The sequence below is a fragment of the Phocoena phocoena genome, chromosome 12 (genome assembly GCF_963924675.1).
Source record: "Phocoena phocoena chromosome 12, mPhoPho1.1, whole genome shotgun sequence".
Taxonomy (NCBI): domain Eukaryota; kingdom Metazoa; phylum Chordata; class Mammalia; order Artiodactyla; family Phocoenidae; genus Phocoena; species Phocoena phocoena.
In genome coordinates, this window is record NC_089230.1 from 69,197,600 (window position 1) to 69,269,688 (window position 72,089).

The 72,089-nt window shown below is 41.1% G+C and overlaps 1 protein-coding gene across 1 annotated transcript; it reads right to left on the bottom strand.

Annotated features, from left to right (window-relative positions):
* Positions 1 to 25,651: 25,651 nt before the first annotated feature.
* Positions 25,652 to 58,707, bottom strand: LOC136131896 (acidic proline-rich protein PRP25-like). The gene is made up of 2 exons (XM_065888652.1): positions 58,440 to 58,707; positions 25,652 to 25,899 (listed from the first exon to the last, which is right to left on the bottom strand). The coding sequence occupies exons 1-2, from the start codon at positions 58,705 to 58,707 to the stop codon at positions 25,652 to 25,654; spliced, it is 516 nt and encodes a 171-aa protein (XP_065744724.1).
* Between the last annotated feature and the right edge of the window lie 13,382 nt (positions 58,708 to 72,089).

Consider the following 72,089-nt stretch of genomic DNA (forward strand, 5'->3'; position numbering starts at 1 on the left):
TAAAGAGGAGCGAGGTGGGGTGGCGGTGGTAGTGGTGGCAGTGAATGGCTGTTCCTTATTGTAAAGATAAACTATATTCTTAGGTCATGGTAGAGAGTAAACTCAATGAAGTTATGAATACAGAGGCTGAAAGGGAATAAGAAAATAACGCTTTTGCTTAGAATACTTTGTAGGACAAATAATACTTTGTTTAGAGTTTAAAGTTTAAAGAAGGAACTAGAGTAGTTTAAAACATATTTTTTTAATCATTTAAAAAACTGAAGTATAGTTGATTTACAATGGTGTGTTAGTTTCAGGTGTACAGCAAAGCAATTCAGTTATATATACATACATATATGTATATATATATTCTTTTTCAGAATCTTTTTCTTTATATGTTATTACAAGATATTGAATATAGTTCCCTGTGCTACACAGTAGGTCCTTATTGTTTACCTGTGTTATATATAGTAGTATGTATCTGTTACTCCCAAACTCCTAATTTATCCCTCCTCTCCCTTTCCCCTTTGGTAACCATAAGTTTGTTAAAACATATTTTAGACTTAATATTATTAAAGGAACAGAATGAGAATGAGAACATACATCACCCTGTAGTTCTGTTCCTCACACCTCTCTCCCCAAATACCCTTGGGTGATGCTGAATCAGGGCTGTCCAGTGACATAGCAAGTAACAATCCACATGAACAAGTACAAAGGTCAATATGACTACACCAATTATTAACCCAGACTGAATCTCCAATCTAACCATTTATTTCCAAATGGACTTGTAGATGTTATTACATGGTTTTATAGCTCATTCAATATTGAGACGTCTACTTCTGTTTGGAATTTATCTGTTAGATTTAGATAGCACGTGTGTTGGAAGTATTAATAAATGTGACTCAATCTTAACTAAAAAATAGTCTACAGTGATTCTACTTCTAGTATCTTTCAGTTCTTGATTAGCAAGGCAAAAGCTTAGGGGTATGATTCAGTGATACAGAAGACAAACAGAGTATATTTCATACTATGCAAAAAAACCCAACAAACCAAACAAACCCTAGTATCCTGGGTATAGGTACAGGAATAATTTCCACAATAGAAAAAGACACAGTATCTTTAGGTAAAGTAATACTGGTAGTGTAGGCTTCTCCTACACAGTAGGGTATGATAACTGTCCAGATATCTTTGGCAAAAAGACACCATCGCATGCCATTCAGCCAATAGCTAAAAGCAAAAGATCCAAAAACAATAATCTTATTGGTACTAGTAGACCATCTGTGACTGTTTCTGCTTGATACAATGAGGGGTGATAATTCAAACAAAAGGGATATAAGTGAATTTGCATGGTGTATACTAGCAATAACAGTAATTTAAATTACCTTCATTTATGGATACATTGATTGTTAAGATGCGAAGATTTCAAAGCACACGTCAAAGATTCCTTCATTGACATATGCAAAATGTTGTACATAAAAATTCCTTCCACTTAATAAGCCATATTACAAGATTAATTTGGAACCCGCTTGCTGTGCTAAAAATATACGATAAAAACACAGTTCCAGGGCTTCCCTGGTGGCGCAGTGGTTGAGAGTCCGCCTGCCGATGCTGGGGACACGGGTTCGTGCCCCGGTCCGGGAAGATCACACATGCCGCGGAGCGGCTGGGCCCGTGAGCCATGGCTGCTGAGCCTGCGCGTCCGGAGCCTGTGTTCCGCAACGGGAGAGGCCACAACAGTGAGAGGCCCACGTATTGAAAAACAAAACAAAAACAAACAAACAAAAAAAACACAGTTCCAAAGATCTCAGCAGAATGTAGATTTTTTGACAGAAAAGGTACGATAACGTTGAGGCATGTCTCGGGGTTCTCATGAGGTCTGTTTCACACTTCCAAACAGAAGCTTCCTGTCCTAAACAGGTGATTGCCTGAAAACACTTTAAGAAGGTCCCTTCCGGGTTATATTAGCATCAGACTATGTGCACTAACTCCTATGAAGTTACGTTTACATAATCATGTATAAGGCAGTGATTCAGCTCTGAGCAAGCACTCTGGATCTTTGTTATATAGCATTTTTAATACAAGGCAGCCATACACCTGTGCCATAGCCTTGCCTCATCTCTGGATGACAGTCTGAACCAAGTATCTCCTCTCATTAAACCTCTCTACTCCAACCACTTCATTGTCTCTTCAAGCAATGCCTGTGTAACTGATGTACTGAATGAGCTGGGAGCAGGAAACTGAGGCGCTAAAGCAATTTTTTATCTTTGTTTTCAGCCCCTTTAAACTTGGTCTCTGACTTTGTTCTTCCACACTCCTGGAGAAAAAATTCTAGGCAAGTCCTAGATTTTTTTGAGACTCTGAAATAAAGAACAGTATCATTTTGGTGATTAAAATGTCCAGTTGAGTGTAATAGACAAAACTCCAATCCTCACTTGATCGATATGTCCTCTTCTCCCCTAGCCTGGGCCTGATTCACTCTGGGAGCCTGTAAGGGGGTGGGTGGGTGGGGATGTGATTGGCTTCTTTCTCCTCACCGCCACTTCCTTTCTTCAGTTGTTAGATAAGGTTTCTAACCTGTGTCAGCCTGCACCAAGGGGGAGAGGAAATTAACAAAAGGCATGGTTTAGACATTTTAGGTAAGGTTGTAAGGCTCTAATGTTGCCCTGGTTTCTTCTGGGTGTGATGGAGGCACTTTGGCTAACTCTTTCCCCAGTTGGGGGTGTGTTTTTGTGTGTGATCTACTTTCTAGGGACCTCTGATTATAGTGACATTGTTGTAGTCAATGCCTACTTATATCTATCTATCTATCTATATATATATATCTCCCTAGCTTAACCACGTGATTTTTTGGACTACCCCAAACAAATGATCTCTGTTGGATCCCTTCATTTTTTCAGGCAGAGGGAGATACCTTTTAAAATAAATAAAGGTACCTGACTTCTCCCCCATAGGTCCCTTTGGCCCTGAGACATCTCAGGCATCCTTTCCCCATCATCAGAGGAAGTAAACCTCACTCCCATATACGTTCTCTTGTTCCTTAGTGCCAGATGGGTGGTTCCAGATACAGCCTTGCTCTTAATTTCCTACTGGTAAGAGTCATTCTTCATCCCCCTCAAGTGCCAGGGAACGCGAAATGAGTTCTCTCAGTGGTTCTTCCAAAGTCTCTCTCACCTGGCCTAAAATAACGAGGAAAGGTCTCTCTTGCATGCTCTGTGGATGTATGAGATTCTGCGTGGTCCACTGACAGCTCCCCAGAGCACTCTCCCTCCCTGGCATCTCTGACATCATCGCCATTAAGCTGGAGGTGGGTAAGCATTAGTGCCGGTGGAGCTAGGTTCCTACTCTCTTAACTTGCCCTCCTCTTACTGAGTCCGTGACAGACATTGTTTTTACAGACATTTGGAGTGTCTGCCAAAATTCCTCAAAACCAGGAAAAACCAAATTTAACATCTTGTTACATTTGCATTTAATCTTGTTATATGGCTTATTAAGTGGAAGAAATTTTTATGGACATTTTGTACATGTCAATGAAGGAATCTTTGAGGGATGCCCAAATCCCAATGTCTTTATTTCTCCCAGTATGAGCAGAAGTGAGGGCAGGGGGACTAACAGAAAGAACCTCAGTAAGTGTGTGACACAAATAAATGTTGAGTTCCCCAAACAGAGGGAAAATAAAAGATAAGAAGATGCTGAATCCCAGAAATTAATGTCAGACTTACATGCACAAATGGAAAGGGACCAATATAAGAAGCAGGTTAGTATGTTAAAAATCAGCTGAGTCTACCTCAAACGAATAGGGGCACATCAGAGGAAAACAGCACTAGAAATATTTCCTATTGCTACCAAGAAAGATGTGATGGAATTGATGTCCTAGAATCATGGTAAATTCAAGAGCTGAGGATTTCAAAATGTTTGAGAAATGCATGTCAGAAAACCTATTGGTTCCCATTGACCCCTTGAAAGCAATGTCTCTAAAAGCATCAGCAGGAGCTTCAGCTCAGGACACTGGCAATTGTCAGACAGGTGTGGGGATGAGGGAGCAACCTACCCTAAGAGGCAGGTTTCATGGGCCTAAGACATCCAAGAGCTAGAGGCACTGGCAACAGCCACTGGGGCTTAGGGAACGCATGTCTTGAGACAGGAGCAGGAGACAGGACTGTGGAGAAGACAAGGCTGCAACAATGCGGGCTGCTCTGACTTTGAAGTGAGGGAAGCAGTGTCTCTAGTGCCAGCTTCCTAGACAGCGCCCATGCTTAGCACAGCATGACAGGAAGACAGGGCTTCAAAGGGAAATGGAAGTTAAGAGTTTTTAAACATATGAGATGGGGAAGAAGACAGCTTGAAGTAAGACTTTATGGCTGGGGGTGTCACCACAAGGTCATTTTCTAAATTTTGCAAGAAGACCAGAATGTCTTAAATGCCACTTTATAAAGGAGAAGGTGCTGGTGGGATTCCTGTACCCCTCCTCCTTACCATAGGCCATGCCCGCAGGGGTCATCACCAACCTCTTGAGGTGATATTTCTCCTGACCCAGTTTGGGTCACGGGTTCTGGACTTTGGATGCCTGGCAGAGATGCATCATATTCCCTGAGCCTGGAAAGCCTCTTCTAGTGTTTCCTCTGATGACCCTCCTTCCTCCAGATAGCATACAGTCTCTGCTTGATGGTAACCACCTCCAATGCTGCTGCAGGAATGCATGCTTTCCAGGAGAAAGTCCAAGTTCTACTGTTGAATGTACTCCACTTCTACCAAGGCAGTATTACCAAGGGAGACTCTTGGCTGAAAGTGAGCTGAATGAGACATTTTGGTGGGAATTTGGGACTTCTATTTCTTTGGTCTTTAACTCACAAGGGTCTGTAATTTTGGACTTTAATTTTCATCTAGAAATTTACTCATGGAAAGGGTTGTAGTGTTCCAATGTGAGGCATATTTTATACTGTTGATTTTTCTTGTTATTTATTTAGGTTTATTAAAACCTCCGTTGTGCTATTTGGGCAGCATGGCAGGGTATAATTTACAATGAGAAATAGAATGGGGGGTAATTTTTTAGCTTCAGGTAAAAACATGGTCATGGAGTTAACTTAAAAGTTCCAACCCATTTTAGAGCTCTCTGGGGACAGAAATTGGAAGTGTCATCATCATTCCAAGAAGAATAAACAAAAGAGCGATAGTCGCGGGAAGCAGCCACATGGAGGTGGAGGCAGGGCTGCCCTGATAACCTGCTCTTCACCTGCTAGGGGTTCGCCTCACCCCTGGCCACCACAGCTGAGCTGGTGAGTCAGATTGCTTGAGAGCAAATGGTTAGAAAGTGTAAGGGAGGGACCAGTTTCTCCCTTTGCCCATGCTCCTCTTGACCCATAAATCAGGGAATACTGGGGGAGTAGCTTCTGTCCCCCATTATGTCCCCTTCAGCCACACCTTTCTGAGGAAGAGACTCGATCCTGTTACTGAACCAAACTTGGGTCTGCTTGCCCGATGCACAGCAAAGCCAATCCACTGACACCAAGCTGTGATGAAGGAAAGTATAGCATTTATGAAGAGGCACCCAAAGTGGGGCTAAGCAAGGAGAATGGGCAGCTCATCCACAAAAGACCAAACTCCCTGGTGGCTTTTGGGGAATGGTTTTATAGGCAAGGTGAGGGAGTTTGGGGTCGGTAGAGGCAAATTATTACATTTAGAATGGATAAACAACAAGGTCCTACTGTAGAGCACAGGGAACTATATTCAATATCCTGTGATAAACCGTAATTGAAAAGAATATAAAAAAAGAATGTCTATATGTGTATAACTGAGTCACTTTCCCATATAGCAGAGATTGCCACAACATTGTAAATCAACTACACTTTAATAAAAAATATTAAAAGTTTTAAAGAAAGGCAAGGTGAGGGAGAGAGTTGTGGGGTGTCTGATCAGCTTGTGGAAATTCTTCTGATTGGTTGGTGGGAGGGTAACCTGGGGTACTTCAGGAGTCAACATCATCAACCTTCTGGTTCCAGCCGGTCTGAGGTTTACCTGCTGGTGGCCAGATGTGAACTTCTTCCACCTGGTGGGGGTTTTATTATCTGCCAAACAACTCAAGGATATGGCTCAAGATATTATCTGTATATAAATAGATAATATCTATGTATTACTGAGGAGGTACTAAAGGTCCTTGACTTTGTTTTATGGCTAAACTATTACAGTATTATTTTGGCTAAAGCTTTTCTTCAAGCAAGAGTTGGGGAACACAGTAGGGGCAGTGTTTCTGTTCCGGAAAGGTCCCACAGGGTCCTGTTTGGTTTCACTCCCTGCTCTTCGAGGGGAACCAGACCCAGGCTCTGCCCCCATGCAGGGAGGGCTGCCCCTTCTCGGGGGTCAGCCTTAGAGTGATGAGATTCATTGTGAGGGTAAACAGGGAAGTCTGATTCAGGCTGCAAGTCAAAGCCATGCTCTTCAATATAATATTACCAACAAAATATGACATTTTGATGCCCGTTTGACCCTCTGTTTATTTCTCATTTTGTCCAGAACCTGTAGGGGTGGGATTATCACTCTCAGAAACCCCAATTCTATTACTAAGCCATTAAAAAGAATGAAATAATGCCAGGTGCAGCAACATGGGTGGACCTAGAGATTGTCATACTGAGTGAAGTAAGTCAGACAGAGAAAGATGGATATTATATGATATTACTCATATGTGGACTCTAAAAGGAAATGATGCAAATGAACTTATGTACAAAACAGAAACAGACCCAGACTTAGAGAACGAATTTAGGGTTACGGGGGGGGGGGAGGGATAGTTAGGGAGTTTGGGATTGATATGTACACACTGCTGTATTTAAAATGGTTAACCAGGGACTTCCCTGGTGGTCCAGTGATTAAGATTCCGTGCTCCCAATGCAGGGGGCCCGGGTTTGATCCCTGGTGAGGGAACTAGATCCCGCATGCCGCAACTAAGACCCGGTGCAGCCAAAGAAAGAAAGAAAGAAAGAATTTCAAATAAATAAATAAAATGGATAACCAACAAGGACCTGCTGTATAGCACAGGGAACTCTGCTCAATATTATGTAACAATCTAAATGGGAAAAGAATTTGAAAAAGAATGGATATATGTACATGTATAACTGAATCACTTTGCTCTATACCTGAAACTATCACAACGTTGTTAATGAATTATACTCCAATATAAAATAAAAAAGTGAAAAAAAAGAAAAAAAAAGAAACATCAATTCTCCTGACTCTCATCAAAGGATGGAATTTTAAATACAGCTTCCAGGTTGCAGGTGCAGACCTCTGCCCACCTCTTGGTCAGTTGGTCACTCCCAACTCTCAGCCCCTGGTGCTTCTTGGGGGTAGGATGACATGGAACAGATGGGATGATCTGCAGGAAGAATGTCAAAACAGCACTTGGCAATTATGACTTTTTAGTATTTCTCCAGGTAAGAAGAGGCTCTGACTCTACGTAACCAGTTACGTTTATTGACACAAAAATACAAGGGAAAACGTATGAGGAAATATAAGAATTTGGTATAAATATCCTCTGAAAGCAAAAACCTCCAGTTGCTTTAAATGTGTGCTTGTTAAAGCATCTTGCTTTTATTCTTCTTGGTGGTCTAGTCACAGGATTTTATTGCTATCTTTCTTTCCAGCCTTTTGCCTTTATTCTATTTAGGGAATTACTCTTACCTCCACCTTTGGGGACTGATTTTTGCTATTAATATAAACCATGAACCGTTGACTGGGGAAAATCCTAGACTCACTGCTTGATTCTCACACAGATGCCTAGCATTCTTGTCAAAATTTTCTCTTTTGCCTGAGCTATAAATCCCTTTGTCTGACTAGCTGCCCTGAGTCCTTGGTCTGTTGAGTGCTCTGATCTTCAAATACTGCTCTGTCCCTTGGCTTAGTCTGATAACCTACGTTCATGACATAATGTCTGTCTTGAATTTTGTGCTGGAGCATATATGTGTGCCTTTGCCTGGGAACTAAGTTAATAAGATTGGGTGGGTCAGTGGTCCACCTTTCTGTCCTCACAATAAGGATGGTTTTTGTGTGTGTTTATAGGCATGTGGATTTCTCATGGACAAGCTCTCTGAGTACTCTGAAGCCTTGGGTGTTAGCACTTTTGCACTTTTTATTCTAAAGGGTTAAGCAACAATTTACAAATATGGAAAAAAGAAACAAAAGACAAAAAGAGAAGAAAAAATTTGACTAAGAAAAAAAAAGGAATAGGATTGGAAAAATAAGATGAAACCAGGGATGAGGTTAGCACACAAAATGCATGCTGAGGCCTGCCACACTGACTACACTTGGGCCACAGATTTGCCTTTGAGTTTTCTAGCAGCCAGTACAGACAGAGAAACATAAAAATACATATTTTTTTGTGCATGTAGTAAAAACTTGTTCAAAAGATGGATGACTATTCTTTTTTATAATTTATTTTAAAAATTTTTTAAAATTATTATTTTTTAAAATAAATTTATTTTTTAAACTTATTTTTGGCTTTGTTGGGTCTTCGTTACTGTGCACGGGCTTTCTCTAGTTGCAGTGAGTAGGGGTTACTCTTCGTTTCAGCGCGCGGGCTTCTCATTGCAGTGGCTTCTCGTTGCAGAGCACTGGCTCTAGGCATGCAGGCTTCAGTAGTTGTGGCTTGTGGGCCCAGTAGTTGTGGCTCACGGGCTCTAGAGCGCAAGCTCAGTAGTTGTGGTGCATGGGCTTAGCTGCTCCACGGCATGTGGGATCTTCCTGGACCAGGGCTCGAACCCATGTCCCCTGCACTGGCAGGAGGATCCTTTTTTTTTTTTTTTTTTTTTTTGCAGTACGCGGGCCTCTCACTGTTGTGGCCTCTCCCGTTGCAGAGCACAGGCTCCAGACGCATAGGTTCAGCGGCCATGGCTCACGGGCCCAGCCGCTCCGCGGCATGTGGGATCTTCCCGGACCGGGGCATGAACCCATGTCCCCTGCATCGGCAGGCGGACTCTCAACCACTGCGCCACCAGGGAAGCCCTGGCAGGAGGATTCTTAACCACTGTGCCACCAGGGAAGCCGTGGATGACTATTCTTGATGTTTATTCCTGTGTGGATGCTTTCTGTGTTTTTGTAAAGATCATTCTGTGAAATTTAATGAACCACATCATCAGTCATGTCCTCTTGGTAAGACAACAGCAAATATTCTGGGATTTTTTCCTCTTGGCATCATCCCACAATGGACACAGCTGACATGGTTATGAAGCACAGTCCGTTCAGTCAGAGCAGTTCTACAGGGACCAGACAATGTGGTCAATTGTCTGAACCCCTCAGAGTTTCAACTTGATTCAGGACAAATTGAAGTTTACAGTTTATATGCTGCTTATGCAGAGTTTAGGGAATTCTTAAAGAGTGCTTCTCTCAATGGATGCTCACTGGGAGGCAGTGGGCATGATTTATGGTTACTTTATAAGTTCCTGGAGTGCAGACAGTTCATATTCAGAATCTTATTCCTTAGATTCTTGGAAACATAAAAATTTTCAGGTGAGCTGGAAAGTAGGACTGACATTCTCTTTTCAGATTTAGAGATCCTAATGAGGATCCCATTTCCTAATAGAAGAGGTAATTCACATGCACGGGATAGTAGTTTTGCTTCTCTGAAACACAGTGAAAAATTGTTGATACAAGCAAAATAGTTCTATTCCTTGGAGCCTGACTACAATAATTTTAGCTTTGACATTTTTTGAAGTTGGTGTTGGAAGAGAGTCAACTCAACCATAAAAAATAATTCAGGGCTTCCCTGGTGGCGCAGTGGTTGAGAGTCCGCCTGCCGATGCAGGGGACACGGGTTCGTGCCGCGGTCCGGGAAGATCCCACATGCCGCGGAGCGGCTGGGCCCGTGAGCCATGGCCACTGAGCCTGCGCGTCCGGAGCCTGTGCTCCGCAACGGGAGAGGCCATAACAGTGAGAGGCCCGCGTACTGCAAAAAAAAAAAAAAGCATATTGGGAAAGAAAAAGAATTGTTACATTTTTACTATTTGAAACACAGCTGTTTTTATTTTAGAAAGGCATCAAGTAGAATGTTTTCAGCAGCAAACAACGAACGCCTTATTGCTAAAGACTTAAAAATAAGGAGATTTATTTAACTCCCATAATAAGTGCCTGGGTAGGGCAGACTGCACGGGTCGCTTCAGGTTACCTGTGCCCTCCTCTGAGAAGCCCTTTGCTCCACCCTCTTCTGTGTATTGGTGCCATCTGCAGGCTGGTAGCAGAATTACAAAACAAGTTTCCACAATGCTGAGTTCTCAAAGTGAGGTTCCAGACTGGCTTCATGAGAATCATCTGGGAACTCATTAGGAATGAAGTTCTCAGGCTTCCTAAATCAAAAATTGGGGAGTGGGGCCCCGCACCCTATGGTTTACAAAACACTCCTGGTGATTCTTGGCTCACTCAACTTTGAGAAACAATGGCTCAGACCAGAAATTCTAAATCCTAGCTGTGCACTGGAATCACCTATGGAACTTTAAAGACACCAGATGCCAGAGCTCTACCCCAAAACTGTTGGAATTGGAGGGAGGGGGTATCAAAAGGGGAGGAAGGAAGTGAGGGACCTAGGCATTGGTACTTCACAAGGTTCCCTGGGCTGAGAAACTCTGGCTTCACCTAACTGTGACCCATCCCCTGGGCTGGGAATAGCCTGGACCCAGACTTCCCTGAACACATGGTGTTGTGGGGAAGGTAGACGTCTGCACAGCATCATGGTCTTGTTGGGAAAATGATGGCTGGTGGGAAGGCTACCAAGTGCACCTTCTCACATGGTCCGTAGTTATAATCTCAGCACAAATCCAGATTTGCTCTCCTTCCGTCTCTTAATGTTGTAAAGTATTTTCATATTGTTATATAGTTTTATTTCATTATTATTGCCTTAATGTCTACACAATGAATTGAATCATTTTGAAGCTGAAGTGTATGTAATTTTCACAAACTTAAGCAATGTTCATGAAGACGATGAGGAGCTGGTGTTGTATAAGCTTAAAATTACCATAGAAACAGACTCTGCAAAGCTATGCTATCAGAGGCATAGTCGATGTGTGTGTGATGATGTGTCAAACACGAGGGAAACACAGCTTTGGGGAGCTGTGCTGAGTGTTTTTCTACCTTCCCTGATGACAGGACCTGTATGAAAATAATTCCAAGCAAAAAAATGTGCAAAAGGTTTTCTCAGCTGTACTCTGTAATTAGAATACTCGGTCTTTTAGGTATGAGATAGAAATACCATGATTCATGTTGGATAGTTAAATATTCGGGAAGTCACTGCCAGATATTTCCTGATTCTCTCTTGACAAAGATCACATGAAATGGGAAGAAGACCAGTTGACAAATCAAACGATATCTTGTAGGTGTGTCAGTTAGACACCTATAAGACTTACCTACAAGATAGTGTGCTAAGGGATATGCAAGAGGAGGAGGGAGATCCCTGCTCTTGAGGTGCTTCTATTATTGCTGAAAAATGAATCTCTGCATATGAAATGGTAGCTAATTCAAGGAACCAGCCAAATAACTAGTAAGAGACTGTGCATTTATGAAATAGCTACTAACAATGAGATTAATAGGTGTTTAGTGGAAGGCTTTGGATGAGGGTGATGTGGGACACGCTTACAGAGGTTTGATTGCAGCAGGATTCCAAAGGATGGACAGCATTTAGATTGACACAGGGAGGATCGTGGGGCAACATAGTAAGGCAGGGGAAAGGCACAAGCAGGTGTAGCGGCTTTTGAAGGTGAAGGAGAGGTGTGTGACTGGTAGGGGGAGAAGGGAAGGATTTGAAAAGTAAGATAAAGTCCATTCCTACCTATTGTGCTTCTGCTGAAAGCATCTGGATTTTTTGCATGCCAAATATGAGTTGGAGACGTGTAGAGAATGAGGTGGGAGATATAGGTGTGGGCTAGATCACGGAGGTGTTTGTGAGCCATGTTATGGTCTTAAGCTTTCATTTATAAAGTGGAACTAATATCTCAAAAGATTTTCATTAGGGTTAAATGAATTAGTACAAGTTCATGGCACATAGTAATGGGTTTGGTAAATGTTTTCTATTATGAGTACTATTAGTATTATTGTCTTATTAGCAAATGGGAGACCCTTAAAGAATATTAAACAGAAGGCACAAATTATCCAATTTGCATTTTAAAAATTTCCCTGGCTGTAGTGTGGAGAATGGACTGATGGCAGAGGAAAGGATAGATGGAATAGGGAAATTAGGAGGAAATTACAATAATCTGGTTGAGAGGTAGGGACCTGGATTAGCCAGTGGAAATGTGTTGGATTGGTATCTGTAGTACTTAACTGGATATTTCTTGCAACTATCAAGCTAAAAATTATTGAGTTCTTAGACCATGTGCCAGACACTGTCTTAGTGAAAGAGTATAATGGTAAATAAGCAAGAGAGGCAAGATTCTTTTCCATTTAGAGCTTAGATTGCAGTAGGGAGGGTAGATAAAACACATGCAAACTAATAGGTAAAAGACCTACCAATTGGGATAAGATTTATAATGGGAACAAACAAACAAGGGACTAAGAAAATAACAAGTCAGTGGTAGAGGTGAGGCTAGATTTCGATGCTTCTTTTAGGAGAGGCTACTCCAAGGTGACTTTGAAGCTGGGCACTAAATAATGAGAAGAAGTTGTCCAGCGAAGAGGGGTCCAGACATTGGCAATGGCACCCACAGGATGGAGCCAGCATGGGAACAAGAAGAGAAGCCGTGTGAGTGGCAGTGAGGGAGGTGTGGGAATGGTGGGGGGAGAGGTGTGTGACTGGTGGGGGGAGAGGTATTCAGGAGCCAAGTTATGCAGAGTCTCCCAAGTCTTGAAAAAGAGTTGACTTGAACTACAATGTTTGAGGTATAAATATGAGACAGACTTAGAGCTTCCGGTGATATTGTGGTGACGTTGGAGAAGAGACTGAGAAGTTTGTGAAATGAAATAATAAACAAATGAGGACACGCTGTGAAAAAGGTATAAACAAAATGTTCCGTTCCTCAAAGGAAGGCGTTGCAGTAAATGTGTCCATTTTAGATGGATAATAAGCCTGGGCATATAGAATTATACTCGCTAATGTAGTCAGACCACTACTGAAGAGATCTCTCTTCTATTTGACTAACACTGTAAAGGGCCTTGAATGTTAAAAGCAGTAGTTTAATACCATTTTTTAAACCCATAATCATAGGTTTTTCTGTTCTTTTTGTATAGGTGAAAATGGTAGATATATCTGTACTAATTTTTAAAATGCCTTTCTGAAATTTCAGCTAATTTTAAGTTGTCTTTTTCTCTTAAAATATCTTTTTTTTAGTATCATACATTTGAAAAACCATTCTTAACAGGCAAGTTCAGTAAAGTTAACAGATAAATGAATCTTAAAACCCTAGAGTCCTAGAAGCCTAAGGGCAGCTATGTCTCATCTTGTCCAAATTTCTACCTCAGGTCAGGATTCTTTCCTACAAAGCCCCCTATTCTGCAAAGAACAGCTCATCTCTGAGCTGGTTCACCACTTACACACCCAGACCGACCTACAGGCAGGCAATACTAATTCCTCTACTTACATGGAAACTTACATTGATGTGATACCCGCTTTCTTTGAATTTCACACACTGGCTCTACTTTTACCTTCTGAATTAACAGAGAAGACATCAACATCCTCTTGCTTTAAAATATTTCGTAATGATGGATTGAGTTCCTGTGTATCTTCACAAGTATTTTCCTATTTGAAGTCAAAATATCTTCTATTTCTTCAAACATTTTTAGAATAAAAAATATCTGTGTCAGATTACCTCATCAATCTGGCCAGCCTCTTCGATCTCACATTTAATGGTCTTCTGATGTTAAAACTTAACAAAGTTGTTAAGAGTAACTAGTCTTGCACTGTGGTGCATGAGTAGCTAAAACCCCTAATTTTCATTTGAATTAAGGAAATTTTCTTCTAGCCTGGACTTGTGTCTTAATATTTTTCTGAACAAAAGTTTAGGATTTTGCCATTCTCTTTATTTAAATTTTTTCTTTTGCTTCTAGGTATCATTTAAGTATTTTGAAAAAACTTTGAATATTTATTCAGCCAGCCATTGAATTAAGTACATTCTAAATTGTGTTCAAAAGATATTAAGCAACCATTATCATGCCATCTTTATTCATTCACTGGAAAAATGATAGAAAGTCATAGAAAAGAACATAGTTCTGGGACAACACTCTTGTGTCCTTTTAGCAGTTTGACGTTAATCCATTAATTTACACTAATGATTAATTGCTTATCAAGTGCAGGTACTTCAATAATTGCATTGCGTACATTATTTAATGTAATACAGCAACGCTGTAAAGATTGTATGACAATATTATTTCATTCTTATCATTGGAAAAAACCCCAAAGCTTAGAAACAAAGTAACTTCTCAGGGTCACCTGAGCTATGGAGCTAAGATTATAACCCAGACAGTCGGAGACTGAGTTCATGCTTTTAATCACTAAATAGTCTTCTATTTGAGCCAGCTAATTATATTATCATCCAGTATTTCTCATCTTGATCTCAAGAAGGCAACTGAGTATTTTGTCCAACAACGGCCTAAAATTCATTTTCAAAATATTTAACTTATTTCTCTCATTTACTAGTATTTTACCTCAATTTAAAAAAAAAAGAAAAAAAAATTACTCTATGTGGAAACATTACAATTTCTTTATTTTAAGGATTTTTCCTTTAATAAGGTGTAAATACATACAGAGTCCATTTGAGTCATTTATTCCTCAATATGAATGAGGCTGGCTTTGATTGAAAGAAGAAGATAAAGCATCATCGTTCTTTACCTACGTTCCAATCAGAAACGATGTTGGGACACAAAGTAAACTCAAATCAAGATAGTCAGTATAAATAGAAGTTATTTGGAGGATTCATTAAAGACAAAACCTCACAATATTTGAGAAGCAAACAAAAATAGCACATAAAAGATAAACTTAAATTTGGGGGAATACTGTCAAATAAAAAGAGGAAAGAAATTAAGGCATTCATAATTCCACCATTTAGAGATAATCCCTTTTAGTAGAAACATGTAAATTCTAGACCTTTTTCCATATTTCTCTTTTTCTTTTCTAAATTTGTAAACTTTACTTTTTAGTGAAGTTTTAGGTTCACAGCAAAATGGAGTGGAAAGTACAAAGAGTTCTATACACCCTGCCCCCTCCCATGCACAACTTGCCCCGCTATTGATATCTCTCACCAGAGTGGTACATTTTTTATAATCGATAAACCTACATCGACTCATCATAATCACCCAAGGTCCATAGTTTACATTAGGTTCACTCTCGGTGTTGTACATTCTGTGAGGTTGGACAAATATATAGTCACCTGAGTTCACCATTATAGCATCATACAGAATAGTTTCACTGCCCTGAAAATCCCCTGTGCTCTGCGTATTCATCCTTTCCTTCTCCTAACACTGGCAAACACTGATTCTTTTACTGTGTCCATAATTTTGCCTTTTCCAGAAGGTCATACGGTTGGAATCATATAGTATGTAGCCTTTTCAGATTGGCTTCTTTCACCCAGTAATATGCATTTGTTTCCTCTATGTCTTTTCATGGCTTGATAGCTCATTTCTTTTTAACCCCATAATATTCCATTGTCTGGATGAACCACAGTTTATTTATCCATTCACCTACTGAAGGACACCTTGGTTTCTTCCGTTTTGGCAGCTATGAATAAAAATGCTATAAACATCGTGTGTAGGTTACTGTGTGGAAAAGTTCTCAGTTCATTTGGAAAAATACCAAGGCACAATTTCTGGATCATATGGTAAGAATATATTTAGTTTTGTAATTGAATGCATTTTAAGTTCAACTGAGCCATATCGAGGTTTGAATTGCAAAGTTAGGTTTCTTGAGCGCTTGTGATGCCTCATCTCTCTTTCTCTTTTATTTTTGATTTTCCTCTCCAGCCTGACTTCTTCCTGTTCTGTTGCTCTGTCGTAAGTTCGGCTGGTATGTGGTGCAGATCCAGCATGAATCAACACATAACTTTCCTATTCAGTGTACATCGTTCTCTGGTGGTCTCTATTCAAATTTAGGAAGGGGGCAGTCTGATTGGCTCAATCTAGGCTGTTTGATTGGATTGATTGGTTTCATCCAGCGTGAGTGTTCAGCCAGCTGGGGCCAAAGGGCAAGGCCAAAGCTTTTAGACCTGCTCTTCAGGAGAGGCGTAGAACATAGTGAGGGTGGAGCAACTTTCAAATCAAGGAGTTTCAGCTGGGAGGTTGTGTTAGATCTATGCCATTAGATACTGCTGATCTTAGTTACCTGTTTCTCTGATCTAGTTATTAACAATAGTACTCCCTTGTAATTTCAAAACTATGCTCATTTGAATGGCAAATTATATGTGGACCCTAAGTACAGCCTACTTAGAAGTTTTGACTGGGATTATATGGTTATCAGGTACATGGTAGGGAGGTATTCTAAAAATCTCCTCTCCTGGAGACTTCTCTGTGTGTTTCGTGGAAAGTAAACTGCATGGTATAAGTAAAACAAGAAAAAGAAAAACAAACTAGGCCCCAAGTTATAGTCTGCAGGAGTTGCATTACATTTGTTTCAGACGAAGTAAATATTAGCTCTTAAAAAAAAGAAAACACGAAACATTTCGGAAATTTTCTGAAGTTGACCATCTTCTATGATTAACCTACTTTAGTTAAATGCAAATGAACGTAGATGTCTTGCTGGTCCAATTTACCCGTCAATTAAAGAGCTCTTATTTTTTTGCATCCCTCCAATATTTGAGCAAACCAGACATTTAATGGCAATACTTCTGTCACACAAATTCAATAGTTTTTCCTGAAAGGTAATTAACATGTAAATAGTTGGCTTTTGTACTCATTTAACCAGAGAGTGGTTTTTTTTTCTTTTTTTAAAATTTTCTTCTGTAGCATGCTTTTCTTTTAACATCATTTAATGAATCTTAAGCAGTTCTAGCATTAAAATATATTTTTAGCTTTTTAGGACTACTTTAAATTTACTTTCGCTTTAGTTTTGTAATGCTAAGTAAAGAGAGAAAAAAAAAGGAGTGGCTTCTATAAACTATATTGGTCCTTGTCACAGGCAACAAACATTTGTCAAGATACGATTTTATACCCAAGATGATGATAATCTGCTGTTTTCAAGGATTAATATTCTAATGGTAAATATGAATCCTTTCACAATATTCCCTTATGTTTCTTTTATCACATTCTTTAAATAAGTCATAGAGGATTGTATGTAGGGAATGAAATGAAGATCAAATTAGAACTTGATTATCAGAAGTTTGGGAGATGGTTGTTCAAGTTTAACTCTCTGCACTGGTATTATTTCAAAATCCTCTTAGGAAAAAATGCTGCTCTGAGGATATGAGTATTGTAAACAATAATTTTGACAATCTGCTTGACATCAGCCAAGTGATGAAAGGGATGAAAATGTTCTGAAGTGGAAGGATAAAAAAAGTTATGAAAAAGTGCTAGTTTCCAAGTGTGATGAGCCCCACAGTTAGAATCACCAACTTATCAAATACCATTATAATATCCAATTCAGCATAATGGGGCTTTTCCCGTAGTCTGGTCTACAGTCCACGCAAGCAAGCATTGCTTTTCTTATGTCAATACAAAGGAATTTATTACACTAAAAGCTTATATAATAGAAATGAACGTTGACTGCAAATCTCTGCTGCCCAGTCAGCAGACTACTATTAAATGGAGACATTGTCCTGAAAAGGAGTTGGGTACAGTAACTCCTGGAATACAATGGGTGATATTTTTAATGCATTTGGACATGCTTGATAGATTCCCCACCCCCTTCTTCTTCCAGGGCTGCAGATGCTGGTATCTAAGAGCTCTGTCCTCAGACCCAGCCCCGCTGTGGTTGATGGCATTTATGTTTTAGGATAGGCTCAAATTGTATCTCCTGACCAATACCATCATCTTATGGTTACCAGCTAACTTTAGGACACCCAACCCTTTTATCACTACTAGGTCTCAATATGACCAGTAAGCAGTCATTCATCAGGAATTACTCTCTAGCTGCTTCACGTGTGTATATGTATTGACCACCTTGTCAAGGACCATGTGTTCTAGTAATATGTATTCTTTAAATGTCAGGTACTACAGTGAACAAATGAAATCACTCTTTGATTGTTGAATAAAGAAAGCTAGAGGCCACACAACTTTTAAAATTGTTTCCCCATTTTACTACTTAAATGCAGATACTCAGAGATGGATTTAATATAAAACTAACTAGGCTTAAGCTTTAGGGCCCCTTCCTTGCAGGGCCCCATTTAAGGCACAGAAGTGGTTTTAGTATGTGTTCACATGGTCACATGATTTTGTAAAATTTGCAATAGTTGTCATTTTAACCTTAATTAGTTAACACTGTTACCTCCTTCCACATATACTTACCCCTGTCACACTTCCTCTCATAGTGAGTGGTATTAGAGTGGCTGTAGGCATTTTGGGATCTAGCTAAGGGGAATTTGATTTACTTTGGTGTTAGTGGGATGTTTTTACATGGCTTGCAGTCATGTCTGACCCTAGGTTAGTTATTGTCTTGGGGTAGAAACAGCTTCCAGGAATAAGCCCCCTGCTCTTTGTAGTGAATTACAAAGGGGCAGCAGGGCTAGAGGTTGTATCATGATGTCCTGTAGTGCCCAGCTCTGGATGTATGTTGAGAGTAGAAGAGAAATAAGGTTCAAAATACATAGAATCAAAAGCAAGTATATGAGAGAATCTTCCAAGTATTAGAACTTAATTTTTTTTAATCCCTCACCTATTTCTTCCCTTCCCCCACTCCTTTTCCTCAGGCACCCACCTGTTCTCTACATCTGTAACTGTTTCTGTTTTGTTATGTCTTTTGCTTTGTTTTTTAGATTCTTCCATATATGAGTGAAAATCATATCGTATTTTTCTCTTGTCTGACTTATTTCACTTAGGGATATACTTTCTATATCCATCCATGTCATTCCAAATGGCAAGATTTCATTCTTTTTTATGGTTGAGTAATAATATATTCCATTTTGTGTATGTGTATATCATATCTTCTTTATTTTTTCCATTCATCTATTGATGGGCACTTGGGTTGCTTCTGTATCTTTGCTATTGTGAATAAAGTTGCTATGAACATAGGAGGGCATATACTTTTCTAGTTAATGTTTTCATTTTCTTTGGATAAATAGCCAGAAATGGAATTGCTGGATCATATAGTGGTCTATTTTTAATTTGGGGGAAATCTCCATACTGTCGTCAATAGTGGATGCACCAATTTACATTCCCACCAACAGGGCACAAGAGTTCCCTTTTCTCCACATCTTCGACAACACTTATTTGTTGTCTTTTTGAGAATAGCCATTCTGACAGGTGTGAGATGATAGTTCATTGTGATTTTGATTTACATTTCCCTAATGCTTAGTGATGTCGAACATCGTTTCCTGTGCCTGTTGGCTATTTGTATGTCTTCTTTGGAAAAATGTCTGTTTAGATCCTCTGCCAATTTTTAATAAGGTTTTTTGGTTTTTTGACGTTGAGTTGTGTGAGTTCTTTGTGTATTTTGGATATTAGTCCCTTATCATACATATTGTTTGCAAATATCTTCTTCCATTCACTGGGTGCCCTTTCCATTTTGTTGGTAGTTTTCTTTCCTGTCAAAGTTTTTTAGTTTGATATTGTCCCATTTGCTTACTTTTGCTTTCCTTTCTCTTATCTGAGGCGATAGAGCAAAAAATATATTACTAAGCCTGATGTCAAAGACCTTACTGCTTACATTTTCTTTGAGAAGTTTTATGGTTCCAGGTATTACAGTTAAATCTTTAATCCATTTTGAGTTTCTTTTTTTTCAAGGTGTGAGAGAGTAGTCCAGTTTGATTCTTTTGCATGTAGCTGTCCAGCTTTCCCAACACCATATATGAAGAGACTGTCTTTTTCCCATTGTATATTCTTGCCCTCTTTGTTGTAGATTAACTGCCTATATAAGTGTGGCTTCATTTCTGGGCTCTCTCTTCTGTTCCATTGATCTATGTGTCTGTTGTGTGCCAGTACCATACTGTTTTGATTATTGTAGCTTTGTAGTATAGTCTGAAGTCAGGGAGTATGATTTCTCCAGCTCTGTTCTTCTTTCTCAAGACTCTTTTAGCCATTCAGAGTCTTTTGTATTTCCATACAAATTTTAGAGTTATTTGTTCTAGTTCTGTGAAAAATGCCATTGGTATTTTAATAGGGATTACATTTACTCTGTGTATTGCCTTGGGTGGTATGGTCATCTTAACAATATTAATTCTTGGAATCCATGAACATGCTATATCTTTCCATCTGTTTGTGTTATATATGAAGAACACATGCACATACACACACAGAACACTAACACCACTACTGCCAACAATAAAAATGTTAACGGAAGTTTGACAGCATTCTCAGTAAGTTTGTGTTACTTTACTGATAGTGAGGTATGAAACAGATGAAATATTTTTCAAACTTAATAATCAAAAAATATGAAGCCACAAACTGTAGGAGCCATCTCAAGTAAGGGGAAACTGAAGCTTAGGCAGTCAGACAACTTCCTAAGAAAACAAAAATAAACTATTTAGTGATGCACCCTTCAAATGTATTAAATGTGCGGGAGTTGTGTAAAATTTAAACACTCAGAACAAGTAAAAATCTTTTCTACCTTGTTGGCTTATTTTTCATTCCCCAACATGGTGTACATCTATCTCCTTATAATGTGCTAGTTCTAGTTAGTTTCTTTACCCAATATGCTGTCTTTAAATTGTTTCCACTTGGTCAAATTCTACCCTCCCTCAATATGCAGATCAAATCCCACTGCCACCTCTAAGAAGGCTTTTCTGACTTTCTGGCAAACAGAGCGATCCCCCTCCAAATGCTTTTGCACCAGTTTCTCAAAACCATCTTGTGACATCCCTTGTATTCTTGTCTCTATTAGCATTTAATTTTTCGTGTCTCAGTTTTATTCCCCTTATTAAATTCAGATTTTGTTAGGGGCTCTTATTAGTCCTATATAATTATTTGAGGACCTAGAAGTGTAGGAATTAATGCTATTTTTGAATTAGTGCCTCATGAATGACTAGTTTTAAATCTGAGAATAAGATTTTAAGTGAGGGAGATCAGTTTGTCAGTGTAAGTGGGGGGGTGGTTCCACTTGCTGAGATTAGACCACAAATATTTATTTTATTTTGTTTTGATGGAAGTGGAAACAACTTAATATTTAAGAGTTTCTAAAGTGGTTTTTTTTTTTTTTCCCCGTTTCTACAGAGGCAGAGACTTGAATTCACATTTAAGGGAAATTGGCCCATTTTTGGGGGATCTTTCTCCTCCTCTTCCCCTCTTCTTTCTTTTTCGTATGAAAAATGATAAGTAAATATTTGTATAAAAGATACAAATATACTCCAGGACATCTCATCTTTAAAAAATTCTCCCCTATATCCATTCCAACTATGGTCTCATCTTTTTGCTCTTCATTCACAGCATAATTTCTCATAGTCAATATTTGCTATTTCCATTTCCTATCTTTTCCTTTATCTACATAATTGAGTTTCTGTTCCCCTCTTTATTCCATTACAACTACTCTTGTCAGAGTCACAAATTATTTCCATGTTGCCAAAGTCAATGGTCATGTCTCTGCCTGGCAACACTTCCATCCACATTTACAGAATTCCACCCCAGTGAGAACCTGTTACCAACCTCTGTGAACATAGTCAAAATGACAGTAAAGGCAGGTTGACAACAACCCTGGAATATGCAAAAAGAAATGGATGAGTGAACCAAGACTTACTAGTAAACAGTAAATAACCCAATGACCACCATGGACCATCTTCTTTGGACACTTTAGGTGGTGTGGCCAGAGCACCTCATGTGTCTGGGACACTTTGCAATACTACAGATAGATATAGTCTAAAAGTTCTGTTCCTATAAGGATATATTTTTATAAATCTGGGTTTCATATATAATGCATTGAAGAAGGTATAAAAAATCATGACCTTCTAGTTATGAATAGGGTGAAATGTTCGCTTCCTCAGTTTTATGTGATGACTAGCACCACCGTGCAGAGCCAGACAAGGCCATCAAGAACTCCTTGCTAAAACACCAGGACTAAGATGAACTCCAATGATTGGCTCTTTCAGCTAATGGAGACTTTCAAATTTAGTAAAAACAGAACACTTTAATTTCAGTAAGACAAGTTCTTATTTTAAAGAAAAGACTCTAAAGCTGTTATTTACAGACACACAGTTCCCTGTGTTGCAAGTCCATGGTTGGAAGTCTATGTTTTGTCATTAATGGTTACATTAAAAGAAGATGTGAGTTGCTTACTCTGATTATGCCATTTACATTCGTAGTCACTCAGGATATTTTATACTTCCTTAAAGCAGACAACCTTTTTGAATTTCAACAAAATACTGGCTAATTATGTTGTGTGGTAAAAGAAGTCTAAGCAAAATCCAGAGTTCCAGCAAAATCTAAGCAAATCCCGGCTTTGCTCAGAGCCATTTTCCCATCCACATCACGTGTCTGTGGTGGGCCTCAGCACCAACTGAGTAATACAGAGCATACACTTCAAGGGAGCCAAAAGGAAGGGGAAGGAGAGGGTTTAAAAGAGGAGAAAGGAACTGGAGCAGAAAAGAAGGGAGAGCCTGAGTCTGGAATAGGATGAAGGTAGGGTAGTGATGTCAGCTGGGGCCTTCCAGCTGGGTGTCAGAAAGTTGAGAGCTTGGTGAGGACCGGCAGGAGCACGGAGGGTGGTGCAGGGCTCATCCCTACCCATAATCCACTCCTCTGTGCTTTAGTAATAGAGAAGCTTTAAAGAATTCCTGGAATAAATTATAGCTTTGAGTTATTGGGACTAGGAGGAAATCGTAAACATTTTTGAAATTTTGGTACCTATGAGCACTTCATATCAGAGTCAGCAAAGACTAACTGCTAAAGGAAAGCTGAATCTAATATTTTCTAAGGTTTAAAATAGATACGGAAACCAAAAAGAAACCATAATATATTGTTTATATTGTATAATAAAACTTTCCCTCCAAATAAATTGCCTTTTTTTTTTTTTTTGTGGTATGCGGGCCTCTCACTGTTGTGGCCTCTCCCGTTGCGGAGCACAGGCTCTGGACGCGCAGGCTCAGTGGCCATGACTCACAGGCCCAGCCACTCCGCGGCACGTGAGATCTTCCTGGACCGGGGCACGAACCCGTGTCCCCAGCATCGGCAGGCGGACTCTCAACCACTGCGCCACCAGGGAAGCCTTAAATTGCTCTCTTTATATATGCAAACAAACAAAAAAATAATTCCTAGCTCAAAAGGCTGCTAGAAATGTCATTATCTATAGTTATGAAAAATAATACAGCACTGAGAAAAAGGAGGCTAATTAACTTTTCATGGTACACGCTAAGTGAATTTTGAATACACGGCACATGCATGCAGAAACAATGCAGGATTACTCTGAAGTTCATCAGGGATGTCTAAGGAACAGATAAATGTTTAGCTAAAGCAGAAATAAAAGAAGACTGTTGAACCATTCCTCGGGGTTAATGACAGGCAAAGGGACTGTTGTGTTTGACACTAAAGAAGCGGCAGTGTGGGGACCTCCCTTATGCAGTTTATCAACTGTTGTTTCATGGTCATTCTTTGTATGCTGATATTGGTTTCACGGGGAATCTGAGAACAATTTTCAAATACGCATTAAGTGATTCCATTTTACGTCAATTTAAGGAATGTAGCAGACGAGTGGGTGATATGAATATAACAGAACCCAAATCTCCTTTTTTCTCTCAGTCTTGGCACAGATTTGAAGTACATCTATTCATTTTCCATCTATGTATAGCATCCTCTTAAAGACAAATATGGAAAGATATGTTTTTCTAGAGAATAGAGAAATAAGAACAAAAGAATATGACAAGCACGGCTTTATTCTGAATGAGGCTAACAGTGCATTTTAAGTTATTCAGCTCTTAAAATGTTACATGGGTCACAGATATGGGGCTTAAAACCAAAAATCAGCAAAAGAGTTTTGGTTTGGCTTCTTAGCTTCCGGCTCAATGGACTTCTAACCCTATTTATCTTTTGTGGAGCTCATCAATATTTTCTTTCCTTTTTTTTTTTTTTTCTCACTTGTCTGTTTGCATGACTGCATTTGTTAGATATGATTTTTGGGGAAAAAAAAAAAGCTTCCTGGGGAAATTGCTTCCCCAACTGAACTTTTAAGACCTTCAAATGGAGTCTTCATCCTGAGTCTGCATTCAATTGTTGCCCAAAACCGACTGTATGGTTTTTCCTTTCAGTGCCTCTGTGATGTGCTAAATGGTGACTTCTTTTCTCTCCAGGGTTCTGATTTCTAAAAAAGGCAACCCAGGGAACATATCATATGGATAGCCTACATTGTAGCTACCTTGTAGCTATCTTCAAGCAGTTGTGGTTCTCAGACACTCCATTTGCTTTCATTGGTGGAGGGACAAATAAGAGGCATAGAGTTTTGGATCTGTTGCCTTCTTCACTCAGACGAGCAGAAAGCTTTGGTGAAAGTTTGGGTTCCATGAAGGGGAACACGATGAACCTTTGGGACCAGGTCATATGGATAATGCCCTGCCTTGGCATGATCTTTCATGTCTCCTGCTGGAATTCATTTAGAACCACATCGAGAGGGAAAGCTCTATTCCATTTTGGGATTGGCCCTGCTAATCAAGAATTAACCTGACTTGTACCCATCAGATTTTAGGAATCATTTTCCCTACAAAGCCTTCTCTCTGGGTTAAGGAGTGCTGACACTTCCGTCCCACTGTATGTCTCCTCCTTGATGATGGTGTTTGAGAACCTTCCCTCAGCTGTCCCAGAGTGACCATCATTCTGTTGCGTGAATACTGTAGATCCGTCTGCCACCAACGGCCCAGTGTCAGGCTGTCTAGCTCAATGGCAGAAGATCTTTTTCTTTGGTTATTTTCTAGATTGAGAGCAAGCTGTTTGTTCTCCTGGCAGAGATTTACGGTGGCTTTTCATGCAGGAATTTGCTTTTAAAGATTAAAAAAAATTATTCTCCATACTCTTTGGTAGAATTAATCATTTTAGGATGTCTGATAGGAGCTATACTGAACCATAGAAGGATTATATCCCCATAGGACATTCATTGAAAGATGACGGTATTAATTTAAGTGAGAAAATTCTCAGCTAATTTATAAACAGAACTTGGTGGGATTGAGTGGTAGTTTTTCATTATGAAGATGGAACATTTCAGTGAATAAGTCCTATTGAATTCGTTACAGATGTTCATATTTGGGTTTCCTCCAGTCTCTTTCTAACATGCTATAAATACATCATCAATGTGAAATGCCATGATGATCGAAATTTGTTACAGCAAATGTCTTTGTAGAGCAAAACAGCTTGTGTATTCTGCGCCATCTTGCGGATAGCAGAACTTCATGATAAGGAGCACAAAAGAAGCATTTCCCACATGCTGTTATAAAATTTAAGTTGTCTTTTGTATTTGAAGCTGTCATTATTGGTGAGAAGACAGACTGTTCCAGGATGTAGCTGAATGCCTTACCATTACCCCAAGACACAATCAGATGGTAAATGGCTCAATAAGTGAAATATCAGTGGAGATACTTCCTGAGGGACTATGAGAAATCCCCATGAGGGTGCTTCAGGGGGAGAGCCAGCTCCAGGGGGTGCTTCAGGGGGAGAGCCAGCTTCAGCGGGTGCTTCGGGGGAGAGCCAGCTCCAGGGGGTGCTTCAGGGGGAGAGCCAGCTCCAGGGGTGCTTCAGGGGGAGAGCCAGCTCCAGGGGGTGCTTCAGGGGGAGAGCCAGCTTCAGGGGGTGCTTCAGGGGGAGAGCCAGCTCCAGGGGGTGCTTCAGGGGGAGAGCCAGCTCCAGGGGGTGCTTCAGGGGGAGAGCCAGCTCCAGGGGGTGCTTTAGGGGGAGAGCCAGCTTCAGGGGGTGCTTCAGGGGGAGAGCCAGCTCCAGGGGGTGCTTCAGGGGGTGAGCCAGCTCAGCCTATGGTGCTTTTCTTCGGTGACTGGCCATGCTGCACAGCAGTCTAAAATAACTTGTTTTTAGAGCTGGTATGTCAGTCTTTTTAAGGGCAGTATCAACCCAAATGTTCCCAAAGACTGAGGGTTCTGGGATCTCCAGAATGTTCTCTGATTCATCTGTGTTTAAAAAAAAATTTCTTTTTTAATTCAGCTGTGTTTGTAATGAATAATCACACAGAAACAACACTCTACCATCCCAGGATGGATTAAGAAGTATAAATAATAATAATAAATGGTTACCAAATTACCAATATACATTTTGTTTACTGAGTGACTCATTTCAATCTCAAGATTGTTAACATTGTCTTATGAGCTATAGATTTCTTATAGAAAGTATCATTTTGTAATTATAAGGCTGAACGTATGAGTAGCTGTCAGTCAAGGAAACAAGTTGCTTGATACTTGGCCAAGAGCTGCATGGTTTTAATGGCCACCTACATGAAACACTGAGAGAAAATGAATATTTAAAACATTTCTGATGAGTGAACAGAAATATCTGCTCTTTATGTGTGAGCAATGCCATGACTTTATTTCTTAGGGTCTGCACTCTTAGGCTCTCTAGTTGCGTCTACTTTCCTGGTCACTGCCTTGCAGGTGGTTGGGGGAATAATTTAAGAGGAGAAGGGGATCATGGGAAGAGATGGAACAGCTGCTTCTCATAGCTCACTTCATCTCTTTAGCAGCAATGTGGTACAAAGGCACGCATGTAGACTTCGAGTTTGCACAAGCCTTGTCTCCAGCTGTTTCCCTGACAATCACTGGCCGTATGACCTTGGAAATGTTATTTAATATCCTGAGCCACAGTTTTATCTTCTGTAAAATGGGGGGGGGGGTACTACTACTGCTCCTAACAGCTGCCTTAAGGCATAGCTGTGAGAATTAAATGAACTAACGTATGTCAAGCACCTAGCACGACTTCTAGTTTATGGCAAGCCCTCAATAAATGCTAGTTTTACTTTACCACTGTCCTGTATATTTTCCTTGATCCTGCTTTTTCCTTTTGACTTCCTGAACTGGGAGAAAATTGTAAGCATGACTAGGTTAGTGCAGAATTGTAGTATTTTAATCCCTCATCGACCCCATTGAAAGGCTCCTGAGGTTAAATTGCTAAAACTGATGAATATACGTCAGTCCCTATCTTACTTGATCTTCGTAGCATTTCACTCTGAGAATAAAAAAGTCCCCCTCACCGAGGAAAAGTCTGATCCTTCTATAGCCATGGCCATAACCACCAGAAAAGGTTTTAAACTTTTAAATTAATCAGTGACAGTTCTATGACTATGTTAGCAAGTAAACCCCAGAACTGGTTTTAAACGTCTCTAATAGGTCAGTGACAACTCAGTTCATTGAATTTGCCTTTGAAAGCCAACCAGTCAGGGACAGACTGACATTTAGAAGGTCAGACAGTGGGAAGTGGACTGGTTCCAGGGAACACTCTTCAAAGGCTGAGAAGTCAACCCCCTCTTACCTCCGTGACCAACTCAAACCCAAACAAACTCATCCTCACAAAAATCTATATAAGGTTAGCAGTTTGCTTTCCTGAATATGACCGAGCTTGACCAGAATAGCTCTCCTTTGCTCAAGAAAGCAATACATTCAGCTTTGATTTTTGTTTCAGATTTTCTCTGCTAGCTTTATCTTTTGATAATTTTACACAGACAGCTAAGGCTCAGCCAGGATTCAGACATTCTAGCAGCTTAGACCCGGTGCTTCTACTCAGACTTTGCTTTTGCTCATTCTTCCCCTCTGCCCTTCTTCAATCCTGGTGTTCCCTAGGGTTTTATTCTTGGCCCCTCCAGTTTTGCACAGTCTCTGGGTGATCTCCCCACTCTAGTGGTTTTAGCTGTGACCTTAGTGAATCCCAAATCTATATCACTAGATAGAAATGTTTTTACTTACAAGTTCATCTGTCCACGGGATATTTCCACATGATGAGGTACCTCGGATTGGATGCTTCTCAAACAAAATTCATCTTCACAGTCAATCTGCCACTTCTGTATCCTGTGGCCCAGCCACATAAGCCAAGACCTAAATCGCCTGTCCTACGCTCCTAACTACAGTGAAGTTAAAGAAATTTTACTTTCTGAGTATCTATGTGCCTGCCCTCTCTTTTCAGGTCCCATTCTCATCTTTTGCTTGTATTATAAGAATAACGCCCTAAATGGTCTCTTTGACTTCAGTGTTGCTGCGTTTCAAATCCTCACTCAGGTCAGGGTGCTCTGTGTCACACCGTACCAATTGTGAATGCTTTGCTCAGCTGCAAATAAGAGAAAACACAAGTAGTGGTGATTTAAATAATCCAACGTAAGTTTTCTGCAACCTGAGGGTTTGTCTCGAGGTACCAGTTCAGAGCTGACTGAGTGGTTCCATGATAGCATCAAGGACCCTGGTTTTTTTTACTTCTGCTTTGCTGTTATTCACTGTTGGGTTTTTGTCCTCATGCTTGATGCCTCATGATTGCAAGATGGTAGCTACAACGCTATGCAGTAGGTCTGACTTCAAAGCCTTTATGTTTCAGAGCCTTGTGAACGTCTATTCTTTTTTTCTAGGAAGACAACATTTTCACAGAATGTCCCTGATGGGTTTACTCTCACAGTTCGTGGGTTAGAACTGGGTCCTGTAGCCCTCTTAGCTATAACGTGGGTTAGCAAGTAAATGTTTCATGTTATTCCCCCAACCTCCACCATGGGAGGTGGGCAAGGAGAAAAGAGGGGAATAGATGCATTGGCTAACTAGCAGTGCCTACCCCAAACTCATCAACTAATCTCCTGCCTAAAACTTCTCAAATAGAATCCCTGTTGCCCATAGAACAATGCCCAAGTTTCTTAGGATGGCGTATAGATCCCTTCCTCAACTGGCCCCTCTAACGTTGTGTTTCCTGATATTTTTCTTTCACCCACCCTCCACTTTTGTGGAGCCGGGGAAGGGAGGAGAATCTGAGAGATTAACTATATTATTTCAAGTGAGAAAGCATTTAGCTAAAGGAACTGTTTAAATTATTACACTGAATAGAGTTTAAATTAATACTTCTTTATATTATCCTGTGCGTAGACACGTATACAAAGATTAATACCGTTGTATACGGAAAAAGAAGTTACATTTTCTTTGCACATCTGAGTGTGGTGTGGTAAATTTGCTACCTATTAGAGATGACACTGGAAGAGACTGGGGACGTTTGGATAATTTGGGAAATTGCCTAATATAACAGCTGATATCTTTGCAGTTTAAGATCTCAGGGAACAAAGTTTAAGAATTTCCTCAAAGACAAAGAATTATGTTTTTAACAGATATATTGTTTTAAAATTTTTATTTACTGTGGTAAGAGTACTTAGCATGAGATCTACCCTCTTAATAAAATTCTACGTGTACAATACATTATTGTCGACCGTAGGTACATTGCTGTACAGCAGGTCTCTAGAGACTATTCATTCATCCTCTTAACTGAACCTTTGTGCCCGTTGATTAGTAACTCCCCACTTCCCCCTCCCCCAGCCACTTTAACAGCTTTATTAATTACAAGTTTTACCCCTAGACAAATAGACCCATTCATAGTGGCCTCAACACCAGAAATGTTTTGTCTCATAGTTCTGGAGGCTGGAAGTCTGAGGACAAAGTATCAGTAGCGTGGGATTCTTCTGAGACCTCCCTCCTTGGTTTGTAGATGGCCATCTTCCTGTGTCTCCAGGTTAGTCTTCTCACTCTGCGTGTCTGTGTCCTAATCTCTTCTTCTTATGAAGACATCAGTTATATTGGATTAGGGCCCATCCTAATGACCACATTTTTATCTCTAGATACAGTCACATTCAGAGATACTGAGGTTTACAACTTCAACCTGTGAATTCTGGGGTGATATGGTTCAGCCCATAACAAAAACAACTCAAACCTAGACAGCCTTTCCAACTCAGATTTTGTGAACTTTTCCTTCCTAACTGCTTTTGCCACACTGACAGAGTGTATGATAACCCTGGGAGACTAATGAGAACATTAGCCGGAAGTGATTAGCAGGGCTAAGGTCCATACCATTCTCATCACCTAGAGGAATGAAACACAAATGGTTAATTGTTATTATAAATTTTTCGAAAGGGGCTGTAATGAGCAAGGGGATGGTTTTAGTCATTGCTTTCTGCTTCGTGAGCATCTCATCCGGTTTATGACATTAATACCGTCATTGACTTGGGCCTCATCTATTACGGTAAATCCCTGCAAGAGTGCAAAGGCCAACATTCCATATGTCTCAGAATAAAAGACAGAGGTATGTCAATGATGGAGACTTTTTCTTCTCCAGGAACTACCTCTGATGAATAGGACTGCATCAACATGCTGTGCTTTTTGGGAATGGCTAATGAGGAATTGTGATGCAATGTCTGGGTCTGCTTTCACAGTATGAGCGAGATGCTTTGGTTGAAAACAGCAGACAATGTATAAGAGGGAAAATGGATCAGCTTCTTGTTTTCTCCTGGATTACTTTTTTATTCAAACCCCACCAAACACTGAGGATATTTTAGATCCTGAAACCAGCATGTTTAATAGCAATAAAAAGGGTAATAAAAAATTGAACCAATAATTGTTTATTTAGTGTCTATGTGTATGTGCCAAATACCATGCTGAGAATGTAAAGGATACAGGGAAATTTAAGTCTCTGGTTCCCTATTATTCCTCAGATTCAGTATTTACATTCCAGTTGGAGAAACAAGATGCATATGAGGAAATTTAAATACAGTAACAGCCTGAAGCACAGCAGATAAGATAATAAATAATTATTGCTGAATGAGTGGAATAAACACTAAAGCAAAGAAATTTTGTGGAAGAAGAGGTCCTTTCCAGCCGTGTGGGTAAAAGAAGGCTTAACCAGGGAGAAGAAATTCGAGCTGAAAGGAAAACAAGAAATGTCTGGAAGAAAAAAAAATAGATTTTTGAAGGCGATTATTAGGAAAAAAATTGAGTCTTGTGCCAAGTTCTAGTAGAACTGAAGTACAAGTACATACATTAGGCTACATTAGATTTTATCCTGGCATGGAAAGGTCACTGAAGTTTTGGAACAAGGACACAAGGTGATGAGATTGCCATTTTAGGAATAGTTCAGACACTGTTATATCATGCTTATGTGTGGAGTGACTAAGAATCTGAAATATGCAAGGTGGTATAGAAAAAGGAGGGTAAAATGGAGAGGAACCAAAAATAAAGGCTGGGATGAACTTGGTGAACACTACGGTGATGTGAGGGAGAGGAAAGAGCAGAAGGTGATGCCTGGGGTGTTAAGCCTGGGTGAGCCTGGGGACCTGGAGGAGAGTGATGACATTAGTGATGAGTGATGACATTAGTGACTTGGGGAGTAAGGAGAGAACACTATTTCTCTCAGAGAGGATGAAGAGCTTCCTAGAGGCGGCTGGCTGGAAGTTCAAGAGGGAGTATGCTGTGGGTAGTTGAAGATGTAGCTTTGAGAGGCAGGAGAGCAGCTAAGGCTAGAAGGACACAGTGAAGGGTCATCTTTATAGAAGAAGAAAGCAAAACAGGGAATTTAACAGAAACAGGCTAGAAAAAGTAAAATTTGAAAATAGAAACAAATAACACTTTAGTTATTAGCAGCTGGAATTTTCCCTTTTCGTCCATCTGAGTGTGTAAGTAAAAGTATATATATATATCTCCACTTTAAAGCAAATAAAGGCAATCTGGACTCTGATATATGCGACATTTAGAGGAAATTATGTATGCTGATTTGTATCTGTGAATGAGCACAAAAATGGTGATAATTTTTATGACTCAAGTAATCATGTTTTGGGAGGGTGAAAGGAGTATGATAAACAGATACGAGATGCCTCTGTGAATCAGATAAGACAGACGTGATACTGCTATCACCATTGTCAGTGTGATGGCCATTACTACAGTGGGTCAGGTACTCAATCACACATAACATTTTTAGGTCCCATTAAAAAAATAACTTATCAAAAAGTCAAGCCCGTGTTCATAAACCTAAGACATTATGTTCTGACTTTTAGTACATTTAGAGAATTTGATGATGTGGAGTTAAACACAAGCCACTTTAACAAGTGCTTCCTGAACATATGCATGACACTGATGGGGTCATGGAAGTCTACAAAGATAAATTAGACACTGCCTCCCTCTGGGTGTAAGGAAACAGTACACATTCATTAAGTACTTGCTTAACATGAGCCAGGCGCTCTGCTCAGCCCATGCTAGCCTTCACCGTATGCGTTATCTTATAATCCAGTGGAAGACGAGACACATATCCAATGACCTAAAATCAGCTAAGCCTCGACAAGTAAAATGATAGAGGTTGGCATATGAAACAAGGAGAATAATTGCAGCTGGGAATATCCAGGAAAACTCTTTGTACAAGGTAATAGCTCAGTTGGACTTTGACACATGAGCAGGAAATGAATATTTTTTAATAGGACCATCCAAGTGACATGAAGGCAAAATCAGTTGCTAGAATGAGTTTTCAGCCTCTTAATATCAGACATAGGCAAAATCACTGAAAAGTTATTTTATTTAGTCCCTCAGTTCTAAGTAAATGGCCAAATACACTGACATCTTAGATGAAATGCTCTGAAAAATTTTGTGTGCAGATATGAAATAAAATTGGATTTTTCAGTATTGAAAGTATTTAGAAGAGATTCTTTGATCTGTGGTTGGCTGTTTGTGGTTGGTAAATGTGATGATTAAGTCAGTGGTTGACAGGGGTTAGTGGGGAGGGAGGATGAATAGGCAGAGCACAGAGGATTTTTTAGGGCATTAAAACTATACTGTATTAATACAACATTGTAAAGCAATTGCACTCCAATAAAGATGTAAACAAAAAAAAACTATACTGTATGATACTGTAATGGTGGATCCATGTCATTATACATTTGTCCAAACCCACAGAATGTACAATACCAAGAGTGAAACCTAAAGTAAACTATGGAATTTGAATGATTATAAGTCAATGTAGGTTCATCAGTTGTAGCAAATGTACCACTCTAGTGGAGGATGTTGATAAACGGGGACAGAAGGTATATGGGAAATCTCTGTACCTTCTGCTCACTTTTGCTGTGAATCTAAAACTGTTCTAACAAAGAAAGTCTATTAAAACAACATAAAACAAAACAAAAAACTAGGAGAAGTTCCGGGGAAGTCAAAGTGCCGAGAGCCAGTTGCAATGCAGCGTGGCTGTGATTTGTGAGCTCGGCAGTGGCATGGTCACAGAGCAGCAGGTAAATGCACAAATGTGACTCTAGCATTCACACTTTCCTATTTTTGTTTTCTATTTTTCAGTTGGCTCTTCCTTCCACATTCTCCTGAATAGGGTTTAAAATAGGAACAATTTGTCTCCACACCATACAAATACAGTTGGGGATAAAACACTTAAGTGAGGAAACAAGGAGAATAATTTAGATAAACATTTTTAAGACCAGATTTTTTTTTTTTCAAATGCTAAGGTAACATTTATTTAGCAAGACCAGCACATTCTGTAGGGATACAGGGCAGAGGAATTTAGACAAACGTTGCAAATACTAAAATGCATCATACAAGACTGTCAGGGAACATTGATGGAAGCCCCATGAAAGCATTGAACAATACAGAGTAGTAGTTGTGTGATCCTCCTAAGCTCATTTAGAAATCAGTCTTTGCTGATAAATAGAAACACACTCTCCAGTATTTCTAGCCCAATTTCATTTCAGAGGAGAAGGAATCTGCTTGTCACTTTGCAGCCCTCACTTGGAGGCACAAATGAGAGTGTCCACATCAGGAACCCTGTTCCATGGTCATTGTAATCGTTGTGTCATTGCTCATATCAAATGGCGTAGGTGAATAGCCACTGTATCTTTTTAAAGTACTTTGATGATGTGAAGTACCACTTATTAAACATTAAAAGTGCAGGATACAAAACTGTATATAGTATATGATATCTATTTTGTAATATGTTTGTGGGCTGAGTTTTTCTAGGCTTCATTAGTCTAGCCTATGTGTGCAAATGAAGTCTCATGAATGCCTGTGTCATAAATTTTGCTGTCCATTGCCTCAATTTGTATAATTCAGCCTCACTGGCTGTGCCTAGGAGTTCCTGAAGCTGTCTCCTATGAACTTACAAAGAGCTCTATTAGTTTTGTTTACTTTAGGTTGCCTTGTTGGTATTGAGCAGCTGTAGAGTTCAGGGTACCCAGCTTAGATTCAGGCTGGGATTATACACATACAAATCCAGATGCACACAGAAAAATGAGATGAAAATATACTGTTTTCTCCATGTCATGAGATTATGGATGGATTTTTTTGTACGTTTTTTGTATTTTCCTAATTATTTTCAATAAACCTGTTGTGTTTTTAAAGAAGAAAACTAGATAAAGTAAGAGGAGAAAGGGAGAGGAGGAGGAAGGGTGTGGTGGAGAGAGAGAGAGGGAGAGGGAGAGGGAGGTTGAGAAGAAAATGCAGAAAGTAAACCTCACCTTTTGGATCAAGGAAATGATTTTATGAATTATGTTGAAAATGCAACAAAGTCACAGACTCTTTCCACATTGGAGGTTACCAGTTGTAGAACTATACACTGAACTGCTTGCAAGCTCAGTGATTGTGTGGGCTGCTTGGAAACTCAGTGACTTGCTGAGAAGCTGGAGAACTAACAGTTTTTGCCTACCACTCTGCAACTCTGAGGGAAAAGCAAGTCCTTTTGCTCCTGTGGGTCTATCTTTCCTGTCCGTAAAACAGGAGACTTGAGCCAGGTCTAATAGATTTCTTGCATCTCCATCATGTGGGAACATAATTCTGTGAGCAGCCACATTCACTGAAGCCCCGTAGAGATGGTGTGTGGATTGAGGGTGTCTGAGAATCCTACCTGGACTAGGTAGAATGGGAGTCTGGTTTGAGCAAACACAGGTGACAGTGGATGTGAAACGAATGGTGTGGGTTTCCCGGAAAATGGCTGGAGATTTGTGGGACTAATAGGAGCAAGTGAAGCTTAGCAGTGTGTGTAGGAAAAGATGTGGGTGAGCAGACTCCTGGAGCAGTGGGAGACTGGAGTGCCTGCGTGCTTCTGGCCAGTCTCCTATCTTTCCTGTTCAGCTCAGGAAAGATCTGGAAAAATGAGTATAGGTGGAGGATCCCCAGGCTGCCTCTTGCAAAGGAACATTATTATATATTAGCATTTCCTAATTCTAATGATCCCAGTAATCTTTATTTTTCTAAGAAGCCTGACAACTCACTAAATAAATAAATAAGGATTTGAAGTCCACTATCTCTTGTAGTATTAAATACTGCCCTTCTAAACTTGAGTTTAGGTGCCAATGTGACCTACAGAAGGATCGTTCTGTTATGTGGCTCGACATACCTAGACAGTCAGCTCCTGAAGTATTGATGTCTCAGTATTTTTCCATTTCTGAGTCTACAAACTTTATTTCTGTTGTGGGTTGGTGTTTTTTTCCCATGAGAGTAATTATGCACAGTCTTTAACTCTAGTTTTTAAAAAATTGAATGGATAAAAGTAAATATTTCATTTGAAATATTAGACAATTTTTCGAAAGCTGATCCCATTCTTCTCTGAAAATTCAATTTCCTTAAGAAATGTGCATCTTGCATAGCTTAATATTGGCTGCAGCAACTCTTAATGCTGCTGGAATTTGAGGACATTTTGCAGCTCTATAAACAGGATGAGTGTCTGTGCGTGTCTTCCTTTCCATGTGCTCTCCCATCATCATCTAGCTCAGCTCTCTCCAACTCAGGGGACAGCTTACAACAAAAAGCAAGAGGTTGAACAGAAAGACCCTGAGGAGTTAATTTCAACATTAAGAGGCATGTAAATAAAATAGTGCTCTATTATTTTCAGTTTATTTACATACAGTATTTCATTTAAGTAGTTTATATGTGCTGTAATGGATTGGAAAATTTTGCTGATTTGTGTTTAGCAGTTTTATTTGAGCCACCCTCTTTATGTCCCGCATACCCCTCCATTTCCACAATCACCATTCAGTGTTATTCCTTCATTTAGTAAATAGATATTTAACGATACAACATGATAGTGTACTAGGTGCTGGAGATACAATAGTGAAAAGACAGATACAGACTCTGTGGGGCTTATAATCAAGTGCACAAGGTAAACTTTCAACAAGTTCTTCCATACATGGTTGGAGAGTGTTATCTAAGAGAAAATAAAGAGGATTTGGGGAGCATAAAACAATGAGTCAGGGATAGTGTAACAGTCAGAGTCCCAACAGAATTCTACTCAAACGATAAGGCAATTTACAGAGGTGTCAACAGGCTTATGTGACCAGTGGATGTTGAGTGATTTAGAGACTAGTATCATGGGGGAGCCTTTATATATTTCACCTGGTGAGAACTAGCATTGAGAAGAGGGCATGGCCACTCCTAGAATCCCAGAGTCAAGGCAGGGGAGGAGCAAGGGCTTCTCTTGTTACAGAACCAAACTTGAGTCCACTCACCCAACACGCAGCAAAACCAAATTACTGACACTGGGCTGTGGTGAAGGAAAGTACGGTGTTTACTGCAAGGCACCCGACATGGGACCAAACAAGGAGAATTGGCAGCTCACGCTCGAAAGACCTAACTCCCTGATGGAGTTCAGGGAAGGGTTTTTTAAAAAATTGAAGTGTAGTTGATTTACAGTATTGTGTTAGTTTCAGGTGTACAGCGAAGTGATTCAGTTATACATACATACATATCTATTTTTTTCAGATTCTTTTCCCTTATGGGTTATTGAACATAGTTCAGTATGTTCAAAATATTGAACATAGTTCCTGTGCTATACAGTAGGTCCTTGTTAGATGTCTGTTTTATATATAGTAATGTGTACCTGTTAATCCCAAACTCCTCAGGAAGGGTTTTTAAAGGCAAGATGAGGAAGAGGGTCCCAACGTGCCCAGTTTGTGGACATGCTTCTGATTGGTTGGTAGTGAGGTAACTGGGTGGTATTTTGGGAGTCAACATCATCAACCTTCTGGTTGCAACCTGTCTGGGGTCTACGTGCTGGTGGTCAGCAGTTAACAACTTCTACTTGGTGGGGGTCTTAGTATCTGCAAAACAACTCAAGGATATGGCTCAGGATGTTATCTATAGCCCTTGAGGAGGAACTAAAGGTGTTTTGTCTTGCTTGACTATTTTCCTTTGTTTCTGCATTTTCTCACTTTTCTGATTAAATTTGCTCTTTGTAATTCAGAGAAGACCTAGGGAGCTAAAGCTTTTCTACAAACAAGAGGTTGGGCACACTGGGGTCTGTCTTCAGGAAGGTCCCACAGGGTCCTGCTCAGTTTCACTCTCTTCCCCTGAGGTCTCTCTCTTCTTGCCCTCGGCTTTCCTACAAGTGCTTCCATTGCCATCCCAGCCAGAACCATAGGGCAAGGGAGCCCCAGTGAGGCAGGTGGTATGTCTGAACCTTCTGGTACACAAAGCAGGGTAGGAAAAAAGAGAAAGGACTGAGGATGAAGGAGAAGAAATGAGGAATCACCATTACAAAGAGCCTCCTTAAGAAACAGATGGTTTCAGTTGAAATCTGAAGGACAAATAGGAATTGGCTAAGCTAGGAATGGGGAAACAGGAGGTCACAAACCTGGGAAATGGCATGTTTGAATGTCCTGATGTGAGAAAGCAAGATATACCCAAGGAACTGAAAACACAGCATAAGGCTGGCATAAAGAGAACCAGGAAAACTGTAGCATGAAATGAAATATATTAATGATTCAGGATTTTATCTTGAGAGTAATGGGAAACCACAGAAGCCTTTGAGTAGAAAATACCCTGAATCAATTTCACACTTTAAACGATTATTCTGACCCCTATGTGGAGAATAGTTTGGAGCAACCAAAAACAGATGCAGGGAGGTCAGCTAGGAAAGTGTGAGAAATGGTGGTGATTAAGGAATAAAAAGAAGTGTACATATTTAAGAGTTATTAAGTGGGTAGATCATCAGGACTTGGGGATTAAGTGGGAATGGATGGTGTGTGATGAGGAGTGTCAAAGATGACTCCCAGGTGTTTGGTTGAGAAGTTGTAAAAACACCGAGAATCAGCTTTGGGAATTGGACATGAGTTTGTGTCACTCATGGGTGGAGATATCCAGTAGAGAATTGGATATGTGACTCAGGACCTTGGAGAGTGCCATCTGTGCTAGAGATTCTCGTTTGGGAGTCATTGGCACATTAATGAAAATCACAGGAGCATGAATGAGATTATCCAGGGACAGAATGTCAACTTAAGGCATAAAACATAGAGCCCTAAGGAATGGAAAGTTTTAAAGATTCTGTTGAGAAGGAGTGAGTTAAAGAGATTGAGAAGCAGCAAAGAAGAAACAAAACCAAGAGCAGCTAAGGGAGCAGAGTGCTTGGAAGGAAGGCAGCCATCAGCTGTGTTGCATTCAGGTTCTGATTATCCTGTGATGAACAACTGCAATGAATTCTTCCTGATCTTCTCATTTCTGGAGTCCTCTTTTTTGGTCTTGACAGACATAGAGATGCAGGAATCATTTTTTGCACATTTTGTTTTTGTTCTATACTTTCCCTTCTCAGGAACTTTTAGGAACTTCAAAACACAAAAAGAAATTCTTACTTCAAGATCTTAAAGATTTCTACTAATTAATTTTCTTCACTTTGGCTGCCTTAGAATGAGTATAATAATAAGAATAATAGAATAAATACAATAAGAACAGAATAAAATAGGTATAGAGTAGTATTTTTATTACATATATATTATTATCTTTACTACAGGAATAAATGAGGGTGAGCAGCATACAACTAACTAAAACCCAGATGTGAAATCCAGCAGCACTCTCTGGTTTTATAAAAAGATACTTAAGGGCTTCCCTTGTGGCGCAGTGGTTGGGAGTCCGCCTGCCGATGCAGGGGACGCGGGTTCGTGCCCCGGTCCGGGAGGATCCCACATGCCGTGGAGCGGCGGGGCCCGTGAGCCATGGCCGCTGAGCCTGCGCGTCCGGAGCCTGTGTTCCGCAACGGGAGAGGCCACGGCAGTGAGAGGCCCGCGTACCGCAAAAAAAAAAAAAAAAAAAGATACTTTCATCTTCTGAATGAGAGGGTGAAGAAAGCTGAGGACCAACACTGGAACTTAATAGTCAGAGTAGGTGAACTTCAAAAATGCCTTGATTGAGGACTTCCCTGGTGGTGCAGTGGTTAAAACTCTGCGCTCCCAGTGCAGGGGGCCTGAGTTCGATCCCTGGTCAGGGAACTAGAACCCACATGCATGCCGCAACTAAGAGTTCACATGCCACAACTAAGGAGCCAGCAAGCCACAACTAAGACCCAGTGCAACCAAATAAATAAATATTAAAAAAAACCCCAAAAGACTCCTTGTTTCCACTGCAGGGTGTGCGGGTTCAATCCCTGGTTGGGGAACTAAGACCCTGTATGCCGTGCAGCCAAAAAAAAAAAAAAAAGAAAAAAAGAAAATTTGTTGAACTGAATACAAATGAAAATACAACATAACCTAAAAAAATTATGTAAAAAAAATGCCTTGACTGGAATGCTTCATAAGTGGTGTCGTATCCCTGTCAGGACATTGCATCTTGAGACTCTGATGTCCATCTGTCCTTATGTTGATGTTAATTTTTGAATCCAGTCAACAGGTTCAATTCTCCACCATATAATTACTATCTTTTTTCCTTGTAATTAATAAGCAGTTCAGGGGAAATGCTGTAAGACAACTCAAATTTAATAAAAATTTCCCCCTAGATTTAGCATCATTGACGGTACTCATCTGGACCAGCCTTTAATATGATGGTTGCAAAATAGTTATTTGCCCGCTCTAGCTCTTCTACATTTTTCTGTCCGCACTTGGCATTTTTACTGTAAGCAAGATCCTGCCATTCTCCCCCATTTATTGATTTATCCTTGATTGATTTATTAGATAAATGAATCACGGATTCCAGTTTTTTTCAATGGTTTATAATTCATTACTGTCCTTAATGATTTTAGTGCCCAAATGATCACAGATATGACCAGTGTGAGCCAGAGGGTTTGCTTCATGTGTCTTGTGACATACCCTATCACTTGCTGAGTACTTCCTTACTTTTTGGCATAAGATTTTCCAGTTTCTTCTTGCACATTTCCAGTTTCTACTTAAAATTCCCAAGTTCTGGAATCAGCCATGTCTCTGAGGAGTCCTGGTGTTTTCTAGTGAGGAATGGTATTAGAGATCAATGCCTAGGTACTTGGTGTGTTCATTGCTACTGGGATGTCTTTGCTTCTAGTCCCTAGTGGGAGATCTAGGAAACATATGCTTGTGTATACACATATAAACACACATACTTAAATACACACACACACACACACATAAATATACATGTATACATATACAGGCATATACACATACATATTTTAGAAATTATAAGTCACATCAGTACCGCCAATTCTAAGTTCTCCACACAAAGTTCTTTTTTACTTTTCCCCATTCCGTATTTGCATACTCCTTCTTCCACAATGAAAATCCAGGTTCTCAAAAACATCAATATATTTACTCATTTGTTCATTCCTGCAATGCATCTAAAATAGTTTCAGAATTGCTTTGTTCAAACCATTACAAAAAAACCTACAAAAATAGTTCAGGATTTGTTTTGGGTTATTTGTCTTTGGGTGCCTTTTTGGCACTCTTATCACTCCTAGGGCTGAGGGTATGTGGTTAAATACTGTGATCATACATTGCTCGGATTAGCATTTTCTCTCCCACCCTCTTAGGTGTGGTTATGTTATTTATTTGAAATACTGATGATTTCTTTCAGTTTGCTTTCAGCTTTAGGTTTTTTTCCCTTTCTCCTTCTTGTTGTCTAACTTTATTTTTAAATAAAAAGAACATTAACGGACTTCCCTGATAGCGCAGTTGTTAAGAATCTACCTGCCAACACAGGGGGCATGGGTTCGATCCCTGGTCCGGGAAGATCCCACATGCCGCAAAACAGCTAAGCCCCTGCGCCACAACTACTGAAGCCCACGCACCCTAGGGCCTGTGCACCACAACTACTGAGCCCGCGTGCTGCAACTACTGAAGCCTGTGCGCCTAGAGCCCATGCTCCGCAACAAGAGAAGCCACTGCAGTGAGCAGCCTGCACACTGCAATGAAGAGTAGCCCTTGCTTGTCACAACTGGAGAAAGCCTGCGCACAGCAACGAAGACCCAATGCAGCCAAAAATAAATAAAATTAAAAAAAAGAACATTAACATATTCCCCAAAGTCAGAACTATACAAGGTATTCTCAGAGAAGTGTCTCTCCCTCTGGTATTCCTTCCACTTCCTTCTTTTCTGCCTTAATATGTAACCAAGTTCATTGTTGTAGTAGATTGAATAATGGCCTCCCAAAAGATATCCATGTCCCCATCCTTGGAAACTATGAATGTTACCTTCTATGACAAAAAAAGGATCTTCTCAGATGTAATTAAATGAAGGATCTGCAGATGAGGAGATTATTCTGCATTATCTGGGTAAGCCCTAAATTCAATCACAGATTTTTTATAAGAGAGGCAGGAGATTTCACGAATGTACAGAATAGGAGTAGGCAATGTGACCACAAATGCGGTGATTGGAGCGATGCAGCCACCAGAAGCTGGAAGAGGCAAGGAAGAGATTCTCCCCTAGAACCTCGGAAGGGAGGGTTGTCCCTCCTGGAACATTGACTTTGGCTTAGTGAAACTGATTTTGGATTCTGGCCTCGAGAACTCTAAGAGAATAAATGTATATTGTTTTAAGCCACCAAGTTTGTGGCACTTCGCTACAGCAGCCATAGGAAACCAGTATAATTGTCTTCTGGCTTCTCTGCATTGAGACTCTAAGTACTGTCCTAACTTCCTTCCTGCACCACCCCCCTTCAGCTCACTTCCCCGAGTATCCACTGAACTTCCATTGTGTGTGAGAGGTTAGGCACATAAACATACATACAGCGTGGGTACTTCCACTGTGTGTACAGAGTATGGGGTTTTACCGAGGGGGACATCAATGCTGCTTGGGGCTGAGAAGCTTTGGGAGCGGGAACTCAGGAAGAATGCCCAGGGGAGCTGGTTTTACTGTCAAGCACCATTCCCGCCTTCCTTCTGTACTTCCTCTCTACAGGCTCAGCCCAGGTTTCTGTCCTTGACCTGCCCTTGCTCCAGGGACCCATCCTGCTTTCCCTCCTACCACCACACCTGGAATTTGATTCATGCTTTCCCCTAGGCTGTCCACGCATAGTCTGGCTCCTTGGGAGCCTCTTGCTGACCTGCCTCAGTGGTCATCCCCCTCCTTTCTGTTTGACTGGTTTCTGCTTCTACCCAGAACACAGGTGGTACCTTTCCAGACTCATCTGGACCTCAAGAAGGGACTTGGACTTTGGCTTCCTGTGAGGCAGTGTGTTCTCTTACAGATACAGCTGTAGGCAATTTGCAGTCTCTTAGCTCCCATAGATCTTACCTTCTGTCTTCTAGAAACACTAAATATTTTCAGACATAAAGTGATCAGTATGTCTTCAGAAAAGATTGTAAGGTTTGTCATGCCTTCAAGAGAGTAAGTCTTTTTTTCTATTTTATCCTATACGGTATCTAGCACAATGCATTGCACACAGTGACCCTTTGAAGACTGTTTTGTACTCACTCAAAAAACAATTCCTTGTTGGAGGATCAAAGTTCACGATCAAGTGAACTGACTGCTCACTGTATCCTGGCAGGGAACGGGTCTCTCAGAGGCCCAGGCAGGATGAAGCAGAGCCTTTGAAGAGGAATGTAGGAAAACAGGCAGGATTAAACTCATGCTGGGAATAAAGGTTGAAAAACATTACCTTAGAAGCAAAATCACTGGGTGTATTTATTTCAAAGAAAAAGAGCAATGTGGTGATGACTGATGATGAGATGGTTTATGGTATCTGTCTGAAAAGAATTTACCTCCCTGCCTGTCAGTTTGGGGCAGGGAGTCAACGTGATGATGCTAGGGTCTGAAATTCTGAATTTCTGACATCCAGGTTATGGGCAACTACTTCGAGAATCTATGCCTACAAAACAAAAGGAGTGCAAACTCAGCAAAGGTGCTGGAGCCCATACAGCCACGTGGAACAAACCTGTACCTTGAATGTGACACTTCTTTCTTTGAACCTTTATTTTTCTCAAAAGGGCACACCTAGAGTACTGAAAGAGCGATAAGAACAGCAAAGAAAAAAGGAGAGGGGCAGAGGAAAGGGTTTGTATTTACGTAACATGGAAGAAAGAGACCCTGAATATTTTTTAACAAGATGAGAATTTTGTGTCCACAAATTTATAGACGCGATATGCCAGATTCTCAGACTCGTGTTCTCTATTTCTGTGTTCTGGGAGAGAAGGATGGGATGTAGAGAGTGACAAGAAAGTGCTCTTGGGAGCTCATTCTTGTGTTTGTTGAGAGTGTGGTGGTAACCCTGGTCATGCCATCTCCTGGTTCTCCTATTGCGCCGTGAATTTTATGCAACTGTTGCCATTTGGGAAAAAAGGAACAACAAACTCAGAGTCAGAAAGTGGTCTGCGCGCTGCTTTGCTTTGCTCTCTTATGGTCTTTCCTTTCTCAGCAAATGGCAATGCTTTTCTACCAGTCATTCTCGACATTTCTTACATTCTATCAGCAAATCCTGTTGGCTTTGTCCTAAAAATATGTCTGGAGTTTAATCACCACTCACAAATTCCACCACTACTACCCAGGGCCAGGCAGCCTTGATTATGACTTTAGCCTCCTTACTGGTCTCCTTGTTGTAACCTTGCCTCTTTACAGTCTGTCCTTCAGACAGTAGCCAGAGGGATCCTTGTAAAAATATAAATCATATCCCGTCACTCCTCCGCTTGAAGCCCTTTGATGGCTTCTTCCATTTGGCTCAGGATAAAAAATGATTTTCTTTTACAAGGAAGCCTGCAATGTCCTCCATGAACTGGCCGCACCCTATTACCCAGTCCTACTTGCTTCCCGGCTGTTCCTTGAACTCACTAAGTATGTTGATGCTGTAAAGCCTTTGCTGTTCCTTTTTGTCTGTAACATTCTTTCTTCAGAAATTGTTTTGTTGCTTACTTTGCATGTCAAAGCCCTGTGGATATCAACTTACCAATGAAGTATTTCTTGGCAAGAAACATTAACTCTCCCTCCCTAGCATCCCTGTCCCTCTTTCACTGCTTTGTTTATTTCCAGAGCACTTGTCAACATCTAGTATAGTATTTATTTATTTATTTTGCGGTACGCAGGCCTCTCACTGCTGTGGCCTCTCCCGTTGTGGAGCACAGGCTCCGGACGCGCAGGCTCAGCGGCCATGGCTCACGGGTCCAGCCGCTCCGTGGCATGTGGGATCTTCCCGGACCGGGGTACGAACCCGTGTCCCCTGCATCGGCAGGCGGACTCTCAACCACTGCGCCACCCACTTATAAATAAGTGGAAGCCCACTTATTTATTTTTTATTGTCTTTTTCCCTGTTAAATATAAGCTACTTTAGAACTACTTGTTTGTTTTGTTTATTGTTATATCCTCAGCACTTGAGAATGCCTGGCATGTTTTCAGTACTCAACTAAATAATGGAATAAATAATTCCCCATGGAAATGATTGAGTTAGGGACCTATACAACAAAATTCTGGCACGAGAAATTTACATAAGGAATAAAGGAGACAATTTTCTGTTAATGAAATGTATTTAATAATTGAAACATCCTAAGAAATATCAGAGTCTCTGTAAGTCTTTAAAAGGATGAACGATTGCCTTTAAAGTTTTATGATTTACTGTTCAGAAAAGACTCCAACATAAAACTTTAATTCTAGACGTTTTAGCAGGTTTTCCTCATAAATCTGGAATTCTTAGGTGATGATGAGTCCAGATAAGGATCAGAATCTCCATCATTAAATAGGGTGGCATTCAAGTCTCCTTAAGTAGCAGTTACATTTTTTATAATGAGCCTGGGAAGACCTAGGTTGATGGCAGAGCAGTCAGCACTGGAAGTACTGATGTGCATGTCACCTCTGCAGCAGCTTAATGTCAAAAGCAGGGCAAGTGGCACAGACAGAGGATGATGAGGGCTCTGTTCTCATCAGTTAGCATGGTTGGAAAGGGAGTTTGGTTCTGCTAATTCTTTCTTTTTTAAAAAATTTTTATTGGAATATAGTTGATTTACAATGTTGTCTTAGTTTCAGGTGTACAGTAAAGTGAATCAGTTATACATATACACAGATCTACTTTTTTTTTTAGATTCTTTTCCATATAGGCCTTACAGAGTATTGAGTAGAGTTCCCTGTGCTATACAGCAGGTTCTTATTAGTTACTGGTTCCGCTAATTTCTTGATTTTCCACAGTTTTCATAGAGTTCCAGATCACAAATATCTGGAAATAGGAGGTTCATCTGCATACAGTTTAGCGATCCTAAATACATGCACTTTAAAGGGTTATCTGTTCATCGGTCCCTTGAAACGGTAGAGTCCGGAGTGACTAGCTGTATTCAAGGGATCCTCTTTCTATTTTTTTAAATTTAATTTTTAATGTGGAAATTTGCAAGCATACAATTAGAGTATGACAGGGAGCTGCCATGAACTCGTCACCCAGCTTCAACAATCACCACCTTCACCATTCTTGGAACCCACGTAAGATATCTACATCTTGCACTCAACATGACTTTCCATTTCTGTGTGAATAGTAGATGTTTACATCCTGACAAAACAAAGGCATTGCAGATGACTGGAAAGGTCAACTGGGAAAAAAAAGTTCGTTCACTTGTGACACACATTGGTTTTCTTTAAAAACAGTTCTACTAGTTATAAATGATGTATCAGACACAGGTTCACATCCAAAGAACTACAGCTTAGTGGCTTGTTCTGCTGCGTACAAGAAGAGAAAAAGGGAAGTGAAGCCTTAGAAGAATTAGATGCAGAAGGAAAGACTAAGAAACCTTAAAAAAACATTGTTGTTTCATATACATGGATTATTTATGGTAATGAAAGTAAAAAGTATGACCATTTCAATAGGAAAAGTATGGGATTTTAAATGAGAAATAGAGAATTTAGAGGATTGAAGTTGTCCCTGGAAGCTTCTGGGCCAGAATATACTTTGTGTAACTCCCGGCTGTGGGCTGAACAGTATAATGATATACTCTTTAGGCTGGTCATGAAACTACTGGTGTGCTTCCTTACACAGCTGGTTCTATCTAGGTATGGGCCTGATGGAGTCACAGAATAGCAGTAAGTCAGGGTCAGAGACCATGTGGTTGCCTCTGGAGAGGTACTTTTTATGAACAGATCTGGGAAGAATTGGCTTTTGTCTGTATTTAGCATTTTTAAAGGGGGGGATTCTTATAGCTGTAGAGTAACTTGTGAAGCATTTATAGAACTGATTCACACATAAATAAGGCCAGATTGTTGAATAGCTTTTTAGCATTTTCAGACTTAAAGAATACCTTATTATTCTATACCAATCAGCCAAGTTTTAATAAGGGTTTATAGTATTGTAAATTGGCATGAAAGCAGACCTATTTTCAGATAACCATAGGGATATTCATTTTATTAGGTCCTAGTAGTTGGCACAGAAAATATACTTTGTTATAACTTAACACACATTGTTCACATAATTAGGTAAGGATTTTTTTTTAACTGTAAAATTTTTAAGGCAGAAGGGGGAAGTGTTGTTTTTTTTTTTTTGTGGTATGCGGGCCTCTCACTGTTGTGGCCTCTCCCGTTGCGGAGCACAGGCCCAGCAGCCACGGCTCACAGGCCTGGCCGCTCCGCGGCATGTGGGATCTTCCTGGACCGGGGCAGGAACCTGTGTCCCCTGCATCGGCAGGCAGACTCTCAACCACTGTGCCACCAGGGAAGCCCGGGAAGTGTTTCTTAATGTTTTTTTTTTTTTTTTTTTAATGATTCTTAAGCTACCAAACTACATAAGGAACTTTACTAGAGCAAGAAATTACTCAATCATAATAGGAAATGTTTTAGTGGAACAAAAATTCAGAGATTTTCCAGTAGGGCTTGAAGTTTAATGATGAGGCTCATAATCCCTCCAGCAACAAAGTTCTTTGATTTGGGGAGTCTAGATTTATAGACTGCTTGTTGGCATATGGTGTGGTTGGAAACTTACTGGGCTGAAGTAAGCACATCTGGGCTCTAGCCCTTGCTATGCAGCTTATCGTGGGAACTTGGATGTGATTTGATTATGTAACACGTAAAGATTTGAAAAATTCTTTTTAGCTTCTAAGAAATTTTGAGCTCCCCGGACAGAATTTCCACTACTACATTTCTCTTTGCTTTCCCTCCCCTACATCTCTCACTTTTTGTCATGCCCACTGTCACTACTACTGTCGCTATTCTTAAGGGGAAATTATAAAATGAAACTGAATACTTAAAAACAGAATGATCAAAGATGCTTATCTCCCAAACTCGAATGCAGTGCTCTTAGGTTTCCCAAACATGGCTTAGATCTGAGGTCTTTTTGTCCACTTAAACCCAGACTTTCAATGTAGCTCCATTTAAGTACCTGAAGGTGAAACAACGAAAGTGTCTGAGTGTTCCTGATAAAAAGAGAAGAGAGAAAAAGGCAGAGTGATTTTGTTTTTTGTACTTGTGGAATTTGTCATCAACTCATCTTAAAGAGTCAGGATGACTCTTGAACAAATAGCAACCCTACCCACATGGAAATACAGTCGCATCAGTGTTCTGGAAACTAATACCTTCAGATGAGAGTCCCTTTCTCTTGGGAAAGGGGGAGTGGTCCAGACGTCTTTGCAGGCTTTACCACTAATCCTGTCCACATCTAGTGGAGAGTAGAACTTAAGTATAATTAGCGGTCAGTGTGCTTCTGGTATGGCTGAGTGAGCTTCTAGGAGACTGACCCTTCCACAAACAACAACTATAAACTCTGGGAAAAATACAAAGATCAACCACATAAAGGCACTGGAGAAAAACACAGCAGAAAAACAAAGCAGGGAAGTTAGCATGTGAACAAAAGGAATGATACAAGGAGAGTTTCCTGAATTTTGTGGCTTGTAAAGTGAGGGCAGACTCCAGTCACTGCTGCATAAGGTGACTAAAACTCTTACAGAAAACTTGCAGTCCTGTTGTCTAAAAGACAGATTTCAGGCAACCAAGAGCCATTGGAAAGTGAGGGTGGAATTGCAGGAAGGTGAGAACCAGAGAGAGAGGAGACACAAATTCTGTGTATACAGGTTGCCCAAACCTCTGATCTATCCCTGAATTACACATGTGCATGGTAAACTGCAGGCAGACCACTGAAGGATTAAAAAGCTGAGTAGGATTTGAACTGCTTTCCAAGGCACCGAATATACAGTTTTAGTTCAACCAAGTTAATTGACTTCTAGACCAAAAAATTCAACACTCATCAGAGGACTATACCAGAACTCAGTCTCCACAACTTATCATTCACAATGTCCAGCTACAATTCAAAAGTTCTTGTTGAAGAACAAGAACATGTGTACCCTTCTCAAAAGAAAAGATGATCATTGGGCACTGACCCTGATGTTGAAAATAGCAAACAAGGATTTTAAAGTAGCTCTTATAACTACGCTCAGTAACATAATGGAAAATATGCTTGAAATGATTGAAAAGATATAAATTCTCAGGAGAAAAATAAAAAGTTTCACAAAGAACCAAATGGAAATTCCAAAACTGAAATATGCAATATCTGAATAAAAAATTTTATTGGATGGACTTAACAGCACAATGGAGATGACAGAAGAAAGAGTTGGTGAATTTGAAGATAAATCAAAAGAACGTTAGTGTTAGTACTCTTAACTGCTTACAGAATTTACTATAATCTTATATCTTCATTTCCAAACCATGACTTAAAATTATCTTTGCAGAACTAACGTTAGCTCCATTACCTTAACTAGAGAATATGCCCTGCCATTCATTTGGAAAGAGAACAGTAATGAGTCAAAAGAACCTTAGTGCAGTCAGTATATACCAATTAACCAATCAACTAGAGGTTGGTATCTATTTCTCATTATAAAATCATTCAAGTCCTTCTAGGATTTTAATGATTTACTACTTTAATTGGCATGAATGTTGATAAAATGTAATCATTTTCCAATTAAAACCCCCTATCGTACTTAACTTCTAGCTCTTGGAACATTTTACAGTAATGAGTCCCAGGTACTAACAATAGCTGAACTTTACTGATCACTTATGTGCCAGACACTATGCTTGGAGTTTACATCATGTACTCCTCAAAACAATCTTAACAAGTCGGTATCATTTTAATGCTATTTTTAGAAATGAAAAAACTGAGGCTTTGTAATGTCACCTTACATGTTGTCATATAGCTAGTAAATGATGTCAGAATTGAAACCCAAGCTTTCTGAAGCCAAAGATCACGTGCTTCACTTTTATATTATGCTGCCTCCTCAGGTCTTATCCATTTTGTAACCAGAGCAGTCACAGTAGCAATAATGAGACTGTACAACCATTAACACACATGAATTAAAGCTGTGTCACACATGAATTAAAGCTGTGTCTTTTTTTTTTTTTTTTTTTGCGTTACGCGGGCCTCTCGCTGCTGCGGCCTCTCCTGTCGCGGAGCACAGGCTCCGGACGCGCAGGCTCAGCGGCCATGGCTCACGGGCCCAGCCACTCTGCGGCATGTGGGATCTGGGATCTTCCTGGACCGGGGCATAAACCCGCATCCCCTGCATCGGCAGGCGTACTCTCAACCACTGCGCCACCAGGGAAGCCCAAAGCTGTGTTTTTAATTGTAAATTATTCAACCATTGTCAGTTATTTAAATTTAATCTACACCAATACCTTCCAAAGGCCAAACATTTAATGAGGTGTGGCTAATGACTATGAAAAGTACTTGTCTTCATAATGTTTATACATTATTTCAGTGTGAACTCTCCTTAGGATAAAGAGGGATTTTTGAACCGTTTATCATCTCCAGGTTATCTGTAACAATGCTGCTTTTGATTTAAGGGCTACAAAATACATTAATTGTGATGATTAATCTACAGTGTATTTACAATACGAAGTACCTAATAAGAATTTCATGTTATAGTCAATTTTAATTTAAACACAGTTAACGGGGTTCTCTGCGCTCTTGTGGAAAAAATTCTGAGACTACTTTGGTTTAGTCATTTAAAAATATTTGAATTACCTGTTAAAATAATCCATGGTATGTTAAAAAATTTAATAGTCTTTACAATTTCATAAATACCAATAATATCCTGCCCCTTTTCTTCCTACCTCTTGGCCCACTTTCCAGAAGTCCATCCCCTTAACCCTTTTAGCTATTTTCTCTGGCATTTATCTATCTTTTCTGAACAATATGGATATTTTGTTATTTTAAAAATTTATTGAAAACATAGTCTATTGAACTTATCCCATCAGTGGAAAAAGGCTATTTGTGTGTGATTGGGGTAAGATAATAAATTTCTAAAAAGCCAGATTAGGGCTTCCCTGGTGGCTCAGTTGTTTAGAGTCCGCCTGCCGATGCAGGGGACACGGGTTCGTGCCCCGGTCTGGGAAGATCCCACGTGCCGCGGAGCGGCTGGGCCCGTAAGCGATGGCCGCTGAGCCCGCGCGTCCGGAGCCTGTGCTCCGCAACGGGAGAGACCACAACAGTGAGAGGCCCGCCTACCGCAAAAAAAATAAAATAAAAGCCAAATTATACCCAATGTTGGCAAGGATGTAGAGGAACCAGAACTCACACTACTGTGGGAATATAAAATGGTACAACTGCTTTGGGAAAGAATTTGGCAGTTTCTTAAAAACGTTAAGTGTGTACCGACCACGTGATCCAGCCGTTCCATGCCTATTTACCCAAGAGAAACAAAAGCATATATTCATTAAAAGACTTATACATGGATGTTCATAGCAGCTTTACTTGTAATAGTCCCCAAGTGGAAACAGCCCAAATGTTCATCAGTAGTGAATGGAAATAAGCTGTGGTATATCCACATAAAGAAATAGTACTCAGTAGTACATTCATAAAGAAATGAACTACTGATATACAGTACAACACGGTTGACTCTCAAAGTATTTATGTTGGGTGAAAGGATCATGACAAAAAAGAGAATATACTTGAGGATTCCATGTATATAGAATTATAGGAAATGCAAATTAATGTATAGTTGACAGAAAGCAAATCATTGGTTGCCTGGGGATTAAGAGGAAGAGAAGTAGAAGAGGGGGATTACAAAGAGACGTGAGAAAATTTGGGGGTGTGATGGATACGTTCATTATCTTGATTGTGAAATTGGTTTCATGGGTGTAATCATATGTAATAATTGTACAATTTAAATATGTGCCATTTATTGTATGTCAATTATACATCAACAAATCTATCAAAAATAATTTCAAAAGCTATAAATCTATCTCTAATTGCATGCAGCCTGAAATATCTTCACAAGCTATGTCCTTCCATAGTTACTAATTTTCACTTTTCCTAACATTTTCATCTAATTTTTATTCATTATCACACTTTCTTAATCATATTCAAATGCAAGATAACATGTGATTAACACACTGAGCCTCTACTCTTTGCCAGGCACCATGCTTGGATGTTTTCACTCACATTATGTTATTTATACATGTATGTACATTTAACTTAACTGCTACTTTTTAATGCTCTGCTAACACTGGACCATTAACTGTCCCGTACATGCCTTTCATTCCTGCATCCAGATCTATGCTCAGGTTCTCTCTGAGTAGAAATTCCTCTTCATCTGGTTTCTGGTTCTTATTACTAGTATTTTATTAAAAACCTAGCAGAAGTCCTTACTCCTCTAAGAAGCATAATCATATCACTCATAATTTAATCTCTCCTTTCCCTGTGTAGCAGTCTGCCTCATATTAGTGTCATTTATGTGTTTATGTAAAGTTCTCTATCCTATTATGTTATGAATATTGGGGAGGACTGTTTCTTATTGCTCTTCACATTTTCAACCAATCCTTGCATGTTGTGGGGGACACTCAACACACATTTGTTGAATTGCATTTCTACTTTTGATGGACTTTTTGTAGTGTTTCTCTACTGCATTCTACCCACAGGTGTCCTTTGCCCTTCTAATATTTATGTCTCATGAAATTTAAAGTAAAAAAGGAAAATTTTAAATGCTGGAACATAAGTTTTTTTAGGTTAGTCTCTTGATTCCACCTTCTGCTTTCTCCAATTTTAAAAAAACAACAACTCTGAATATGTGAGGACAATTTTTAGTTTTCAAGGAACTCTAAGACATAAAACACATATTACATGCAAAATGTTTCTTTGACAGTCCTCTGTGGGCAGCAGAAACTCACATGGTCCCAGATAGTGGTTTTGTTTGCTGCTCTTACAGTCTCTGAACTGCTGCCCTCACGTCAGGATTCCCTCAGTGCAGTTCTTCTCAAAATCAGGTTGTCCTTCCAATTTTTATTCTACAAGGTTTTTTTTTCAAATTCATTTCCCCCTGACCTGGCTAGTTTTGCTGCTCAAACAAGACAATGGACTATGGGGAAGAATAAGAGCCTCACATGTTGTAGGAGCTGAATAAATGTTTAAATCATGAATGAATGAATAAGTGGTTTTTAAGGACAGAAAGCCATTACTATTGAAATTTCACTCACTGCCCAGAATATCAAGGTAAGAGAATCAAATCAAAATTGAGTCAAATTGTGTTTGGGGATGTTTTTAGTTAAAATCAAGAATCAGAGAATCTGATTTCAAGGCTTCCAGCAAAATTCACACAAAATCGTACACAAAACTGCAGTGTCCATATTGGAAATGTGTTAATTTCCCGGGTGAATGTTTTATTAGTTTTGAGTAGAGAATTAGATCAGAAATGACATGAAATCTCTAGCCTCCTTTCTCTCAAACTCTAGACATATCTATCCAACTTCCTCCTTACATATCCACTTGGATGTCTCAAAAACACCTCAAACTCTAGGTGTTCAAAACTGAACTCCTAATCTTTTCCCCTCAAACCAGGTCCACCCACGATTTTTCGATCTCAGTTGATAACAACTTCCTTCTTCCAGTTTCTCAGGCACTAGCCTTGGTGTCATCCTTGAGTCCTCATTTCATCTCACCCCTACACCCATTTCACGCCTCCGTTGTCACTAGCCACCTCCAAGCTGGCATATATCTTGCCTGGATTATGGCACTTGCTTCTGACCTGTCTTCCTGCTCGTCTCCTGTAGTCCCCTATAGTCTCTTTAATGCAGGCAGTATGATCCTTTGAAAATGTACATCATAACAGAGCACTCCTCTGCTCAAAACCCTTCAATGGCACCCCATCTCACTCAGAGCAAGTTCCTGGTCTTACTTGCCCCAGCACACCCTCTCACCTACTCCCCTATTCCTCTTCCAAGTCTCCCCGCTCCAGACTGGCTTTTGCTCTTCTCCAAAATGCCAGACAGGCCCTACCTTAGGGCCTGTGCTGCAGTCCTTTCCTCTGGCCAGACACTCCTTTCCCCAGAATCTGCTTGGCTAATTTCCTTACCTGTTTTAGGTGTCATCCTCACACTCCCAACCCCTCTTCTCCTACTCTACTCTTTCCTTTTTCCTTAGCCTTCACTTAAATTTATCATTTATTGTCTAACTTTCCCTACTAGAATATAAGAACCACAGCTCAGGAATCTTTGTTGAATTAATGGGTATACCCAAAGTTCCTAGAGTATGTGTGAGACACACAGTGGGTGCCCAAGAAATATTTGTTGAAAGAATTAATTGAGACCATTGTCTTAGAAAAAATAGAGTATAAAATATTAGTGTTTGTCCATCTTTTCTGAGGATAATACACAAAAAAATCGTAGCTATATTAATATAAGGGAATTAAGTTAGATCCAACTTAATTAGAAAAAGCTTATATCTTAGGATGTTTAGAATTTACATACATTTCATATCATACCATCTGTTTTTAAAGAGTATTTTTAATACTCTGAGGGAAATATATATATACATATATATATATATAATTTTTTTTTTTTTTTTTTTTTTTGTGGTTCGTGGGCCTCTCACTGTTGTGGCCTCTACCGTTGCGGAGCACAGGCTCCGGACGCGCAGGCTCAGCGGCCATGGCTCATGGGCCCAGCCGCTCCACAGCATGTGGGATCTTCCCGGACCGGGGCACGAACCCGTGTCCCCTGCATCGGCAGGCGGACTCCCAACCACTGCGCCACCAGGGAAGCCCGAAATCTATATTTTTAAATAAGACTCAGTGATCTCAATATTATTATAGATAATAACTGTGCTATGTATGTGGTGGTTAGTAAGAAGAAATAGTATGCCCAAAATGTATGGGTAAACTGTTAGTCAGTAACACATACATACTGAAGGCAAATTTCAAGTGGTTATCTTATTGTGGACTACAACTTGGAAAACAATTTGTTAGATGATTGATCCACGGTACTGATGCCTTACATACTTTATTGAAAAGAAACAAAAACATTGCTGTGAAAAGGGATGATAGCAAAAACTTTAGTGACCAACAGAGCAAGGTACTGGCCAATCAGGATGGTCACTGCTCTTCTAGTGACATCAGCCCTGCTGCCCATCCCTGATGTCTCTGGGAAAAAGAGCCCAGGACCGAAGTTTATTGATCTTTCACTTCAAAAACTAGGAAAAAGGAAGACAGAGAAAGCATTTCCAAACAATGGGAATTAATAGTGACTTTGGCCAGAATTCAAATCCATGCCCTGAAATGAGAGATGGTAATGGGATCATATTCTACAGAAGCACTTAACGGCTAAGGGCATGTGACATACGAATATTTTGTTTTTACATACATAAGTTAGGGATGGTCATTTGAGAGACAGAAGAGCTGACTTATCAAATAATTCTAACAGAGTTCTCTTATGCAATAATTATCCCTAGTAGGTTTAACATATATTTTAATTTTAACAACCTGATTTCCACACTACTATTTTTTTTTCACACTACTATTAAGGAAATAACCATTTGTGTAAAACGTAGTATACTTTTGTCTAAAGACCTGAGTTGGGAAGTAAAGAAAACAAAGGACTTAGAGAGTGCTCCAAAATTTACTTGGAAGAAAAACACTAGCTTTTTTGCCAAGATGTTATAGTTTCGGAACTATGGAAGATACGACTGCTGTGGTTTAGTGAGGTTTCAGAAGCAATAGGTTTTTTTTGGTTTTTTTTGTTTTTTTTTTTTTGCGGTACGTGGGCCTCTCACTGCTGTGGCCTCTCCCGTTGCGGAGCACAGGCTCCGGACGCGCAGGCTCAGCGGCCATGGCTCACGGGCCCAGCCGCTCCACGGCATGTGGGATCTTCCCAGACCGGGGCACGAACCCATGTCCCCTGCATCAGCAGGCGGACTCTCAACCACTGCGCCACCAGGGAAGCCCCCAGAAGCAATAGTTTTATGATTCTTTTGCAATGTCTCTGGAGCCCCTGCTATGAAAATGGCAGCACAATATGGAAAGTCCAAGTAATGAAAACTGGAAATAACAGAACCCAGCAGCTGATAAAGGTTATTAGATATTAGAGCAACACATTCTTTTGGCAATGGAAGCAGAATGGGAAACAAGAAAAGTTCTTTATTTGCTGGCAGTCACTGAATAATAGGCTGTACATTTCCAGTCACTCTGAGAAGGGTGAGCCTTACCATTGGGAGGGACCACCCCAGATGCTAAGTAGCCACCAGGGAAAAGCAAAACGTAACTGAACAGCCAACACCCCGTTTGTTGAAAGACACCTTTTAGACACTCAATCCCAACTGACAATGCAAAGAGCAGAGGAAATCTCAGACACCACTGATGCCAGTCACCGAAGCACTGATCTTTACTCTTGGCATAAAGTAGAAAAAGAAACAGTACCTAGACTTAAAAAAAAAAATGATTTTCATAAATATGCATTTGTCGTTACTTTGTAACTTAAAAAAAAAAAGAAATTCAATTAATGATCTGTCCTTTCAATTTGGGTTTTTATGATCAAAAGAGCATCCATGAAGGCTCATTTAATCCAGGTGGTTTTTCTCTTGGCTGGTGTCTGGAGGAGAGTCAAGGCTGAGAGATGTTAATTGCAAGAGAGGAGATGGATGCAGGTGAGAAATAAGTTCAATTTATTCACAATTACTGAGGCCTAAAACTATTTTTTGACTTATCATAAGATAAATAGTACCAAGAAGCACACTGCATGTGAATATTTACATAGAAGAGGATTTGATTAAGAACAGTGATCAACCATAACATAAATAATGATTGTAGGAAAGTAAAGCCTAGGCAAGTTTCTTAGTCACAAATGAAGAATGGGAAACTGCATTTTGCCTTTCTTCAGTGAGAAAGATCATTATTCCTAATGAGTTTTTCATCTTTTCTTTTCAGTTATTCAGAGTTCAGGACATGTTCCTTTATTCTGTTCTCCCAATGAACCAAGAGCTGCATTTCTACTCTTCTTCCTTGAAGTCCTTTTTTCTTTTTGAACGGGCTTCATAGTCTTGTCTTATCCTCCTATGATACATCATATATCTTTTGCCCAGCCTGATTCAATCTTTACAGTTTTTGATCCTTCTTCACTGTGGGGAACTTGTTCCAGAGCCTTCTGGACTTTCTCACATCCCTTATTTCCTTCAAAGTTGTTTTTGTCTCTCCATTTGTATTGACATAGCTCACCCTTCCACTTAGATAATGTCCAGTCTCAAGTTCATGGTGATCAAGCATCCCATATGTCAGTCCTTAAAAGTTCTCATAGAGAGAACTGAATAAAAAAGGGACAAGCTGAGACAATTACAAGCCAGGAAACATTTTAAGGACACTTTCACGATATAGTCTTTGTTCAGTTAACAAATGAAGCTAGATATATTTATTTATTCATAAACTACTATTTATTAAACTAGTATTTAATCAGCCATTGTCTGATTTCCTCGTACCTCCTAGGCTTTGGGTGTACAAAGTTAGAGTTTTAAACAGATATATTCTTATGTGATATGATGATTTTCCTCAGATGATATAAATTGCAAATGGACTTATTTTCACTTCATAATGTGTATGTGTCTTGGGAAATGGCTAAATGGGTTTTCTTGCTTTAGATTTGATTCAATTGAATGAATAAACTTTCACTGACTTTTTAAATTAAACTTTTAATTTTGGGATAGTTGTAAATTCTTATGGGATTGTAAGAAACAAGAGAGATCCTGTGTACCCTTCCCAAGTTATCTCAATAGTAACATCTTGAACAAGCACATTACAGGATATTGACATTGATACAGTCAAGATACAGAACACTTACATCAACATCAAGATGCTTCATGCCACCCTTTTATAGCCACATCCACTTTCCTTATTCCCATCCCCTCCTTAACCCTAGCAACCACTAATCTATTCTCCATTTCTGTGGTCTTATCATTTCAAGAATGTTATATGAATGAAATTATGAAGTATATAGACTTTGTGACTGGCTTTTTTCAGTCAACAGATTCTCCAGAGATTCAACTAATTGTTGCATGTATCAATAGTTCATTACTTTTTATTGCCAAGCAGAATTCTATGGTATGACTGTATAGCAGTTTGTTTAACCATTCACTCATTGAAGAATATCTGGATTGTTTTGGTTTTGGGCTATTATAAATAAAACTGCTATATGCATTTATATACAGGTTTTTGCATGAACATAATTCTTTATTTCTCTGGGATAAATGTCCAGAAGTACACTTCCTGGATCTTATGGTAGCTGCATATTTAGTTTTTAAAGATTGCCAAGCCATTTCCTGGAGTAGCTGTACCATTTTACATTTCCACAAGAAATATATGAATGATCCAATTTCTCTATATTCTTACTAGCACTGAAGTCCCTTTTTTTAATTTTAGCCTTTCTAGTAGGTGTGTAGTAGTATCTCACTGTGGTTTTAATTTGCAATTCCCTAATAGCTAATGATGTTGAACATATTTTCACAAGCTTATTTGTTATCTTCTTTTTTAAAATTTTTATTTTCTTTGCGGTACGTGGGCCTCTCACTGTCGCGGCTGCTCCCGCTGCAGAGCACGGGCTCCAGAGGCGCAGGCTCAGCGGCCATGGCTCACAGGCCCAGTTGCTCCGCGGCATGTGGGATCTTCCTGGACCGGGGCACAAACCCGTGTCCCCTGCATCGGCAGGCGGACTCTCAACCACTGTGCCACCAGGCAAGCCCTGTATCTTCTTTGATGAATGTATCTTCATGTCTTTTGCCCATGTCTAATTAGATTGTTTCCTTTCTCTCCACTTTTTGAGTTTTTCAAGTTTATTAATTTCAAATTCCAGTTGTTTTTTGATGGTATATTGGAAATGAATTGATTTTTGTGGATTAACCATGTATCCTGTGACCTTGCAATAATTATCTTAGATCCAGGAGTTTTTTTTTTAACATCTTTATTGGAGTATAATTGCTTTATATAATGATGTGTTAGCTTTATAACAACCTGCTTTATAACAAAGTGAATCAGCTATATATATATATATATATCCATATCTCCTCCCTCTTTTGTCTCCCTCTCACCCTCTCTATCCCCCCCCCTAGGTGGTCACAAAACACCGAGCTGATCTCCCTGTGCTATGCAGCTGCTTCCCACTAGCTATCTGTTTTACATTTGGTAGTGTAAGGAACGGCACCAAAAACGGAGGTGAGCTTAAACAAGCTTTATTTGGGAACGCTCCCGGGCGAGGTTCACTGGTCCGAGAGAAAGGGGCCAGAGAAGTCGTGCCCGGGTGCGGGCGCGAACAAAATTTATAGGGGTGGATGCAGGGGAGGCGCTTGCTGTGTGAAGCAGCCCCCTTTTTTGGTAATCTTTCGGGTGTTGTGGCAATGTCAGGTGTCGGTTGCATCAGCCTCAGAGCCATGGTTCCGCCCCTCAGGGAGCGGAAAGACCGGGGCCGAGTGGAAAGTCCCGGGTCTGTTTCCTGAGCAGGTGGAAAGTCCCAGGCTGATGCCACTCGTGGGTCCGGCTGCATCAACCACCCTGGGGGGGGGTTCCGTCTGACTCCCTGGGCCCTTCCCCGGACCTGTTGGCCTTACATCCCGACTTCTTTGGTGTAATGGGGCGACGTTTAGTCTCTGGCTACTTCCTGCTGTACGGGGACGCCGGAAGGGAGTCGGGCGGCCAGCGGTCTGGAGGTTAGGGGAGGGCGGCAGCGGGGGGTTCTGTGGGTAGTAAGGTATATGGGTGGAAGAGCATCTGATTCACCGCCACACGAGAGACTTCTTGTATGGCTGCGGAGAAACCTGAGGAAATGGGGCAAGCATGAATAGGATGCAGATAAGGATTAAGGGGCCTAGGATTGGTGTCAGCCAGGAATAGAGGGTGGACTGCCACCAATCGGGGATGGGGGAGGTGGATTGTCGCTGCCTGTATTGGAGTTCTTCTTTTAAGTGCCGGAGAGCATCCACATTGTCTTCAACGACCCCTGTGTCGATGTAGTAGCAGCACTCTTCCTGTAGGAAGAGGCAGGTACCTCCTTTGTCAGCTGTCAGAAGGTCCAGGGCATGTCGATTTTGGAGGGCATCTCAGGCTACTGAGGTGATCTGGAGCTGGAGGGAGGTGATGGAGGCGGCAGAAGCCTCGATGGCTAGCTGGAGTTTCTGTTCTAGGTCACGGGATGTTGAGACACTGTGTGTTAGGGCTCCTCCCCCAATACCCACAGCAACGAGAGAGGAGGCGAGGGAAATGCCTGTGACCATAGGGAGAAAGATGGCCCTTTTTTGTCAGCCAAAAAGTTGTGTGGTAAGTGAGAGAAATTCGGCTTGGCCATATAATGTGAGTTGTGGAACAAGGGTGACGGGGATACATGGGAAGGGGGAGGAAGAGTTGACCTCTTTTGTAAGGGAGCCATTACACCAAAAGAACAAGCCTGGTGGGGCCCCCATTGGCGTAGTTACAGGGAGGGATGAATTGCAAGGGAGTGCATCATTAGTTAGGTTTGGGCGGCTGCCATAGCAAATTGTGAGGTTCTTTTTTAGCTATTCCGATTCGTTCATCTACAAAGAGGTGGAAAGGACGGTCTGGGTTAGGCAGAGAAAGGGGAGGGGAGGATATCAGGGTGTCTCTGAGGGTGAGAAAGGCCTGTCGAACAGTGGAGGGAGAGGTAAGAGGTCCTTGGGGGGTTTCTTTAGCAGCTAAATATAGGGGTTTAGCAAGAAGAGCAAAGTTAGGGATCCAGTGTTGGAAAAATCCTATTAGGCCCAGAAAGGAGAGAATCTGGTCAGCTGTCTCTGGAGGTTGGAGGTCGCGGATGGCCTGCGTGCGGTCGGCTGTCAGGCTCTTTGTTGTGGGGGTAAGGTGGATTCCCAGGTAGGTTACTGAGGGTGTAGACAGTGGGCATTGGTTGGAGAGACCCGATAGCCGCGAGAGCCGAGATAATTGAGGAGGTCAGCCAGTGTGTTGTTTTGAGAGGCTGAGAGATGGGCTACAGAGGAGGAGGTCATCCACGTATTGGAGGACTATACTGGGGGTGAGAGGGCAGGAAGCGAGGTCCCACGCCAGAGCCTGGCCAAAGAGGTGGGGGCTGTTGCAGAAGCCCTGGGGAAGAAACATCCAGGTGAGCTGGCAGGAAGCCTGGGTATCTGGATCTGTCCAGGTGAAAGCAAAAAGGAAGTAGGAATCAGGGTGTAGGGGGATAGAAAAGAAGGCGTCTTTGAGATCGAGAACCATAAAATGGGTGGTGGACGGGGGAATATGGGACAGCAAAGTGTATGGGTTTGGCACAACTGGGTAGAGGGGAATTATCGCCTCATTGATCAGTCGGAGGTCCTGGACCGGGCGGTAATCTCCTGAGGCCTTGTGGACAGGCAGGATGGGGGTGTTGCAGGGAGAGTCTGTGGGGACGAGGAGCCCCTGGTCTAAGAGTCTGGTGATAATAGGTTGTAGGCCCCTTAGATGAGTTTCAGAAATGGGGAATTGGGGCCTGGATGGAAACTTGGAGGGATCTTTAAGACGGATTAGGACAGGGGGGTGGTGTGTTGCTATTATGGGTTTTGATGTGTCCCAGACCTGGGGGGTCTATCCAGTTGGGGGAGATGGGAGGAGGAAGAGAGGAGGGAGAGGGTTCCGCTACCAGACCAAGGAGGGAGAGCAGGAGTTGAGAGGAGGAGGCCTTAGGATCAAGCCTGGCCAGTTGGAGAGAGGCCCCTGATTGGAAGAGAACATCACGACCTAGCAGAGGAACCGGGCAGGACGGTATGACTAAGAAAGAACGAGTGAAAGGGAGCCTCTCGATGTAACATGAGAGGGGGCCGGTCTGGAGCGGGAAAGACGGCTTACCGTCGATGCCCATAACCGAGATCTGGGAAGGAAAAACTGGCCCGGAATATGTAGGCAAGACCGAATAGGTAGCCCCCGTGTCCACCAGGAATGAGATGGACTTACCCGCTACCTGTAGTGTTACCCTGGGCTCGGTGAGGGTGATGGGGGTCTTCGAGTCCGGGTGTTGTCAGTCGTCAGCCAATCCCAGGAGTTCGAGCGGTGGAGCCGTCGGGTCGGTCCGCCCTCCACGTGGAGGCGCTGAGGGAGGGCCGGCCATAGGGCAGTCACTTTTCCAGTGGCCTGTTAGCCCACAGCCAGAGCAGGGCTTGGAAGGAGGCCGGGGATTGGGACATTGGCAAGCCCAGTGCCCCTGTTTTCTACACTTGAAGCAGGCCCCTGGTAGGGTTGCCTTCGGCGGGTCCCATGGATGTTGTCCATGGGAGATGGCCAGCCACAGGGCGGTTACGAGGGCTTGGGTTTGGAGGGCCACCTTTTGGTGCATCCGAGCCTGTCGGCTGGACTCTGCCAAATCTTCACAGGCATTGTAGAATTTAAAGGCCATTTTTACCAGGTCTTGGATGGGAGTCTGGGGGCCGTCATCTGCCCGCTTAAGTTTTTTTCTGATATCAGGGGCTGATTGGGTGGTAAAGTGGGTGGCCAAGACCGTTGCACCTGCGGGGGTGTCAGGGTCCAAGTGGGTGTAGAGAGTTAGGGCCTCTGTAAGGCGGTTGAGGAAAACAGCTGGATTTTCATTGGGCTCTTGGGTTATCTCTTTTAGCTTTTCGAAGTTGACAATCTTGTGGGAGGCAGCCTGCCTACCAGCCAAGAGGCATTGGATCATTAGATCGCGTTTGCGGCGACCGTCTTGGCCGTCCTGATAACTCCAGCCCGGATCGGTGCCAGGAACGGCAGTGGCTCCAACGGGCACAGAGTTATCAGTGAGGTGGACCTGATCTGTGTGGTTTCGGGCAGCAGTTTGAATTCGTTCCCTCTCATCGGGGGTCAGAGTGGAAGATAGGATCACAAAGATGTCGTGCCAGGTTAGATCCTAAGCTTGAGAGAGGTAGCGAAATTCTTTGATGTAGCGGGAGGAGTTGGCAGAGAAGGAGCCTAATCCCTTTTCTATTTGAGAGAGATCTTGGAGGGAAAAGGGAACGTGAACTCTAACCAATCCTCCCGCTCCGGCCCCCTCTCTTAAGGGACAGAGAAGGTTTGGGTCTTGGTAGTCATGGTGGTGAGAGCGGGTGTGTGAGCTGATTGGCAAGGAGGGGGGCGAGGAGAGAGAGGTGGAGAGGGGGGAAGGGGAAGCCAAGGGGGAGGTTGCCGGGGGAAGCGGGGGAGCGGTGGGTGGCGCTGGGGTGGGCTCAGGAGGGAGAGGGGCTGGTCCAGGGTAGGGTGGGGGTTGGAGAGGAGCCCTGGAGGCAGGAGAGGTGAGAGATTTGGGTGGGTCGGCTAGTGGAGACGGGTCATCGTCAAAGGAAATTAGGGGCTTGGATGTAGTAGATGTCTGTTTGGCAAGAAGGATCTGGGAAGTGGAACAATCGACGCAGAAGGAAGGGCGGGAGTGTAAATACCAGAAGGCCTGGACGTAGGGGACCTCGGACCATTTACCTGTCCTGCGGCAGTAGTTACCTAAATCGCGGAGGATGTTGAAATCGAAAGTCTCTTCAGGAGGCCATTTAGATTGATCGTCTAGAGGGTACTGTGGCCAGGCCTCGGTAGAACAGAATATGAGCCGCCTGCGGTGGAGGTCTTGAAAAAAGCCGAGTTTTGTAAAGTTGGCCAGGAGACACCCCAGGGGTGCCTTAGGATCTGGTTTGGATTGTGAAGTCCCCATGACCTCCGGTCTGTCCCCGGGTGAACAGAGAAAAAGAGAGAGACGTCTCTGGTCTCAATCTCTGGTCATGGCGGATTGGAGAGCAGTCAGGCGGTTGGGACGTCTCCACAAGCACCCGAGGCTCGGAGGGAGGATGGAGGAGTCCCTGATGCAGCCACGGTTAAGGACAGGGAGTCCGGTGGGTAGGGGCCCCAGGGGTCGAGGGGAATGAAGGAGGAACTTACCCCACTTCTGCTGGATCGGGTGGGTGAGCAGAGGTCCCCGGTCGTCCCCTGGGGGGGGGAGGGGTGGCCCCCGCGGTAATTTGTGGGGCTGGGTACCCCTCCCGGGTTTTGGCACCAAATGTAAGGAATGGCACCAAAAACGGAGGAGAGCTCAAACAAGCTTTATTTGGGAACGCTCCCAGGCGAGAGGTTCACTGGTCCGAGAGAAAGGGGCCAGAGAAGTCGCACCCGGGTGCAGGTGCTAACAAAATTTATAGGGGTGGACGCAGGGGAGGTGCTTGCTGTGTGAAGCAGCCCCCTTTTTTGGTAATCTTTTGGGTGTTGTGGCAATGTCAGGTGTCGGTTGCATCAGCCTCAGAGCCGTTGGTTCCACCCCTTGGGGAGCAGTCGCTTGCATCAGCCTCAGAGCCATTGGTTCCGCTGCTCAGGGAGCGGGAAGACTGGGGCCGAGTGGAAAGTCCAGGGTCTGTTTCCAGAGCAGGTGGAAAGTCCCGGGCTGATGCCACTCGTGGGTCCGGCTGCATCAACCACCCTGGCGGGGGTTCCGTCTGACTCCCTGGGCCCTTCCCCGGACCTGCTGGCCTTACACGTAGTGTATATATGTCCATGCCACTCTCTCACTTCGTCCCAGCTTACCCTTCCCCCTCCCCATTCCTCAAGTCCATTCTCTATGTCTGCATCTTTATTCCTATCCTGTCCCTAGGTTCTTCAGAACTTTTTTTTTTTTTTTAGATTCCACATGTATGTGTTAGCATACAATATTTGTTTTTCTCTTTCTGACTTACTTCACTCTGTATGAAAGACTCTAGGTCCATCAACCTCACTACAAATAACTCAATTTCATTTCTTTTTATGGCTGAGTAATATTCCATTGTATATATGTGCCACATCTTCTTTATCCATTCATCTGTCAGTGGACACTTAGGTTGCTTCCATGTCCTGGCTATTGTAAATAGAGCTGCAATGATCATTGTAGTACATGTCTCTTTTTGAATTATGGTTTTCTCAGGGTATATGCCCAGTAGTGGGATTGCTGTGTCATATGGTAGTTCTATTTTTAGTTTTTTAAGGAATCGCCATAGTATTTTCGATAGTGGTTGTATCATTTACATTCCCACCAACAGTGCAGGAGGGTTCCCTTTTCACCACACCCTTTCCGGCATTTATTTTTTGTAGATTTTTTGATGATGGCCATTCTGACTGGTGTGAGGTGATACCTCACTGTAGTTTTGATTTGCATTTCTCTAATAATTAGTGATGTTGAGCATCTTACCATGTGCCTCTTGACCATCTGTATGTCTTCCTTGGTGAAATGTCTATTTAGGTCTTCAACCCATTTTTTTAACTGGATTGTTTGTTTTTGATATTGAGCTCCATGAGCTGTTTGTATATTTTGGAGATTAATCCTTTGTCTCTTGTTTCGTTTGCAAATATTTTCTCCCATTCTGAGGGTTGTCTGGTTTATGGTTTCCTTTTCTGTGCAAAAGCTTTTAAGTTTAATTAAGTCCACTCTTTAATTTTTGTTTTTATTTCCATTACTCTAGGAGGAGTATTTCCATTACTCTAGGAGGGTCAAAAAAGACCTTGCTGTGGTTTATGTCAAAGAGTGTTTTTCCTATGTTTTCCTCTAAGAGTTTTATAGTGTCTCATCGTACACTGAAGTGTCTAATCCATTTGGAGTTTATTTTTGAGTACGGTGTTAAGTAGTGTTCTAATTTCATTCTTTTACATGTAGCTGTTCAGTTTTCCCACCACCACATATTGAAGAGGCTGTCTTTTCTCCATTGTAGGTTTTTGCCTCCTTTGTCGTAAATTAGATGCCCATATGTGCATGGGTTTATCTCTGGGCATTCTATCCTGTACCATTGATCTGTATTTCTGTTTTTGTGCCAGTACCATACTGTCTTCATTACTGTAGTGTTGTGGTATAGTTTGAAGTCAGGGAGCCTGATTCTTCTAACTCCGTTTTTCTTTCTCAAGATTGCTTTGGCTATTCAGGGCCTTTTCTGTTTCCATACGAATTGTAAAATTTTTTGTTCTAATTCTCTGAAGAATGCCATTGGTAGTTTGATACGGATTGCATTGAATCTGTAGATTGCTTTGGGTAGTATCGTCATTTTCAAAATATTGATTCTTCCAATCCAAGAACGTGGTATATTTCTGCATCTGTTTATGTATCTTTGATTTCGTTCATCAGTGTTTTATAGTTTTCTGAGTACAAGTCTTTCGCCTCCGTAGGCAGGAATATTCCTAGGTATTTTATTCTTTTTGTTGTGATGGTAAATGGGATTGTTTCCTTAATTTCTCTTTCTGAATTTTTCACTGTTGGTGAATAGGAATGCCAGAGATTTCTGCATTAATTTTGTATCCTGCGACCTTATTACCAAATTCATTGATTAGTTCTAGTAGTTTTCTCGTGGCATCTGTAGGATTTTCTATGTATAGTGTCATGTCATCTGCAAATCTGTGACAGTTTTACTTCTTCTTTTCCAATTTGTATTCCTTTTATTTCTTTTTCTTCTCTGATTGCAGTGGCTAGGACTTCCAAAATTATGTTGAATAAGAGTGGCAAAAGTGGACATCCTTGTCTGTTCTTGATCTTAGTGGAAATGCTTTCAGTTTTTCACTGTTCAGTATGATGGTTGCTGTGGGTTTGTCATATGTGGCCTTTATTATGTTTAAATAGGGTTCCCTCTATGCCCATTTTCTGGAGTTTTTATCATAAATGGGTGTTGAATTTTGTCAAAAGCTTTTTCTGCATCTATTGAGATGATCATATGGTTTTTATTCTTCAGTTTGTTGATATGGTGGATCACACTGATTGATTTGTGTATATTGAAGAGTCCTTGCGTCTGTGGGATAAATTCCACTTCATCATGGTGTATGATCCTTTTAATGTGTTGCTGGCTTTTGTTTGCTGGTATTTTATTCAGGATTTTTGCAACTATGTTCATCAGTGATATTGGTCTATAATATTTTTTTTGATAACTTTTTCTGGTTTTGGTATCAGGGTGATGGTGGCTTTGTAGACTGAATTTGGGAGTGTTCCTCCCTCTGCAATTGTTTTGGAAGAGTTTGAGAAGGATGGGTGTTAGATCTTTTCTAAATGTTTGGTAGAATTCACCTGTGAAGCCATCTGGTCCTGGACTTTTGTTTGTTGGGACATTTCAAATTATGGTTTCAATTTCATTACTTGTGATAGGTCTGTTCATATTTTCTATTTCTTCCTGGTTCAGTCTTGGAAAATTGTACCTTTCCAAGATTTTGTCCGTTTCTTCATGGTTCTTCATTTTAGTGGCATATAGTTGTTTGTAGTAGTCTCTTATAATCCTTTTGTATTTATGTGGGGTCAGTTGTGATTTCTCCTTTTTCATTTCTAATTTTATTGATTTGCATCCTCTCCCTTTTTTTCTTGATGAGTCTGGCTAATAGTTTATCAACCAGCTTTTCGTTTTATTGATCTTTGCTATTGTTTTCTTCATTTCTATTTCATTTATTTCTGCTCTGATATTTATTTATTTCCTTCTACTGACTTTGTGTCTTCTTTGTTCTTCTTTCTCTAGTTGTTTTAAGTGTAGGGTTAGATTGAGACTTTTCTTGTTTCTTGAGGTGAGATTGAGTTGCTATACACTTCTCTCTTAGAACTACTTTTGCTGCATCATCCCATAAGTTTTGGGTCATCATGTTTTCATTGTCATTTGTTTCTATGTATTTTTAAAACTTTTTCTTTGATTTCTTCAGTGATCTCTTGGTTATTTAGTAGTGCACTGTTTAGCCTGCATGTATTTGTGTTTTTTACATTTTTTTTTCTGTAATTGATTTCCAATCTCATAGTGTTTGAGATGCTTGATACGATTTCAGTTTTCTTGAATTTTCCAGGGTTTGATTTGTAACCCAAGACGTGACCTATCCTGGAGAATGTTCTGTGTGCACTTGAGAAGAAAGGGTATTCTGCCACTTTTGGGTGGAATGTTCTATAAATATCAATTAAATCTATCTGGTCTCTTGTGTCATTTAAAGCTTGTGTTTCCTTATTTATTTTCTGTTTGGATGATCTGTCCATTGGTGTAAGTAGGATGTTAAAGTCCCCTACTATTATTGTGTTAATCTCGATTTCTTCTTTCATGGTTGTTAACATTTGCCTTATGTATTGAGGTGCTCCTGTGTTGGGTGCATAAATATTTGTAATTGTTATATCTTCTTCTTGGATTGATCCTTTGATCATTATGTACTGTTCCTCCTTATCTCTTTTAACAGTATTTATTTTAAAGTCTATTTTATCTGATATGAGTATTGCTACTCCAGCTTTCTTTTGATTTCCATTTGCATGGAATATCTTTTTCCATCGCTTCGCTTTCAGTCTGTATGTGTCCCTAGGTCTGAAGCGGGTCTCTTGTAGACAGCATATATATGGGTCTTGTTTTTATTTCCATTTAGCAAGCCTGTGTCTTTTCGTTGGGGCATTTAATCCATTTACATTCAGGTTATTATCGATATGTATGTTCCTATTACCATTTTCTTAATTGTTTTGGGTTTCTTTTGTGGGTGTTTTTCTTCACTTGTGTTTCCGGCCTAGAAGTTGTTTCTTTCCCATTTGTTGTAAAGCTGGTTTGGTGGTGCTGAATTCTCTTAGCTTTTGCTTGTCTGAAAAGCTTTTGATTTCTCTGTCAAACCTGAATGAGATCCTTGCTGGGTAGAGTAATCTTGGTTGTAGGTTTTTCTCTTTAATCACTTTAAGAATATCCTGCTACTCCCTTCTGGCTTGCAGAGTTTCTGCTGAAAAATCAGCTGATAACCTTATGGGGATTCCTTTGTATATTAGTTGTTGCTTTTCCCTTGCTGCTTTTAATACTTTTTCTTTGAATTTAATTTTTGTTAGTTTGATTAGTATGTCTTTGTGTGTTTTTCCTAGGGTTTATCCTGTATAGGACTCTGTGCTTCTTGGACTTGGGGTGACTATATCCTTTCCCATGTAAGGGAAGTTTTCCACTATAATCTCTTCAAATACTTTCTCAGACCCTTTCTTTTTCACTTCTTTTTCTGGGACCTGTATAATTCAAATGTTGGTTCAGTTAGTGTTGTCCCAGAGGCTTTTTTTGCAGCCTGGGAAATGCCTCATAAGATTCAGATGGGTGCACATTTCTTTTGCACAGTAGGAGGCAGTCAAGTGTGAAAAGGAAGGAAGGAAAGACAAAACCTGACTGCAGGAGTGGGTCTCAGACACATCAGCTTGAGCAAGCGACACATGGAAACTGAACATCTACAAAATCTCCTTAAAGTTGCCAAAGCCGTGTACCCCTAGAAAGTCTTCAAGCCCCCTCAGGGGTATGCATATATATATATGTATATACATATATATATATATATATATATATAAGGCTAATTATAATGTTCTCATTGGAAGAATTGAGACAGAAAGCAAATTCAAGCAAAAAGTCACTTCCCTGAGCTCATTTCTCCTCAAGTCCTCTGTGCAAAATTTCTTGCCATACCCACACACACAAATGGCTAAGACGTTTCATCTTAGGAGCTCCTTCTACTGGCAGTGACTTCGTGGAGTAGTAATGAGGCTTGTTAGCTTGAGTCTAAGCTCTAACGAGTGCCGAGACTTCCGGGAAAATGGCAGAAGAGTAAGACTCGGAGATCACCTTCCTCCCCACAGATACACCACAAATACATCTACACGTGGAACAGCTCCTACAGAACACCTACTGAACGCTTGCAGAAGACCTCAGACCTCCCAAAAGGCAAGAAACCCCCCACGTACCTGGGTAGGACAAAAGAAAAAAGAATAAACAGAGACAAAAGGATAGGGACGGGACCTGCACCAGTGGGAGGGAGCTGTGAAGGAGGAAGGGTTTCCACACACTAGGAAGCCCCTTCGCGGGCAGAGACTGCGGGTAGAGGAGGGGGAAAGCTTCGAAGCCGCGGAGGAGAGCGCAGCAACAGGGGTGCGGAGGGCAAAGCGGAGAGACTCCCGCACACAGGGTCGGTGCCAACAGGCACTCACCAGCCTGAGAGACTTGTCTGCTCCCCCACCAGGGCGGGCGGGGCTGGGAGCTGAGGCTCAGGCTTCGGTCAGAGCGCAGGGAGAGGACTGGGGTTGGTGGCACGAACACAGCCTGCAGGGGGTTAGTGCGCCATGGCTGGCCGGGAGGGAGTCCGGGGAAAAGTCTGGACCTGCCGAAGAGGCAAGAGACGTTTTCTTCCCTCTTTGTTTCTTGGTGCGCGGGGAGAGGGGATTAAGAATGCTGCTTAAAGGAGCTCCAGAGACAGGCGCGAGCCGTGGCTAAAAGCACGGACCCCAGAGACAGGCATGAGACGCTAAGGCTGCTGCTGCTGCCACCAAGAAGCCTGTGTGCGAGCACAGGTCACTATCCACATCCCCCTTCCGGGGAGCCTGTGCAGCCCGCCACTGCCAGGGTCCCGGGATCCAGGGACAACTCCCCGGGGAGAACACACGGCGCGCCTCAGGGTGGTGTAACATCACGCTGGCCTCTGCCGCCGCAGACTCACCCCACACTCTGTGCCCCTCCCACCCCCGGTCTGAGTGAGCCGGAGCCCCCGAATCAGCGGATCCTTAACCCCGTTCTCTCTGAGCGAAGAGCAGACGCCCTCCAGCGACCTACACGCAGAGGTGGGGCCAAATCCAAAGCTGAGCACCTGGGAGCTGTGAGAACAAAGAAGAGAAAGGGAGATCTCTCCCGGCAGCCTCAGAAGCAGTGGATTAAAGCTCCACAATCAACTTGATGTACCTGCATCTGTGGAATACCTGAATAGACAACGAATCATCCCAAATTCAGGAGGTGGACTTTGATAGCAAGATTTATGATTTTTTCCCCTTTTCCTCTTTTTGTGAGTGTGTATGTGTATGCTTCTGTGTGAGATTTTGTCTGTAGAGCTTTGCTTCCACCATTTGACCTAGAGTTCTATGCATCCGTTTTTTTTGTTGTTTTTTTCCCTTAATAATTATTTTTTTATTTTAATAACTTTAATATATTTTATCTTCCTTTATTTTATTTTACTTTATCTTCTTTCTTTTTCTCCTTCCTTCCCTCCTTTCTTCCTCCCTCCCTCCTTTCTTTTACTTCCTTTCTTTATTTCTTTCTACTTCTACTAATTCTTTCTTTCTACTTTTTCTCCCTGTTCTTCTGAGCCGTGTGGATGAAAGGCTCTTGGTGCTGCAACCCGGAGTCAGTGCTGTGCCTCTGAAGTGGGACAGACAACTTCAGGACACTCCTCCACAAGAGACCTCCCAGCTCCACAAAATATCAAATGGCGAAAATCTCCCAGAGATCTCCATCTTAACACCAGCACCCAGCTTCACTCAATGACCAGCAAGCCAGAGTGCTGGACATCCTATGCCAAACAACTAGCAAGACAGGAACACAACCCCACCCATTAGCAGAGAGGCTGCCCAAAATCATAATAAGTCCACAGACACCCCAAAACTCACCACCAGACATGGACCTGCCCACTAGAAAGACAAGATCCAGCCTCATCCACCAGAACACAGGCACTGGTCCCCTCCACCAGGAAGCCTACACAACCCACTGAACCAACCGTAGCCACTGGGGACAGACACGGAAAACAACGGGAACTACGAACCTGCAGCCTGCAAAAAGGAGACCCCAAACGCAGTAAGATAAGCAAAATGAGAAGACAGAGAAACACACAGCAGATGAAGGAGCAAGATTTAAAACCCATCAGACCTAACAAATGAAGAGGAAATAGGCAGTGTACCTGAAAAAGAATTCAGAATAATGATAGTAAGGATGATCCAAAATCTGGGAAATAGAATAGACAAAATGCAAGAAACAGTTAACAAGGACCTAGAAGAAATAAAGATGAAACAAGCAATGATGAACAACACAATAAACGAAATTAAAAGTACTCTAGATGGGATCAATAGCAGAATAACTGAGGCAGAAGAACGGATAAGTGACCTGGAAGATAAAATAGTGGAAATAACTACTGCAGAGCAGAATAAAGAGAAAAGAATGAAAAGAACTGAGGACAGTCTCAGAGACCTCTGGGACAACATTAAACGCACCAACATTCGAATTATAGGGGTTCCAGAAGAAGAAGAGAAAAAGAAAGGGACTGAGAAAATATTTGAAGAGATTAGAGTTGAAAACTTCCCTAATATGGGAAAGAAAATAGTAAATCAAGTCCAGGAAGCACAGAGAGTCTCATACAGGATAAATCCAAGGAGAAATACGCCAAGACACATATTAATCAAACTGTCAAAACTTAAATACAAAGAAAGCGTATTAAAAGCAGCAAGGGAAAAACAACAAATAACACACAAGGGAATCCCCATAAGGTTAACAGCTGATCTTTCAGCAGAAAATCTGCAAGCCAGAAGGGACTGGCAGGACATATTTAAAGTGATGAAGGAGAAAAACCTACAACCAAGATTACTCTACCCAGCAAGGATCTCATTCAGATTTGATGGAGAAATTAAAACCTTTACAGACAAGCAAAAGCTGAGAGTTCAGCACCACCAAACCAGCTCTACAACAAATGCTAAAGGAACTTCTCTAGACAAGAAACATGAGAGAAGGAAAAGACCTACAATAATGAACCCAAAACAATTTAGAAAATGGGAATAGAAACATACATATCGATAATTACCTTAAATGTAAATGGACTAAATGTTCCCACCAAAAGACACAGATTGCCTGAATGGATACAGAAACAAGACCCTTATATATGCTGTCTACAAGAGACACACTTCAGACCTAGAGACACATACAGACTGAAAGTAAGGGGATGGAAAAAGATATTTCATGCAAATGGAAACCAAAAGAAAGCTGGAGTAGCAATTCTCATATCAGAGAAAATAGATTTTAAAATAAAGACTATTAGAAGAGACAAAGAAGGACACTACATAATGATCAAGGGATCGATCCAAGAAGA

Bases quoted from the DNA above. Each gene is read 5' to 3' on its own strand.
- LOC136131896 (XM_065888652.1), bottom strand. From the start codon at position 58,707: ATGGCTCTGAGGCTGATGCAACCGACACCTGACATTGCCACAACACCC. The intron at 25,900-58,439 runs GTGGGAAGCAGC...CTCCCCCTGAAG, and splicing joins AAATGTAAAACAGATAGCTA to CACCCCCTGAAGCTGGCTCT.